At 42.3% G+C, this 72089-nt stretch overlaps 1 protein-coding gene across 8 annotated transcripts; it reads right to left on the minus strand.

The window, feature by feature from the left end:
- On the minus strand, positions 23347 to 42113 carry LOC109711517 (IAA-amino acid hydrolase ILR1-like 3). 8 transcript variants are annotated; one of them, XM_020234657.1, is made up of 6 exons: positions 41598 to 42048; positions 28862 to 28987; positions 28331 to 28367; positions 28053 to 28237; positions 25844 to 25972; positions 23347 to 23991 (listed from the first exon to the last, which is right to left on the minus strand). In XM_020234657.1, exons 1-6 carry the CDS (start codon positions 41961 to 41963, stop codon positions 23611 to 23613), a joined length of 1224 nt encoding a protein of 407 aa, XP_020090246.1. In that variant the 5' UTR covers positions 41964 to 42048; the 3' UTR covers positions 23347 to 23610. The 8 variants fall into 8 exon arrangements, with proteins under 8 accessions (XP_020090246.1, XP_020090261.1, XP_020090237.1 ...); XM_020234632.1 differs by lacking the exons at positions 23347 to 23991; positions 25844 to 25972; positions 28053 to 28237; positions 28331 to 28367; positions 28862 to 28987 and adding exons at positions 29216 to 34839; positions 34937 to 35949; positions 36492 to 38150; positions 38229 to 38592; positions 38657 to 39143 and having other exon boundaries at positions 41598 to 41718; XM_020234672.1 differs by lacking the exon at positions 28862 to 28987.

Below are 72089 nucleotides of genomic sequence, written 5' to 3' on the forward strand. Positions count from 1 at the left end.
GTTTAAATTAAAGTTAGAAAATTGTTCGTTTCGAGGACGAAACTCCTTTTAAGGAGGGGAGGATGTAAGGAAGTGAATTCTCGAAATCCGAGGATTGTACTTCGTCCAGGATCGACTGACTGTCGAGAGAATACCCTTTGTGGGAGTTGGGAATGTCCAAAGCACAAAAAGTGCCTTGGAGTTGAGTCCGCGAGAGCAAATGAGGCAAATTGCATCATTGGGCTGATGTTGCTCTCGGGGACCGGTCTCTGCAGGTGAGAGACCGGTTCCCCTGGCTGGGTGTAGCGGGGTTGCGTGATGCAACCGGTCCCTGGCAGGGAGGGACCGGTTCCCGAACGTGGTCCCAGCGAGAGATGCCAAAAATTGGCTAAGTCCTGAAAATCGAGCTCTCGGGGACCGGTCTCCCAGGTGAGGACCGGTCTCCCGAGGACCGGTCTCCCGGGGAGAGACCGGTTTTCGAACGCGTGCGCCCGAGGGAAGCTCTCGGGGACCGGTCGCAAGTCGGGGAGACCGGTCCCTCCGCGCGAAAACTGCCCAGTGAGGGCAGTGCGCAGGAGTGAAAGTTGAGGGGCTTTTATGCAAAATGGCTTTTATTTTAGTGGGCTGAGCCCTCTCTCTCCCTCACACTCTCTCATTTCACTCTCTTGCTCTCTTGCTCTCTCTCTCTCTAGAGATAACAAAGAAGGAGAAGAAGAAAGAGAAGAAGAAGAAGGAGGAGAAGAAGAAGAAGGAGGCTAGGAGCATCTTTCTCTCCCTCTCCTTTTCCCATTGGTGTAGCTCAAGAGGTAAGCTACAACCCTAGCTTCTAGAACTTAGGGTTTTTGGGTTTTTTGCCTTGGAATGGGTCAAATGGACCCTAAGCAAGCTTGGCGAGCGGCGAGTGACAGTATTTGTGTATCAAGCAATAGAGCAAGTAATGTAGAGTTTTAGGTATTACCGTGAGGAGACCCCTAGGTTTGGCAAGCCCTTAGCGTTATGTGTGGTGAGCGGAACGTGAACACTGTAGAGCGATGGCGGAGGTAAGTTAATTCGATTGGGTCGAGTTTGGTATAGGTCTCTTAGTTGCGATATAGGACGGATTCGGTTGTATGAGTTCTTTGCTTGAGGTCGGTTGTGTGTCGGCGAGCCGACGACTGATCCAAGAGTCGTAGACGATATGCTTGTGTGCTTCCGCCGCTTTTCGTTGTGGAGTCGTCATTGTCTGTATTCCGCGAGGAAGTTTGGTTAAAGCGGTAACAGGGTTGGTTGCATTTCAGGAAGCTATCGCACCGAAGAGGCGCCAAGTACGAGTGTACTCCGGCCACCACTGACGGTGCCCGAACAGAGCGGAGCCGAGCATGATGGATCGGCTGCAGGCGAAGGACCGCGGTTGACCAATGCTGGTGCAGCGCCCAAGAGACCCGATCGATGAGGCTCCAGGAGCTAGGCTTATGGAGCGGCAGCTCGCGGCGGCGCCCGCAACCAGTAAACTGAGGCACGGCTGGCACCCGCGGCCCGTCGACCCATGTACCGAGGGTGGCGGAACGAAGGGTATTGCGGCGTTCGGGGTGACGAGCACGCCACCACAGTTGTCGCCACCACAAGCGGCATCCGGGATCGGTGACACCCAATGTGTCCGGCCGAGAACTGTGGAGGGGGAGCGCGCATTGGCGGGGCTTTATTTAAGTTCAACAAGTTCATCCCTAACTTTCGAGAAGGCCCAAGCGAAAGGGTGAAAACCGGAGATGTCGAGTTTGGTCGATGCCGATGGAAACCGTCTTCTTCGACGACTTGCGTACCTTTTTGAGAGGGACAAAGTGCTACTCGCCACCATTGCTTGGAGACTGCGGCCGAGGTTGGGTAAGCGCTTCATGTATTTCGTTAAATGGGATCGGCTTCCGCCTTTGCAGATGTTGTGGGAAGAATATCAAGCCAGGAGATGTTCAACTATTTCCCGATACACTGACAGCGAAGCTCAAAGAAATTTCATCGCGCAAGTGGAGCAAGGGAACCCGCCCGAGTGGCGGGAGGTATTGAACAAAGGAATTCTCCCACATCATAGATATGGTCCGGATGTTGTCAAGGATGACCGGCGACCGGGCGATGTCTTGCGAGACTTCGGCGGGATCTATGAAAGGACTGTGCAAATACTTTAAGCTCTACGGACCTTTGCCTGAGGTCTTTGATCGAGCCCTATAGGGCGATAGCACGGAGACGCCCAGTTCGGAGAAATGCGTGTGAGCTTTTGGCCGGAGTCAAGAGGGACAAGGGTAAGAAACGCCAAGGCGGCAGGTAGCTTCGGGTGGTCAGACACGCTACAAGAAACCCACCGAAGGTCACCGCGCACTCAACCATAAAGGCGGTGGGAGCGCGGCGATGCATTGTATGGGGAGACCACCCGAGTCTTCGCCGAGCATCAGCCATCGAACAAAACCCGAAGAAAAACCGTGATTCACACCCTGTTGAACATGGCGAGCAAGTGTACAAAAGTGGGGGGGCAGCGAGGCCACTTTATTCGAAGATATGCCCGGAGAGGAGCACTCATGCCCTTCGACTGTCGCGCCGCGATTCCGCGATCACTATGGAGAGCTCCACGACGGCCGCGGTCACTGACGCGCGGTGATGCCGCAGTCAACCTGACGCGGCGCGATCGGCCCGACGACAGTCAGTTCGCGCTAGTGAAGCTGAAGGAACCTGCGGGGCGAGGCATCGCCTCTGTGGGCAGTTGGTTTTAATTAACGGAGGTTCGCTCCAAGGGCTTTATTTGATACAGGACAAGCCATGCATCATTCATAAGTAGATTCATTGTCGCCACGAATGCTGGCGCATAATATAGAGCAGCGAAGCGACAAGGGCGAGATAGAGGGCCCTGGGTCGACATTTAATACCTACCGGAGTGGCCTCGTGTTCCGGTGCAAATAGGCGCTTGGATTATGCATGACCGGACGCTGGAAACTCATTGAAACTAAGTAGGCGGGTACGATTCATTTTGAGGTATTAGCGGCTTATCGAAGCTTCATGCAACGATCGAGCCGCAACGAGCAGGGTTGATCGTTTTCAGTGCACCAGGACCAAAAAAAAAAGAAGAGTGCACCTATACAAAGCTTGCCAGAGCTCGTGACTTCGTCGCGACAAATTGGCGGCGGACAGGGCTAGAAAGTTTGAGTGAGCAACGGTTGTGCTGGCGTTTGGCAACGTTGCTAGAAGTGGATCGAGTAGCCTCCCACGTTGGAAGAATATCGGATGGCTGCAGCGTTAGTCGGACGCTGTTCCTACGCGAATTAGCGGATACCACCGGATCGGGACATCGAGTTCGTCATTTAGACTAGGTTTCCAGGTACCGCTCCGATCTCGAAGGCCCGTACGATATGCTGCGGCGGAATGAAGGAGTTGCAGGATCAACTGCAAACGTCCTGGACAAGCGGGATTATCCGGCAAGGTGTTCACTGGGAGCCCGGTGTTGTTTGTACGGTAGAAGATCGTATCATTCCGACTCTGCGCTGGGCTATATCGAGATTGAACAGAGTCCGATCGAAGAACAATACCACTACCCCGAATTGATGATTGTTCGATCAAGTTGCGAAGGGTCGTGTGAGTGTACTCGAAGATAGATTGCAATCCGGCTATCACCAAATGAAAATTAAGCCGGAGGATGTGACGAAAAACTGCGGTTTCGTACGCCGGTATGGACACTTACGATTCACGCGTCATGCCATTGGGACTCACGAATGCTCGCAGCGGCTTTATGGACTTGATGAACCGTGATCTTCAAAAAAGGTTTTTGGATCGGAGGTTTGTTCAGTGGTTTTCATCGACGACATTATTGGGTCTAATTCGCGTAGCCGGCGCAAGAACTGATTAATCCGCATTGAGATAGGTGCTTCAAGTCCTGTCGGTGAGGGAAAGCTGTATATATGCACTAAGCTGAAGAAGTGTGATTCTTGGGGCTTCGCGGGCGGGGTCGCTTCTTTAGGGCATGTGTATTTCCTAGCGGGTGAAGTTTCTTATCAGACCCGGACGGAAATGAGACAATCAACGGATTGGCCAGCGCCGACGAACGTCACGAGTGTACCGACGTCTGTTGGCGGGTTAACTATAGGCAGGTTCTGGAAGGTTTTTCAAGATAGCTAATCCATTACTCGTCTTGACAGAAAGGCACCAAGTTCTGTCTGGAGCCGAGAGATGCGACCGGAGTGCAAGAGTTTTGAAGCATGATTATATCGGACTCCGGCTCGCTCGTCTCTACACGGCGTGCAGGGGCGAAGACTTTGCCGTGGTCTATAGGTATAATGCCTCCGTATCTCTGGGTTGGGGTGTTGTTGATGCCAAACCGGGAAGCTGTATGCTACGCACCGGATCGGCTAAAGAGCTGTTGAAAACGACAAACTACCTCATTCCTTTTGAGCTGAGCGGCGGTGATTTTCGCCTTAAAGCTGTGAAGCCTATTTGTATGGTGCCAACTAGTGAGATACTATTACCGACCACAAGGCTTAAAGTACCTTTGTTTACTCAGAAGGACCATCATATGCTATCAGCGGCGGTGGTTGGCAGCTGTAAAGAGGATTATGATGTCGATTCCTCTTCACCCGGAGGCTTGTGCCCACTTGGACCTAGTGGGGAGATCGGCAGAGTCGGCGGCCGAGCCCACTGGGAACTATGGAAAATAGTTCTCACCCCACTCTATTTCCAATGGTAGGTTCAGGGCTGCAGAGAGAGGACCGCTGCAAGGGCGTCGCTCCCGACCAGTGAGGCCGTGGTAGTATAGTAGCTTTCCTTTTGCATTAGCACACCTATGTACTGAGAGGGATTCATGTAGGTGAGGTTGGAGAGCTATGTATTTTGAGGATCAAGTGTATTCCTTTTGGAAAAAGATGTAAATGTAAAGAATGCAACTATTGTAATAGTTAGTAAAGTACTCTCTTTATTTCACTCGTATATCTTGTGGATTACTTGCTCTTCTTGTTGTCTGCACTGTTTGTGCCCTCGTCGAATGTGTATGTTTAGAATTTAAAGTCCTGGGTAAATTCTTGTACACATTCCGGTTGTTGAGCCTTGGGCGGACAGGGGAGGTGCTGTCCGTTCGGCGGTCCGCCGCCGCGGCCGAACCGTGCCAAATTGGTAGTGGTTTCGGGGCGGGGCGTGACAGACATAGCCTTTCGGGCTCCGTTTCCGAGCCTACGCGCACCAAAACGCCCGAATGCTCACGAACTTCACCGAACTTCACCGGAACCATTCCAATGGCTTTCTAAACCAATATACGCTGTAACTTCATAAGTTTAGAAGTCCGGTACCTTACATCCTCCCCTCCTTAATAAGAGTTTCGTCCTCGAAACTCAAACAACTCCAACTCCAATTCACATTCCAACTCGATTTATAAAGCAATCGGGGATTCCAATGCACTTTTCCATCTCGGAGTGGCCTTTCACTAATTGGAATCATCCAAAGGCCCACTACGGAGGATGTGAGACCAAACTCACTCACACTTGCTAAGTGTAACTCCAAAAGTGCATTACCGCCATGCAAAGAACCACTTTTTGCATTACACACCCAATCGGGAAATACACTCCGATTCGATCACCGCATTGCTTAGAAGCAATTCATAGGTGCATCGCCTAATCGAGAGTGCTACTATCTTCAACCTGATCCTTGCTCTACCACGAGATGGCACACTCCGGCACATCTCCAATCTCAATCCATAAAAGTGCATTTCATCCTTTGCCATCATAAGCCACGACCAACTCGACTCCGTTGTCGCAACAAGCTCACACGAACACTCCGTTCGTGAATCTAAGCCAAACTCATTGCTAAGGCTATCCGCTCCATCATTTCCTCAAATCCATGGGTGAACCACAAGTCACCAATCCTACGCAGGCCTATCACCTAAATCGGTCTCAACTACGCGTAGCGTCTCGCGCTCACTAGCATAGACCCAATCAGCACTAGGCGAAATTCTCACTTGGGAATTCGCACACACTCCAATCAGGAGCAACCAAGATCCTAAACCACTACAAATCATCGGGTTGGATCGCAACCGCACTCTCGGTGTATCCTCGGTCGCACGATCTATTCGATACCTATCCTCGAGCGCTCTATATGCCGTATACTAAATCCAGCATTAGGCAACCTTGCCTATGCGCACCGGCCACAAGCATGACTTGCCCACCTCAATTCGAGGTACTACTAGGCCCACGTGCCCGAACTCGGTCACTAACCAATCGCTCTACTACGAGTCTTGTTCTGGGTTCATCACAAGCAACCAGCCGGCGCCGACCAATCACCTATCCAGCTTAGTAGGCGACGTACTATCTCAACTCATGCATGCAATGCTTTAGCTCTACATCATGCAGAAACATATAAACGCCTCAACAAAATCATACCTGCTATGGCATTGCCAGTAGCAACAGGTTCCTCAATCTGGGTCGCGTATGCCTGGCCACTTGGCGCTCACCGCGAGCCCTCCGGTTGCCTGACCACCATACCTCGCTCTCCAGACCGTGCTAAAGGCTGCACATCTACAATCTGTCCCGGGGAGGAGAACGTCATCACCATCGGCAGAGGCTGGCCATCACGCAAGGGACGATTATACTTCGTGTGGTCCGATTGTCCGCAATAGAAACACCTTCCATCACACAGCGCACACCGACGCGCCCTGTGGGATCCACCATAGATCACACATCCCGAAGAAGATTAGCTAGCAGATAGCTCCGGGGTTCGAGACTGTGACTGCGACTGACTCGGGGGTTGCCTGAAACTAGATTGACCACCCGAACGGTCTCTAGGTCGCATTGCTCTTGTCTCTTGCTCATCAGACTCGCGCTCCTCTCGCACAGAGTCATCGCCTTGCTCTACCCACAAGGCTCGATCCAAGACCTCGGCAAAAGTTTGCAACTTGAACGGATTCACATATCAAAAAACTTCTGGCCGAAGTCCCCGCACAAAGCAATCAGCCTTGTCCCTGTTATCCTGCACCACATGTGGAACACAATTCACAATACGGGTGAATTCCCGTTCATATTCCCTCACGGTACGGTCTCCTTGGCGAAGCTTCCTGAATTTCTCTTGAAGCCTTCTTTTCTCACTGTCGGGGAAATACACGGAGAATACCAATCCCCGAAACTCATCCCAAGTCATAGAAGGGAGATTAGGCGATCGATCTCGTTTGACGCCTTTCCACCATACCTTCGCCGACTTTTTCAAGCAATGTGCGGCTAGGTACACCTTGTCCCGCTCCAAGATATACAGATCCTCAAACAAAGTTTCCATGGAGTCTATCCACATCTCCATGATCCACAGATCTGTATTCTCTCCATCAAAGGTAGGCGGCTTAAATTTGTTGAAAGCCATGAGGGCCGCCAAAGCTCGCTCCCTTTCCGCCTCCATTTCCACAGAACCAGGGGCCACGGTCCCCGAATCCACCGCTATACTTGCCGGCACACGGCGCGTTGCTACCGGCGCAGCCGCCGCAGCCTGTCTTGCCAACAACTCGTGGAGCTCCTTGATCTGCTCCTCCTGTCGCTGCACTACGCCCATGAGCGTACTCAACTGTTCACGGAGCACTGGGTCTCCGCTCGCCTCGGACTGCTCAAGGACAGCTCTTTATGGCCTAATGTATTCTCATAATCCCAATGGCATATTACATCGTCATTTTCACTATATGAAATATGATTCCAAGTCCCAAATGCGAATGCTAATCTCATGCATAAGTCTCACATGCAAGCTCTCTACTACATAGAGATCCAAAAATGCATTGTATACAACATAAGCATTTTAAGCATTCTAAAATTCATAAATAATGCATCTAACATAAAAATGTATGATTTTCCATTTTATGATACTCAAAACAACAAAAATGATATTTTCTCATTCTTGGTGAGGTCAAACCCACCGAAGCTTCGCTAAAACTCTTTCGTTTTGCATAACGGAGTTGCCCACAATTCTCCTAGCACCCTAAAGATTACAAGAGAAGAGATACACATACGTTACGAAAAGCCCTAAGCTCAAACATTAACAAATTCTAGTAAAGGGGCAAAAACTCACCTAAAATGGTGATAATCTCTCTCGGACTCCAAACGGAAGCTAGAACCCTTCCAATTCAACCTAGAGGAAGGTTCTAACCCAAGAGATCAAGCTCCAAAAGCCCTAAATCAAATTGTCCAAAAACAACCCTAAGTTTCCATTCTAGGATTTCATCTCCAATCAACCACCAAAACTTGAAATCTAGAGAAAAGAACAAGTTGCTTACCTCTTAGAAGTTTCAATCAAGGCTCAAAGTCCACTAGATGTGATGATCTTCCCTCTATCAAGCTCCAAGTCCAAGCTCCAAGCCTTCAACATGGAGGAAGTAGCACCAAGGAGCAAAAGAGGAGATCAAACCTTAAATCCCAAGCAAAAGAAGAAGAATAAACCAAAGAGGCAAAGGGGAAAGGAGCCCTACCCTGCTCTCCACCTTTCTCAGCTCAGGGTAGGCCCTAAGGGGCGTGGGGGCTGATATAGAGAAGCCACAATGCGAAAACACCCCTGAAAAACTGCTATTTTGCAGTCTGCCAAAGTGTACCGGTACACAAAAAAGTGTACCGGTACAAATCCCACGAATGCACAAACCCGAGCCTCGGGTTGGCCAGAAAACGCATCTGTACCGGTACAACCATCAAGGTTGTACCGGTACACAGCCCTGCTGAGGCAACCCGAGCAGACCAATTAATCCAATCTTCTGAATTTTAGTGCCAAGTTTAAAACCCCAATTCTCGGGATGCGAGCCATGGGTCGTAACACTATCTATGACCCTCCAGAAACGGTGGAAAGGCTCAAAACACAGATCAAACACTGGAACCTCGCAATTTGCAAAGGTCCAGTGTGTTACATTCACCCATCCTAAAAAGGAGTTTCGTCTACGAAACTCAAAAAGTAAAGTACCTCAAGCCTTCATCTGAAAAATGATGGGGATAGCGCTCCTGCAGTGCGCTCTCCAACTCCCAAGTGGCCTCGCGTTCATCGTGGTTGCTTCAAAGCACCTTCACAAACGGAATGTCGCGGTTCCGTAGCTTTTTCACCTCGCGAGCCAAAATCCTCGTAGGTTACTCCTCGAAGCTCAAACCATCCCTCAACTCCAACGGTGTAGCATTCAATACATGAACCGGATCATGGATGTACTTCCGAAGGACCGATACATGAAATACATTGTGTACACCCGATAGGTTCGGTGGTAGAGCAAGTCGATACGCTACCGGACCTACACGCTCCAAAACCTCATATGGTCCAATGTATCGGGGGCTCAACTTGCCTCGGATACCAAATCTTCTAATTTCCTTGGTCGGCGAGACTTCAAAAGGACATGATCTCCAATCTGAAACTCCAAGTCTCGTCGACGCTTGTCAGCATAACTCTTTTGCCTACTCTGGGCTGTCAACAGTCGCTCCCGAGCAATACGAACCTTGTCCTTTGCTTCCTGGAGTACATCAGGGCCTAAAGCCAATTTCTTGCCAACTTCACTCCAATAAAGTGGCGATCTACACTTTCATCCATAAAATGTCTCGAATGGTGCCATCTTGATGCTTGCTTGATAACTATTGTTATAAGCAAACTCCGCCATCGGTAGATGCTGTGACCATCCTCCCTGGAAATCAATCACACAGGCTCGAAGCATGTCCTCAAGAGTTTGTATAGTGCGCTCTGACTGCCCGTCACTCTGAGGGTAGAAAGCTGTACTAAAATCCAAGCGCGTGCCCAAGGCATTCTGTAAGCTCCTCTAAAAATAAGATACAAAACGGGGATCTCGATCCAAAACTATAGAAATAGGTACCCGGTGCAATCGCACAATCTCATCAAGATATACCGGTGCGAGTCTCTCACCAGTCCAAGTTGTAAGGGAAGTGAATTCTCGAAATCCGGGGATTAGACTTCGTTGGGAATCGACTGATTGTCGAGTGTGTAAGCTTCGAAAAGTCCAAAGGTGGTTATAATGCATAAAGAGCATTGAGGAAATGTCCGCGAGAGCACCAGTGCAAAAACAGCACTGGAGCAGAAATGCTCTCGGGGACCGGTCCCTGGCAGGGAGGGACCGGTTCCATCGGGCTAGACTGCGGGAGTCTCTGATGAGACCGGTCCCTGGCAGGCAGGGAACGGTTCCCGAACGTTAACCCTGCGAGACAAGCCGAAATTTGGCTAAGTCCCGAGAATCCAGCTCTCGGGACCGGTCTCTCGGATAAGGACCGGTCTCCCGAGGACCGGTCTCTCGAGCAGGGACTGGTTCCCGAACGCGAAAGCCCCTTTGCCTGATTGTGCAGCTCTCAGGGACCGGTCTCCCCGAGCTGGGACCGGTCCCTCACTGCGAAAATAGCCCAGGGAGGGCTGTTTCAGGAGGTGAAAAGTTGAGGGGCTTATTTGCAAATTGGCTATAAGAGAGGCTTGGGGACCCCTCTCTCCCTCTCAGTTGATTTCTCTCCCTCTCTCACACCATTTGCTCTCTCTCTCTAGAAAGGAAAAGAATGAGAAGGAGAAGGAAAGGAGAAAAAAAGAAGAAGAAAGAAGAGGAGAGGAAGGAGAAGAAGTAGGAGAAGAAGAAGACGAAGGTGAAGATCACCTTCCTCATCTACTCCTTCTTCCTGGACTAAGCTTTTGAAGGTAAGCTTCTAGCCCTACAATGGTGGATTTCTTATGGTAGGGTTTTGTGGCTTGGAAATGGTTCAATTGGAACCTATTGAAGCTTGGGAGAAGGTTCGAGCTCGAAATTGAAGCTCGCACCGCGGATTTCTCCATTGTTGAGACCTAGGGCTCAGAATTGGGATTTTGGCAAATGCAGGGTTTTGATCTAATTTGTTGGGTCGCAAACCTAATTGCTAGGTCCCTGAACGCGTCGGCGAAGACGGTTCGTCGATCCGTCGAGTAGGTGCGGAGTTATCGCCAAAGAAGACCCTCGGAGCATCGTTCTCGCTTAGAAGGCCAACGAGGCGTCGAAACGTTGGCGAATCGCATTCGAAGAGTCATGGCATCGCCACAAGGTGGGGGAGTGCCATCCCGAAGCAGTCGAACTGCTTTCTATGTCTGAGTACTAATGTCGATCAGTTATATATTGTGATATAGCATTATAGGGTGTTAAATGTAATTGTACATATCTTTGCATGCTAGTGATAGTTTGGGTTGTGGATACAATGAATGAGAACCTAGTGTGCATGAGTGGATACTATGAGATAGTTCGCCCTATATGTGATGAATATGTCTATGTGAATGAGAACCTAGTGTAGTGGAAACTAGTGTGTCAAGAACTTGTCAAGAGAATGAGTGGCATCTAGTAAACAGTGAACCCAGAACGAGTGGCACCCAGTTAGTATGGACACCTAATGTTATAGTGACACCAATTCCAGTTGGTTAGGGTGTTCCCAGTTATGAGATTGGATCGAGCTCACTTAGCCTGTCTGCACCTGTGGAGGTAGCTCCTCACAGGTAGTGCACTCCGGAGTTTGGCACGCGAGGGGGCCAGTGTAGTGCCCTTGGACCAGTGTAGTGTCCGCAGGCGGTCTCGGGGTAGGTGAATAGCTAGCCACCTCCCCTATGAGACTTAGAGACGTGAGACTGTGAGCGAACCTTGCGTTCGCCGAGAGATTGGGTAATTGGTTGAATGATTTCATTATTGAGCATGGTAGTATGATAGCCAGCCTTCTCACTATGAGTCCCATGCATGCATCATACTGGATTGAGGCATCGATAGAGCATAGTTCGTAGATGCTCATTACTGTTAATGCTTTCAGTTTTACATATCTATCTATCTGCATATCTATCTGTGCCTGCTTAGACCTAGTGGGGAGATCGGCGGAGTCGGCGGCCGAACCCACTGGGAACTATTCGTAGTTCTCACTCCACCATGTTGCAGGTCCGAGTTCGAGCGCCCCCGGGGAGGATCGTGGCAAGGGCGTAGCGCCCTAGCGGTATATGTATATAGCTAGCTTACCTCCTTTTGCATTAGCCCTACCCTGTACTTATGTTTGAGAGTAGATTGATGTATAGGGTGAGGTTTTGAGAGGATTGTATGTATTGTACCTACATTTTGGGAAGAATGTAAAGGATAAGATAATTGTATAGATGAATTAATAGTTAAGTACATCTCTCTTTTATCACTTGTATACTTTACATGTGTTGCTTGCTCTTAGTTGATAAGCACTGTTTGTGCTCTCGTGGTTGTGGTATGATTGTGTATGTATTCAAGTTGTTTCCTGGGAACTTGTTGTACACAATCTAGTTGTTCCAGCCTTGGGCGGACAGTGGAAGTGCTGTCCGTTCGCCGCGCCCGAACCGTGCCAAATTGGTAACGACCTCGGGGCGGGGGCGTGACACAAGTAGTGTGAATAGGTATGAAATTAGCTGATTTCGTCAATCTATCCACGATCACCCAAATAGCATCATGCCCGGCCTGAGACCGAGGCAATCCCATCACGAAGTCCATGGTGATCTTCTCCCACTTCCACATTGGAATTGGTAAACTTTGCAATTTTTCCGCGGGGACTCGATACTCAGCTTTTACCTGTTGGCAAGTTAGACATCTAGCAACAAACTCACCAACGTTCTTTTTCATCCCGGGCCACCAATAAAGCAACTTCAGGTCCTTGTACATCTTGGTGCCTCTCGGATATATCGCATAGGGTGCACGGTGTGCTTCTTGAAGAATGTCCTCTTTAATACCCAAATCCGCCGGTACACACAACCGCCCGTGGAAACACATCAATCCAACACCGTCCACAGTGAAGTCACCGATGCAACAATCAACCATCTTAGCTCGAAGCCTTTGTAACTCCACATCGTGAGCTTGCTTTTCTTTAATTCTATCCAAAAGGGTAGGTTGCACCACCAAAGCCATTAACCTCAAAGGTATATCAGGAGCCACCACCTCCAACTCCAACCACTTCATCTCTCGATCAAGGGCGGTTGAGTAACCACAAGCATCACTAAATTTTTCGTCGATTTCCGACTTAGCGCATCCGCCACCACGTTAGCCTTGCCCGGATGGTAAAGAATCGTCAAGTCATAATCCTTAAGTAGCTCCAACCATCTGCGCTGCCTCAAGTTCAACTCCTTCTGAGTGAATAAATACTTTAAGCTCTTGTGATCCGTATACACTTCACACCGCTCGCCATAATGATAATAGCGCCAAAGCTTCAATGCAAAGACCACGACCGCCAACTCCAAGTCGTGAGTAGGGTAATTCCTTTCATACTCCTTTAATTAGTGAGAAGCATACGCGATCACTTTCCCGTCCTGCATCAAAATACAGCCCAATCCATTAAAGGAAGCATCACTATAAATCACATACCTTGCTCGAGCAATTGGCAGGGTTAGGGTCGGGGCAGTCGTCAATCTCTGCTTCAACTCTTGAAAGCTCTTTTTACACGCATCGTTCTAGATGAACTTAACGCCTTTATGCGTGAGCCTCGTGAGGGGAGTAGATAACTTTGCAAACCCCTCAACAAACCGTCGGTAGTAGCCGGCCAAACCAATAAAACTCCGTATCTCGGTAACACTCGTCGGCCTCGGCCAATCCTTGATAGCTTCAATTTTCCTTGGATCCACAGCTATACCTGATCCTGAAACCAAATGGCCCAAAAATGCCACATCTCTAAGCCAAAACTCACACTTTTTCAATTTGGCATAGAGCTTCCTTTTCCGAAGCACTTGAAGTACTAGCCTCATATGTTCCTCGTGATCCGCATCACTTCGGGAATAGACCAATATATCGTCGATGAACACCACGACGAACCTATCTAGATAAGTCTTGAAAACACAGTTCATTAGATCCATAAAAGCTGCCGGGGTATTAGTAAGCCCAACAGTATAACTGTAAACTTGTAATGTCCATACCGTGTCCTAAAAGCCGTCTTTGATACATCCTCGGGTGCAATCTTCAGCTGGTGATATCCCGACTGCAAGTCGATCTTAGAATACGCACTAGATTCCTAAAGCTGATCAAATAGATCATCAATCCTCAGTAACGGATACTTGTTCTTAATCGTGACTTTATTCAGTTCACGATAGTCCACGCATAAGCGAAGTGATCCGTCCTTCTTCTTGACAAATAGGACCGGTGCTTCCCAAGTTGACACACTCGGTCGCACAAAACCTTTATCTAGAAGGTCTTGCAACTGTGCCTTCAGCTCTTTCAGTTCCGCTGGTGCCATCCTATAGGGTGCCTTTGAGATTGGAGTAGTTCCGGGGACGAGATCTACCATAAACTCAATCTCCCTATCAGGTGGCATGCCTGGTAGCTCTGCTGGAAACACGTCTCCAAACTCCCGTACTACGGGGATATCCTCAATCCTAGGGGCGTCAGCATCACCCTGCAACACGATAGTAGCCAAATAGGCTACGCAGCCTCTGCTAATCAACTGTCTAGCTTGAGAGGAGCTAATCGTCACCGCAAACAGTGAACTCTGGCATCCTCGATACACAACTTCCTCATGCCCCGGCTCTCTAAAAGTCACTGTTTGATTCTTGCAATCGATAGTGACAAAGTACTTGGTCAACCAATCCATGCCCAAAATATATCAAACCTAGAGGAAGGTTCTAACCCAAGAGATCAAGCACCAAAAGCCCTAAATCAAATTGCCCAAAAACAACCCTAAGTTTTCATTCTAGGGTTTCATCTCAAATCAACCACCAAAACTTGAAATCTAGAGGAAAGAACAAGTTGCGTACCTCTAAGAAGCTTCAATCAAGGCTCAAAGTCCACTAGGTGTGATGATCTTCCCTCTATCAAGCTCCAAGTCCAAGCTCCAAGCCTTCAACATGGAGGAAGTAGCACCAAGGAGCAAAAGAGGAGATCAAACCTTAAATCCCAAGCAAAAGGGGAAGAATAAACCAAAGAGGAGAAGGGGAAAGGAGCCCTACCTTGCTCTCCACCTTTCTCAGCTTAGGGGAGGCCCTAAGGGGCGTAGGGGCTGATATAGAAAAGCCACAATGCGAAAACACCCCTAAAAAACTGCTATTTTGCAGTCTGCCAAAGTGTACCGGTACACGGGAAAGTGTACCGGTACAAATCCCACGAATGCACAAACCCGAGCCTCGGGTTGGCCAGAAAATGCATCTGTACCGGTACAACCATCAAGGCTGTACCGGTACAAAATGTGTTCCTGTACAACCATCAAGGCTATACCGGTACAAAATGTGTTCGGTACAAGCATCAAGGTTGTATCGGTACACAGCCCTGCTGAGGCAACCCGAGAGCAGACCAATTAATCCAATCTTCTGGATTTTGGTGCCAAGTTTAAAACCCCAATTCTCGGGATGCTAGCCATGGGTCGGAACACTATCTACGACCCTCCAGAAACTGTGGAAAGGCTCAGAACACAGATCAAACACTCGAACCTCGCAATTTGCAAAGGTCCAGTGTGTTGCAGCTTACCTCTAAAGAAAGCTCTCTTTCAAGCTAATGATGAAGAAGAAGGAAGCTTCAGCTCTAAGCAAGCTTCTTTTCCCAAACTCCACCTTCTTGGAGCAAACCCTAGAGAGAGAGGGAGAGGAAGAGGTTTAGAGAGAGAGAGAGAGAAAGGTTTCTTATGTTGTGTATGAAGGGGAAATGAGAGAAATGGGATAAAACCCATCTATACACACTCCAATTGCACAAATGCACATAGCCCCTCACACAAATGACACTTTGCACCAATTTCATGTTTTTTGGTGTACAGTGTCCGGACCCTACATGCAGGGTCCGGATCCCGAGAGCATTCCAAATACAAAAATTTTTGAAAATCTCAAATCTTGCTCTCCAAAGTCCCATTTGGTCCCTTATACCCTTATAAGTCATTCCGATCACTCGGAACACTCAACGAACCTCTTTAAAGCATCCAATACCATACTTTAGTCAATTTTGATTAAAGTTTGATTTAGCGCATCGAGGACTCGGTACACTACACCGTGGGTGGTATGCGGTGTAGTTTGGGCACAGGCTGGACTAGCCAGTTGGCGGTCCATTGTGATTGGGTCAGTGTGATTGATTTGTAGCTAGTGATGCATTTCTATGTGTCACGCCCCGGATTACCACGTTTCCCCGGGCACGCCCACAAACCCACCATATACATAAGAATTTTCAATATATACGAAGCGATAGTTGTACCTATAATCAAATCATAGCTACAATCAGAAGTATAGAGCTGCTAAACTAAAACATTTATATATAAACATAAAGGGGTTCTGGTACATACAAAAGTCTGCAATCCAACTCGCTCCAGCGAGTACAACGACAATATGAAAATATGTACATAGAAAGCCCCAAAACTACCTCTGGATGGTACTCCTCTAGTACGGCGACAAGACTGGTAGGGATCTAGCTCGCGATTCCCTTCCCACGGTCCAAGTCAGCAACAGCAGCAGCCGCAGACAAAGGCTCTGCAAAAAAGGTGTCACAACTGGGTGTGAGAACTACTGCAAAATAGAGTAGTCCACAGTGGGTACCGCCACTGACAGCAACGGCTCACTCACTAAGTCTACAGAAATATGTGCAAGGGATAGTAAGGAAAGCTGAAAAAACTCTACAGCCACATGCCACTCGATTATCGCTAACCACGCAGGTTATCTGTAGATATGTATAAAAAAAATCTCACTGGCCCAATCTCACTAGGGACTATGATACACCCGTCCCGCCTGTCTAAGCTACACCGTACACCGCCCGAGGACGGCCGGTGGAGAGTAAAGTCAAAACCGGACTACTGCGACATCAACGCGAAGCAAAGTAGCCAGACTCTGGAGCGGCACTCGTGGGCGCGACCCAACCGAGTATACAAGCGTGTCTCTGCCGAGCTCAATCAAGCTCTCACAAGCTGTAGTCAATGCAAATGAGTCTAACTGGTCTAACAACCAAAACTGACGTGTAAGGTAATGGATCCTCGACATGTGAAACCGAACTTCGGTCAAAGTTGACCGAAATGCGGAGTTGATTGCTTCGGAATGCTTTGGAAAAGTCCGTTGTGCATTCCGAAGGCTTGGAAATGCTTGGGTGTTAAGGAACCTTGGTGAGCACTTGTATTCAAATGCTGAAAATTTCGTATTTGGGGTGCTTACAGGGTCCGGACCCTGTAGGGTCCGGACCCGTAGCCGAAAACTGCCCAGTCTGGGCAATGTGTAAAAGGTGTAGTTGAGGGTGTTTTGTGCAATTGTGTGCAAGTGGGGGTATTTGAGTAAGGTTTCTACTCACTTCTCTCACTCTCCCTCACATTTCTAAAACCTAAGAGGAAGCTTTTCACTTTCTTTCTCTAAGGAGTCACTCTCTCTCTCTTCGAGGGATGGACCAAGAAGAGAAGGTGGAGGAGAATAGAGCTTGGAGGTGAAGCTTCTTCCTCTTCTTCTTCCTTGGCTTGAGAAGGAACTTGTTGAGGTAAGCTTCTTGACCTCTAATGATAGATTGCTAGGGCTTGGTTTAAATACCCTAGGAATGGAATTAAATGGAACCCTAGGTGTTACTACATTCATTTATTGCATGAATCATGAGCTAGATGGAGTATTCTTGCAATTTTGGATGTTAGGGTTTCAAATGGGGTTTTTACCATAGGTTGGGTTAAATGTAAATTAATCTTATGGAAACCTAATTGAAGGTAAAACCGACACTGTGGGCAACTCGAATTGAAGTTCTTACAGACGTGCGGCGAGATATCGAGGAAAAGTACGATTTTCGGTTCATTTGTGTGGGGTCGAGCCGAAACGTCTATAAATTGCGAGACTAGGATTCTAGCATCGCGACATCACCAGAAGGTAGGGGGTGCTATCCGAAGCAATCGAACTTCTTTCTATGTCAAAGTTGTTATTGTTGAGCATATTTATCATATGTCATTGTTATGCATTGTAGGATATTTGATAGATGTATTTCAATTCCTTGCATGCTTCCATGGTAGATATAGCATTGTGAGTTGGACACATGATCTAGTGGATGCATGAGGATTGGGTCTTGACATGGAATCCTATAGTGCTATGAACAAGTGATGAACTTGAACGAAAACAAGCGGTGAACTCGAATAATGTTATGACATAGAAGAGTGGCATGTGAAACTAGTGCAGTAGAGACACTTATGACATGATGAACATAGGGATAGATGATTTCCCAAGTATGGATATGTGGCATGTGAACTAGTGTAGTAGTGACACTTAAATATGAACATAGGGATAGATGATTTCCCAAGTATGGATATGTGGCATATGAACTAGTATAGTAGTGAGACTTAAATATGAACATTGGGATAGATGGTTTTCCGAGTTGTTGTTATCCCTAGTTGGTAGGGTATCCTCAAGTTGAGAGGATTGGATCATACTCACATAGTCTGTTCTAGCTTGACGGTGGTCGCTCCACCCAAGCAGTGAGCTCCAAAGTTGTCACACGATGGGTTAACGTACCTACCCAGCAGACAGTCTCGAGTGTGCGCAGCGGATAGGTCTCCTCACCTATGGGATTGAGTTGTGAGTCGAGGCGTAACCTTCGGGTTAGCCAAGAAGATTGGGTGACAAGTATATGAATGACATACCTCATGAGCATAGTAGAATGATAGTTGATTTCATTACTATGTAGACACTTCATTCATTTCTTTCATGTTGATTAAGGCATAGTAGTATGATAGTAGATTTCATTACTATGTTAGCAGATTTCATTATCATATTATATCTCTACTTATGCCTATTTAGATTTAGTGGGAAGATCGGCGAAGTCGGCGGCTGAACCCACTGGAAGCTATTATTAGTTCACTATAGTTGAGGGAGTCTCATAAGGGCGTTTTTGGTTCGTTTATTTTAAGCTATGAAATCAAAATCAAATTCATTAGTTTCGATAGCTATTATTTGTATTACAAAAATCAAATTCTAATTTCATTCCACTCTTAAATGTAAATAATTTAATTTATTTTTGGCCTAATCTGATTTTGGATCCTGAATTAGACTCCAAAGCTTTCTTTTAAAATCTTAGGCTGGCATGTTTGGTTCATGATTGGAATAAAAATAAGAAATGAAATTAAATTGCATTGGAATCGAAACTAGAATGGTGAATCATCAAAAAAAATGTTTGGTTTATGATTGAAATGGAAATTGAAACAGCCATATAAAATTTTGAAAAAAAATTTGGTGAAGAGAGAGGAGAACGATGAAGGGAGAGGAGAGGAGGTGTTCGTGAGAGATGGTTTTATGTGATTTACTTTGAAATTGATCAATCCTGAATTCAAAGCTAAATTTATTACTACTATTCTACTCTGGAATGGAAATCATAATCCAATTCCTGTAAAACAAATAACAACTAATCGGAATCAATGAATTTCATTCCAATTACGTAGTTTAAAATAGGTAAACCAAACTAAATGTCTATTTCGATATTCATTTAAATAATGAACCAAACATTTTTGGATATGCATGATTCTATTTTTCATTTTAATACAATCTAATTTCATATCCCATTTCTATTCCAATCGCCAACTAAACATGCCCTAAGAGCATAGGAGAGAAGTTTTTTTTTCCCCTCTTTCTTAATTTTTTTTCTTTTTGTATATAGGAAAAAATTATAATTTTTTAAAATTTCAATCTACTTTGTTAATTTTATTATAAAATTTAAAATATATAAATAATGATTAAATAGTTTAGGCTGTTAGTAACTTGGTATTAAATATAAATGTTAATTTTATAATATGAATTCATATATAAATTATACAATTAAAAATAAAAAAAATTAATTTTATATTTTACGAAAATTAGTTGAGGAAATCACATAAAATATACTAATTAAAATATTAATACGCAATGCAAGCAAAGATTTCTCTTTTCATTTCACTAATTAATGGGGGACTACCATGCCTACTAAAAATTTTGAATGTGCTCATTGCACCATTTATCCCTTAAACACGTGGCCATATTTGGAATAATCAGTATGGATAATATCATTCGCACCCATCAAAAGATTAGAAATATCATAAATAACTTTACAAAATTAGTAATATCAAAGCAAACAAAAGAGAACAAGATGAGAAAATATTTAATAAAGTTGAATAACTATTTCAAAATAGCTTACTGTTGAGAGAGCTCCTTACATTTTCTATATTAGGGAAAATAGCTGCATTTATTTAAAATTGTTCCGTAATTTGTCTGTAACATTCTATAATTATTCTAAAATTAATTTTTGTAACTAATTTTAAAAATTAAAATTTAAAATAACTACCCGCAACATTGAGCGGGTCCTTAACTAGTTTTATATGAAAAGCTACAATCCATACAAATATATAATTTGATGATTTCTTCGATACACGTGGCAGAATTTCCTGCCTCCACGTCTATAACCCATTTTTTCATTTTGTACTGTATTTGACTCTATTTGTTTGTATTTATTTGTCTCTTCTCTCTAGATCCTTCTTCCCCCTCTCCCTATATGTCTCTTTCGTCCCTACCCTACTTTCTCCCTATCCTTCCTGTACGCCTTTTCCGATGAGTCTCTCAATGCCCTTCCTCTCTCCTCTTGCCCGCTACTCTGCCTTTCTCTATCTCTCTCTCCCTGATGAGCGCCCTATCCCCCTACCTATTGAGGTAAGCTCTCCGAGGTTTCTCTGGATCTCCGCCGGTCGATTCCATGGCAGACGAGATGAACCCATACATTGGATGGTGGCCATCGTGTTGGACCTATGCCCGTTGGGTTGGATGTTATGATGACTACAATAACAAAGAATTGAAGGAAACAAGTTTCTTTGGCTTTTGCTTTCTTTTGGTAATAAATGAAAAGATTTTAGCATCAATACTGGGAAGACAAATATGAAAGACTATGCCTATATAACACCTCATACATAGGCGTCAATCTCATGAAACTATTTTGATTAATAAGTGTCTGGCTACTCTACTCTTATGAAGATGAAAGTTTTCATAGTTGTAAGGCCATGTTAGATGTGGCCTACGTAATCTTATTCAAGGCGATATATAAAGATACAGTCGATATATTCAAGCTGATATATAAAAGATACGGTCGATTCACGGTTAGGATATATCTAGATACATTCTTAATTAAAGAACATAATTAAACATCCTTACATTAGATTTTATATATATATAGAGAGAGAGAGAGAGAGAGAGAGAGAGAGAGTTGAGCTAGAATACTTCCAAAAGCACCAAAGAGGTAGTGCTTTTGAATTTTTAGCCTTTGGATAAAGAAATGTAGTGTTGGGATGATGGTGGTAGGTGAAATAGTGTTTCATTCAAAGGCTATTAATAATCAAAGAGTAGATCCAAGTGCTAAAAACTTAGAAGCACCACCTCCGGGTGCTTCTAAAAGTATTCTAGCTCAATTCTATATATATATATATATATATATATATATATATATATATACATATATATATGTATATATTGAATCATAATTATTATATATGTAAAAAGTATATATATATATATATATATATATATATATATATAGAGTACATCTCCTGTACTTTCGAAAGTACGGAGACCTCCCTCCTTGTAAGTTGTTTTTCGATGATAGGACATCTGATTCGATGATAGGACATCTGATTCGACGATCAGCTCGTTAAATATAATCTACCCTATTGGAACTATTAGAAACCAAATTTTATAATTTTTTACCATCATTTACCATGCGATCAAAAGGTCTCAAAAATGCCTATTTTAATGGCCGATGTTACATGTTTTTAAGTTCAACGTTTTAGAAGTATCAAATTACATAAAAATTTGATAGAAAATTCTACTTAACATCAATAGCAGATCAATACTTTTGATTTGAAATTTGAGTCCTTTTTCCATTTTTTTATGAGATTTCAATTGTCGCGTTCATTTTGAGGCTACTCGTTCACTAGACAAACGAAGTCAAAAAATTATGAAATTTGGTTTCTAAATAGCTCAATAGTGTAGATCAAGTTTAATAGAACGATCGCCGAATCGGATGTCCCATCACGAAAACAACTTACAAGCATAGAGGTCTCCGTACTTTCGAAAGTATAGGAGACATATATATATATATATATATATATATATATAATATATATATATATATATATATATATATATATAATTGAGCTCCTATACTTTTAAAAGTACCAAGTTATTGGTACTTGTAAGTTTTCGGCCTTTGAATTAAGGGATGTGCGATTAGGATGATGTGGGCCCCTTAGGGTTGAGTGGATGATTGGTTGAATAGTATAATTTAACGGGTAAAAATGATCAAACGTGTAGATCTAACGGTAAAATTTTTACAAGCACCAAGTGCTTGGTGCTTTTACAAGCACTATAACCGAACTCTATATATATACACACACGCGCGCGCAAGTTTCGGTTCAATTCTAATCCTAATATTTTGTGACGGGCTTTATCTCCGGAGATAAAGAAACAGACTTGAAGTGCCCTGCTCTTTTATAGATCGTGAACAAGGAATCGCCATCCGCATTTGCAATCGAAATCATAGCAAAAGTACGATTTTAATTTTTAAAGTTTATAAAGCCCATCATTGCGTATTGTTTATTGTCTTAATACTGTTTGTTGTCTTAATATAGCATCCTCCATATCTAATTGAGTTGACTAAAATATAATTTCTACATTATTATTGAGAAGTAGGGAAACATTAATAATTTCGCCACAACTCCTTTCTCCTTAAAGAGTGCCAGGTGACCGCTTAATGCACTCACAATTACGCCATGTTTGGTTCACCTATTTTAGACTATGAAATCGAAATGAAATTTATTGATTCCGATAATTGACATTTGTTTTATAGGAATCGAATTCCGATTCCGAACCAAATCCATTTATGATCCAATCCGGCTTTGAATTCCGGATTAGCTCATTCCAAAGTAAACTATTCAAAATCCTCTTTCACCAACATCTACCTCCTCTCCCTTCATTACTTTCCTCTCTCTTAATCAAAACTCTCTCTCAAAAATTTTAAATTTTCATTCTAATAATGAACCAAACATTTTTAAATGATTCGTCATTCCAGTTACCATTCCAAAGCAATCCAATTTCATTTATCATTCCTATTACAATCATGAGCCAAACATGCCCTTAATTTTAAAAACTATGAAACACTTTACACATTCTAGATCATGATTTTTAGTATAAATCATCAATGGCTAAACCCTATATCAGTACAAACAGCTTAAAAAGTACGCAATCGCTTCCTTACAGGAAGATGGTGGCCTAATCATGATCAACTAAGCAGAAAATAAAGTGGAAACAATATCAGAATTTGATGCTCTCCCACAGTGAGGCATATTTCTACGCTGAGCGCTAATCAATGAAAAATTTAAGGCGGGTAACCTGAGAAAGACCCTGGATCACGAAGCTAAAAGTTAAATCCGACCATAGGCTCTTCTGATTAAGCTATTTACAAGCATTGCATTATTGCATGGGAAAGATACAGATTTTTAGCACAAGAGCTTCACAGGTTTTCACAAAATCAAAATGAGCTACCCGCATTCCAAAAGCAGAAATTCTAATTAAAAACTTTCCTAGTTAGAGCTCTAGCGAGCTAGTGAAAAGATTTTCAGGCTTACATTACAGTAAAAGCTAGTAGAGGAAATCCTCAAAGAGTCTCACTCAAACGCCCACTTCTGCGAAAGTCTAGTAGCATAAGCACTTCGATTTTTTCTTTTCCAGAAAAAAGAGAAAATTGCCTAATAATTAATTAACATCATTAATTTACCGTTTGTGTGGACGTTTATTATGTCCGTCTAAATACTTGATTGCGACGGCAGCATGAAGAGCAGCTCCAACAGGAAGCGCTTTCTCATCAAGAACAAAATATGGAGAGTGCAAATTGTGGGTTGGCGACATAGTCTCGTTTCCGACACCAATAAAGAACATTGTGCTCGCCATCTTCTGCGAGTAGAAGCTGAAGTCCTCCGCACCCATGGTTGGTGGGCGCAGCTGAACATTAGCTTCTCCGAGAAGGCCCTCGCCCACGGCCTTCACATGGGCATACAACTCTTCATCATTCACAGTCGCAGGGTATGGGATGAGCTTCTCCATGAAGTCTACTGTGGCATTGCAACGGTGAACTGCGGCTTGCATCTCTATAATCTTTAAGGTGAGGAAAGGACAAATTAGAGACTCCACCGGGACACAAAATCAATATGATTGCAGATAGCCATCTGAAGTATAATAAGTACAAAAGCAATATGAGAAATCTGCTTGTTCGTCGCGATTAACGACCCAACCACCCTGATTCCCGTTAGTTTCTTTAAGGGGGTGTTTGGATCTTGTTATCTAAGATTCCTAAGTAGTGAAAAATTAAAGAAATTTCATTCGTCATAATGAGACTACTTGAGAATTATATATTTCTGTATTTGTTTTGCATACTCATCTCATTGAAGATTACTAGGATTGTAAATTATTGTGTTTAGTTTAAAAGTAAAATTCCAGTACCGTAGGAGTAATATATATGATTTTCGACAATTACCCTTATACTTAAAAAAACTATTTACTTACATTATTTACTAGTTGAATATCAAATTTAAATTCCAAATCTAAATTTCATATTGAAATTTGAATTCAGAAGAATGAATTAAAATTTTGAATTCAAAATTAAATTTAAATTTTGAATTTACCATCTAGATTTGAATTTAAAATTTTCCAAATTTGAAATCAAATTCATAATCTAAATTTGAATTTAAATTTTTATTTTAATTTGAATTCAAAATCAAATTCATAACCTGTTCAAATTCATAACATGAATTTGGATTTTAAATTCAAATTCAAAATTTGTATTTTAATTTGAAATGTGATTTCAAATCTAATTTGAATTTAAATTTTGAATTCAAATTCAGATTTTAAATTTAAAATTTGAAATTGAATTTGAAAATCAAATTCAAAATCTAAATTTGATTTTGAAATTGATATCAAAATTAAATTCAAAATCTAAATTTGAATTTTAGATTTAAAATCTAAGTCAGAATTCAAAATTTAAATTTGAGTCTGAAATCGAATAGAGTATGAATTCGAATTTAAATATCGAATCCAAAATCAAATTTTAAAGTCAAAATTTGAATCCAAAACCAAAAATTGAATTCAAAATCTAAATTTGAATTCAAAATTGAATTCAAAATGTAATTTGAATTTAACGTTTTAATTTAAAAAAATGAATTTAAATCTAAATTTACAATTCAAAAAAGATTGATGGCAGTTTGGGAATTATGAAAACTAGTGAGATTCCATATACTCATGAATAGGAAATACGCATCACCTTCCACGTTAATAGGATTCTCCCTTCTGGAGAAAAATTCAATTCATTTGGGAATACAATATTCCCGATCATATTACTATGTACCGTTAGCCAAATGCTATAATCTGTAATGGATTTTCAGTAATCTAATATATTTAGCATGAACCAAATGTCCCCTAACAGCTATCAACTTTATCAAAGCCAAATACCTTACATACCCCTGAATTAGTGCAGGCATTCAGAAGAAAATAGGGATAAAGTTGAACTTGTACAACATAATAACCAGCCCACTAGCATGAGCAACTTGTTATCCATACCATCAGCTCAAAATGTTTCAGCATAGTTATTAGTACTAAGAGTGCGTAGTCCTTATATATACAAATACTTTTTATATCTAATATGAGACTATTGAGCTGTCACATAAGGTCAAATAATAATCACGTGTTAACATCATAATCACATGTTAACGCAACCACAAAACTTGATAGAAGTGTGACTGGAGCAGTTGATTGATACCGACAGATATTACATGGCTTGTTTTTTATTTTTCCCAAGGTTCTATAGTTCAGTTGACAATATGCAATTTCTGCTAATAGTTAGGAGGTTTCAGCATATTTCTGCCTTTTTGTTTAATGATCAACGTGAATTAAAATCATGCTTTACTTTTTACAATAATTCAGAAGGTGAGTGTCGCATAAGTCAGAGAATTACCTCTTTAATCCGTTTCATGAGGTAGGAGAGGCCTTCAGTTGTCATACTTCTGAAAGTGCCGCTGAAAGTTACCGACTCCGGAATGACATTGTATGCTTCTCCTGCCCTTATGAACCCAACTGATATTACCTTCAAATAGCATAAAATGAAAAAAAAAAAAAAAAGAAAAAAAAAAGAGGCACTGCTTTGTTACTTTTGAGCAATGCAAATTCTATGAAATATCATTTGTAGATACTAGATTTCCTTTCTCTACAGAACCTAATAATAAGAAACTTTCTTACTTCCAGTTCACAATCTACTTAAGCATTAAATAATAGAAACCTAATAAAGCTTCTAATGTAAAACATCATTACACTTGCCATAGTCTTCACATGCCCCTAAGGGTGCGTTTGGTTCGAGTTATCCTGGCAGGATTACAGGCAATCCTGCCAGGATAACTGTGTTTGGTTAATCCGCTATGTAATCTAGTCGTTAATGTAACATTACAAATCGAGCAGGATTACATCGAAAATATGAATGGGAGGGGGGTCGTGTATCTTGTATTACTGAAACCCGTTAATACTACATATTATGTAAAATGACAATTTTACCCTCCAATAACCCCAAATCTAATTAACAGTATTATTTTTATCTCTCTCTCGCCTTCCTCCCTCTCTCTCGCACGCCGCTTTCTCTCGCTCTCTCTCTCTCTCTCTCTTGACGTGTCTCTCTCTCTCTCTTTCTCTCTCTCTCTCTCGCACGAACATCTATCATCTTCTATTGCGTCGTCCTCCCAAGTAATCATGACGATCTCCTTCCCTTCATTTGTTATTTCCGTAAAAAATAATATTCAAATGACCACAACAAGGGCAATTTTGGAAAAAATTATACTTTTATGTCAAGATTACTAAATTTTATAAACTGAACCAAATATATTAATGCTATCAATACTGTAATCTAGTATTACATTACTGTATTAAACCAAACGCGCTAATGCAGCATCAGTAGTAATCTCATGCCGAAATCTAACATACCTGGATATATCGAGATACTTTGTAATATTACATAACTCGAGCCAAACGGGCCCTAAGCAGTATCCGAATTTGGTACTGGTTAATGCACCTATTAAATATAAAAATATTTAAACACTGTTCTCTACCAGCTTAATCTTTTAGAGAAGATTGTTTCATATTATTTAACATGATAACAAAGCAGAAGTTCCTGAGTTCGAGTCATGGCAAACTCCTAATATTATTAATTTCCTCCTATTTAATTCAAATCCACATCATGGACCTATCGAAAAGTTTCGAACCCAGACGTGAAAGGGGAGTATTAAATATAAAAATATTTAAACACCGTTCTCTCAACTTAAGGTTTTAGGCCCCCTTTGTTTCCAAACGAGAATTTTCGTATCCGAGAACAGTAGTTCTCGGATCCCTAAAATAAACTGATATAATATGGTATAAAACTGGAACTGCTATTCCACATTTTTCCTGGAACAAGTTTGTTCCCAAGTGGGAACAAGGTTAATTAAAGCCTTAATTTATTTTAATTAATTTTTTTAATTATGTTATTATATTATTAATTAATTTAACTAATATATTTAAATCAGTATCCATTGCTTAAATAATGAAGTAATTAATTAATTTATTACTTATAATTAATTAGCTAATTAATTATTAATAATTTAATATATTTATCTATAAACTAATATTTATATTGATCAACCTATACAATATTTAGCTAATAAATTAATTAATTTATTAATTTCTTTAAGTAATATTTTGATGTTAATTAATTAGATAAATAATTTTAATTTAAAATTATAACTATTATTCCTCTTGTTCCAATCTAACCATCCAAACACTATTTACCTTATTCCTAGGAATAACCCAATTTTCATCCAAATACAAAATTGGTCTAGTTCTTGCTTATTCTTGAACATGTACCTATCCCTAGAATAAGCAGGTCTTAGTTGTACCCGAACCAAACGCAGCCTTAGAGAATAACGATTCTTTCGTATTATTTAACAGCACCAAATTTGTATGCTAGTTACAACTAAAAATTACGAGTACAGCATCAATATCTAAGTCAAATTTTAGCGAGCAAATTTATAGTTAACCCTGTCGTATATTTTATTCTAGATGATAGTATTAGAAGAAATTTCAACCATTAGTTTATTGAGATGTAGGAAAAGAACAAGAGCAATGGGGGAAGGTATCTAGCTCACTTTGCTCTCAAGAGGATCAGACTCACGGGACACGAGCTGTTGGAGGCTGAGGATTGCAAGCGATGCAGGGATAACAGGATCAATGACTCTATGAGGGGCTGCAGCATGCCCACCTTTTCCCTTGATAGTGGCTAAGAAACGTCCAGAGGCTGCAAGAAGAGGTCCAGATCTCGAGGCAATCACACCTGTTCGAAGGAAAGGGTCAACATGCAAAGCAAAAATGGCCTGCACATTCTCCAGAGCACCTTCTTGTAATACATGGTAGGCACCAGCATTACCCTCTTCTGCTGGCTGGAAAACAAGCTTCACAGTGCCCTTCAACAGGAGAAGGCAAAGAAATATTTTAAAAAAATAATAAAATCAGTAATCAATTAATACAGCAAAACTGAACTGCATGAATGAGCCTTTTTAAAAGAAAAAACTGCTTTACCATTCTCCTGTAAATGACTAATTGTTTTAGTTTTATCAGAATCAGGGTTAAAAATGGCCATTCCGATGGAAGAAAGTTGGACAGCAAAAAGGAACCAAGGATGCGATTGCAATATACTAGAAATTCGGTGATCAAAATGTTTTAGTTGGAGGAGTAAGTTGCAATAGAGTGAAAGCACCAGGACTACCCAAACAAATATAGCAGAAATGAAGTACCAGTGGAACTTTCCGAATCCTGTCCTAAACTTTAATGACAGGATCAAAGTAGTTGATATCCCTCCTTCATATAGACTATTCAGAATATCTGATTGAGCTTCACAATTATATGATAGAACAGTAGCCTCCAATACAATATAGAAATTGCTGGTAAATAGAATTACCTTTAATTCATTCTTTCTTTGTTGAAGCAACTTAGCTGCTCCTAGGAGCATTGTCACATGAGCATCATGCCCACAAGCATGCATTTTTCCACTTTCTTCGCTCTTGAACTCCCAATCTACCAGCTCCTTCGGGAGAATAAATATGTCAAATAATTAGTCTCTAGCTGCCAAGTTGTTCAAAATGACTGGCGATAAATACTACAAAACAAACTAGGATTTTATAAGCCATTCTGCTTCTAACTATAAAGAAGGTTTGCAATGTAAATCAAAGAAACATCATCATCAATCTATAAAGTGTTGGAAAGAATTAATATCCAAAATAAAGTGCAAAAATCATATAGATTTTTACATACCTCTTTATAGCTGAATTTATGTTGCAATTATCAGGATATGATATCGTCTTGTTTTACGAACTCATTAATCCGCCAACAATTTGTCTCGCATATTATTCTTTCTCGTTGCAATCCGGCTACTAAAGTCGATAGCCGCACACCGCCCAAACCCCTAGGGTTTCTGATGGTGCCCTAGAGTGAACCCAAGAGAGAGAATTTTGTGGAGAGATTAAATTAATTTTTCTTGCATCTTGTATGTGGCCAATACCTCATGTATTTATAGGCCACAAGGAAGACGTTAATCCTAATCCTTTCTGATTGAGTCTCACATAGATAAAGATTAAACAGATTACGATCCATTTTCTAAATTTATTCCTTATCCCCTGTAGATTAGGAATATTTCAGATAATTACCAATATTTATTCCTTATCCCATATGGATTAGGAATATTTTAGATAAATTCTAATGTGGACGAATTCCAACATCTCCCACTCGTACACACTTGGTACTTATTTATATTTTCTCATCCCAAATATATTATCATCTCTTTTTGCTCTTTATACGGAAAATGGTTGGTGCGATCAATAACGAGAAGAATCAAAAGTGATGAGTGTTATATTAAGCAACCATCTAACTAACATAACACTACAACTCCAGATCTCGTCTATACCCCAAATCACTTAACTACACCAGATCATAGCATCTCTGATCCTATAGAGCAAGCTAGATTTTTCTCATCAATGCATTTGTTCTCATGATTATATTGACAACAAATTTCAACACATAATCGCCCGGGCTATGAGTCACAAATTATAAGTGTATTGTCAAATGATTTTTTCTTAGATGCCTCATAGCAATCCATTTCAACTTGACTGCTTTCTTAGACATGTTCCGCTAGACCGAATCAATCATGGCCCTGGGATATCATGCTAAAGTAGCATCACCAAGTATCCACTTCATGACATGGTTCTTAGTCCCAAAGGGTACGCAAAGCTCACACAGCGACGAAACGGGGATCAATTTCGTTACTCTCTAAAATAGTGATCGATCTTGCACATATGGTATGAACTTATGCAATGGTGGAGCTACCTCTAAGGACATGTCACGCTCAAAACACCATATGAATGTCGGTTCTGTTGCAACTCAAAACAACAAACCTCAAGACAGGACTACCCACATGGTGTCTTCTTTATATTCGGCTTCATACAAGCCAAGTAGAGTCGTGGACCATCTCTACTGTCGACTTTATATAGTCTCATCTTAGCTCTTTTAAGGCGACATTCAAGATTTAAACGCTTCCAGCTTTTTTAGCGTAGAGTGGATCACCTGCATTACTAACTGCATTTATGTGATCTTATTTGTCTCATTCTGCTCACTTTCCTAGCAATAGGGCTATCACCTGTGTGAGAGGGTTGATCGAGGGCCTGGTGAAATTCATTCTCATAAGGATATTGTGCACTAATTTAAAATTCAAAAAAAATGAATAAAGAATGATGACAAATATATTTATTAGCAAAATATTAATACAACAAATATAAGGATCAAATCCTACACAAACCCAATCCTCTTACATATCTATGAAAAACATCTCTAATAAGGGGTTTGGTAAAAAGATCTGCTATCATGTCATTAGTAAATGTAAATTTAATTACAATCTGACCCTATGCAACTATATCTCTAATGAAGTGATATCTGGTCTCAATGTGTTTAAATCTTTCATGATACTTTGGATCCTTGGCATAATAAGTTATTGCCGCTTTGTTGTCACAATAGATAATAACAGCATCATCTGCACGTGTTGTTACATTCAAATTTATCATAAATCTCCTTAACCAAACAGCCTCTTATACTGTTGTTGTACATGCAATGTACTCCAACTCCATAGTCGACAAGGAGACAGATGTTTGTTTCTTGCTACACTATGAAATAGCAGCTCCTCCAAGTACAAACGCATATCCCGAGGTAGATTTACGTTCATCTCTATCTGTGGATCCACCAGCATCGGTGTATCCTATCAATCTAAGCTCTCCTCCATGATAGCATAGAGCAAGGTTCGCAGTACCTCGCAGATATCTGAAAATCCTTTTAACTGTCTACCAATGTGCCGCACCAGAATTACTCTGATATTGACTAACCATGCCAACAACAAAACATATGTCCGGCCGAATACACATCATTGCATACATCAAGCTGCCGACTGCACTCGTATATAGGACTTTTTCCATCTGCTTTCTCTCTTCTTCTGTTTTAGGGCATTGTTCAAGGTTAAGATAATGACCCTTTTCCATTGGAGTGTCAATAGGTTTCGAATTATGCATTCAGAATCGCTTTAAAATTTTTTTGATATAAGTCTCTTGAGACAAACTTAAAATTTTCAAAATCGATCCCTATGGATCTTGACTCCCAGTACATAATCTGCTTGTCCTATGTCCTTGATCTCAAAAGTAGAGGACAAGCACTTCTGTGTGGTAATAATTAACTCCATATTATTTTCGGCTAACAAGATATCGTCCACATATAGTGAAAGGATAAGAAAAGTTTTTTCTTCCCTTTTAACATACACACAATGGTCTTCTTCGATCATCACAAAGCCTATTGAAATAATTGCTCTATGAAAACGTTGGTACCATTGCCTAGACGATTGTTTCAAGCCGTAAATAGAATGTTTTAAGCGACACACTTTGCGCTCTTGTCCTTCGGCTATGAAACCAAGAGGATGATTCATACAAATCTCCTCGTTTAGTTCTCCATTCAGAAATGCAGTCTTCACATCCATATGGAACAATTTCAAATGTAAATGTGCAACAATAGCTAGAATCAGGCGAATTAAGACAAACCTCACCACTGGGGAGAATGTCTCTTCATAGTTTACTCCCTCTTTTTGGGTGTATCCTTTCGCCACTAGTCGGGCCTTAAATTTGTCAATTGATTCATCTGTCTTCCGTTTTATTTTAAAAATCTATTTATTTCCAATAGTTTTACGTCCAGGCGGAAGATCAACTAACTCCCACGTATTGTTCTTAGCCATAGAACTCATCTCATCCTCCGTAGCAGCTAGCCATTTATCACAAATTGGTGAACTCATAGCTTCTTCATAAAAAGCTGGCTTATCAACATCTAGAAGCGCACATAAACGATTCCCCTTCAATTTCAAATCGACGACGGGAACCACCTCCACGTTTATTTCTTCATAATGATGGACTTTGTGAGCCATGGTCATTTGGCACACTCCCACTGACCATAGGATCACTCCTACTGTTTTGGACTATAGCTTTATGCGGCCTCAGTGCCGCATTCTCGCCTAACAATTGAGCAACCCTGTTAGGTTCTTGCAACTCGTATAGTACAGATCCTTTTTAATCTCACCAATGTCTAGAAAATCATGCTCAAGAAAATCCACATCGCGGGACTCTATCTCAGTGTTTTAAAAAGCCCAAGGCGCACCAAGGCGCAAAAGGCTGTTAGAGCCTAGGCGCAAGGAGCAGGCGCGCGCCTGAGAGAGGTGAGGCGCACACTTGAAATAAACAAATATACTTTTTAACAATTATTAAAGGGCAATGAATACTCTTTAAAAATCATATTACACAATAGATATTTTATGAATAACCATTTAATCACATCATCGGAAAAAAAAAATAATGTAAAAAAAGAAACTAAACAACAGATATATGATTATAATAATGCTAAAAACAAAATAACACATGCAAAAAGAACTAAAGTAGAGAACAACATACCTTTTCATCTCTAAATAAAGGCGAGTATAAAGCTAACTAGTAATGCACAAACTAATAGTACGTCAAAAACATACCAATTATAAGCATAAGATCATCAAAAAGTAGGCAAGTAGCAATGTAGCATGCATAAAAAGTTAAAAACTTAAGTTTTAAGCCAAAGAACATAAAAAAGGCATCATATAGAAACTAAGTATTCAAGGTCAATCGAGCCAAAATGGGCCACACAGCCACACTAAAAATATTAATTAGTCTTAATTCATCAATCATCATGTCCACCACTTGACGAAGAATACTCTTCTTCTTCGTCAGATTTGTCATTTCCAATGTCTTCCTCTTCTTCTTCATCTTCTGTTTCGAGAGCATCATCAAAATCAGGCTCTTCATCATCTATGAAGGTAGTAACATTCCGAGTGTGAGAAGATGAAGCTTTTGCCTTTCCTTTACCAGTGCACTTGGTGGAAGCTGTGGAACTGAGTGATCTAGTACGGTGTGAAGGTTCATCCACTCCTGCTGCTTTTGCCACAATATTCCATGTCAAAGTGTCATCTTCCCAAACATGATCATCATCTTTCCCCTCATTATCATTGTCTTCATCCATTTTTCCAATCAACCATTCATTGCTATCATCAATTTCACTCATTGAGATAGGGTCGATGGTGTCACGCAATTTATACCGCCGCTTCAATGCTCTATTATACCTTACATACACCAAATCATTTAAGCATTTTTGTGTGAGCCTATTTCTTTTCTTGCTATGAAGCTGCAAAATAAACAAACAACCTTATTGAAATAAAGAAAATATAAAGTTTTAAGTATTAAATAAGATGATTTGATCTTGCAACTTACATGTTCAAAAACACTCCAATTTCGCTCACAACCGGAAGCACTACAAGTGAGACTAAGAACTCTAATTGCAAATTTTTGCAAGTCTGGTGTTGATGATCCAAACAATTTCCACCACTCCCCTGTTCATTCAGATATTCTATTAATAAAAATGTATATAAATGACTTCATTTTTTTTCTTATCTACTTACAACTTATAAGAAATAACTACTAAAAGTTTAAAATGCATACGGTATAAATTTTGCTAGATAAGGTATACCTGGTGACTTTGTATTCCTTTGTCGAATTGCCATATTAGTCCCAAAAAGTCCACGTGCTTCACGATACACACTTAGTTGATCGCATATTTTATCTTGTTCTTGAGCACTTGGAATCAATTTTTGCAAAGCTTCATATAAACCCGCCATAATCTCTTCATCTCTAAGGATTTCTGAATTTGAATAAAAGAATTCAGGATTCAAGAAATGGCCAGCAGCATGTAAAGGGCGATGAAGTTGGCATTCCCATCTTTTATCAATAATATTGAATATATCACTATATTTCTCCTCTCTCTCTTTAAAAGACCTTGCAATTGCTTCTTTTGCTCTATCCATTGCCTCATAAATGTAACCCATTGCCGGCCTTTTCTCACCATCAACAAGCCGAAGTACACGAACGAGAGGGCCAAAAATTTTAAGAATAAAAATAACACTAGTCCAAAATGTAGGCATCATTACAATGCTAGCTGCCCCTTTGCCCGCTTGTTCCTTTGCCCATTTACTCTTGGTCCAATCATCCGATGTGAACATTTTTCTCAAGTTGCTCTTTTGCTTATGTAGCCGTTGAAGGGTAAGAAAGGCCGTTGCGAATCTTGTAATGCCAGGTCTAAGCAACTCTCTTTGGCCTGTGAAACGTCTCATCATGTTGACTACGCCGGTGCGGGTATAAATATAACTATTCAATGTCGTTGCCCTTTTCAATGTTCTATGCACCTCGGGCATTTTTCCAATGTCCTCAAGTATTAAATCAATGCAATGGGCGGCACAAGGTGACCAATACAAATGTGGTCGCTTTGCTTCCAACAATTTTCCTATTAAAAATTCACATATTTCAAGTTAAACAAATATTCCACCAAATAATATAAAATTATGTATCAAATAATGTAAAAAATTTGTAGGATTTCTTACCGGCTAAGACATTATTTGATGCACTATCGGTCACAATTTGAATGACATTGACCTCCCCGATACGCTCTACCATACTATCCAATAACTTAAACATCTCTTCGCCAGTTTTCGTGTAATTGGAGGCATCAATAGATTCAATGAACACAGTGCCCATCGGAGAATTTGCAAGAAAGTTTATAAGAGTCCTTTCTCTCCTGTCCTTCCATCCATCACACATTATAGTACATCCAGTCTTTACCCATTCCTCCATATGGCCTTTCAGTGAATTCTTCGTTTCTTGAATCTCTTTTTGAAGAAAAGGAACCCGTAATTCATACATAGAAGGTGGTTTCATGCCAGTGCCGAATCGTCCAATGGACTCGATTGCCACAGTAAAGCTATCATAAGTAGCAGCATTGAAAGGTACTCCAGCATCATAAAACCATTTTGCTAGATCTCTACAAGCTTTTTCTCTCAACTCCTTCCTACAAACTTCGTTGATAGTAGTTTGCTTCATTTTTCCATCCTTTTTATTTTGAACTACCTTCTCTGCATTAGAATTGAAATACAAATCCAATGGTCCCTTTTGTCTTAGTTTTTTTTTTGCACTTTTACTACTACCAACGCTACAGCCGCTACTTTTGCTTTGCATTCTTTTTCCTTCAGAGTTCAATTCCTCAACATCATTTTCCTCATCATTGTCATTTAAGTTATCTATATCTTCAAAGTCAGGTATGAAATCACTTTGCTCCTTCTCTGATATTTTTTTAATCATAAAGTCTTTGATTTCCTCCCTCACATGTGGTGGACATCTGGAGCACGCTTTTGCATTTCGAAAGCCTCCAACAATATGCTGTTTTGCTCGGTAAATTCCTCCTTTTGTTACTTTTTGACAAAAATTACATGCAAGATCATTTTTATTTTTTTGATCTACTAAATGTACATACTTCCATGCAGGGTCTCTTTTGGATGCTTCCGAATCCATTCAAGAAATTCAACAGCAAGTTGGCACTCCACAAATATGGAAAAGAAATCTAAAAAATAAGCAATGTTTCAGCAAGATTTCTAATTCAGCAAAAATACAATTTTTACTAGTTGTTTTCAATGACAAATTGACAATATTCACTTATTGTCATTGAAGTTACTGTTAAAAAAAAAAATTAAGCATAGAGAGATGTGTGTACTGTTCACCCAAAAAAAAGAGAAAAAATAGAGAAAATAGAGTGTTTTCTGTTTTAAAAAAAGAAAAAATAGAAAAAATAGAGTCTTTACNAAAAAAAAAAAAAAAAAAAAAAAAAAAAAAAAAAAAAACAGAACATAGTTTACAAAAAAAAAAGAATAGAGAAGTAGTGTCTCTCAAGAAAAAAATAAAGAAAGCTTTACTGTTTATACAAAAAAGAAAAAAATAGAAAACAAAGAGAGAGAGAGAGAGAGAGAGAGAGTATTTGCTGTTTAAAAAGAAACAGAGAAAGGCTCTGTTTAGTGTTTACAAGAAAAAAAAAAAAAACGTGAGAGATAGAGACCGTAGTGTGAGAGAGAGAGAAAAAAAAAAATGTGAGAGGGGAAGAGATCGCACCTCGCCTAGGTGCGCGATAGGTTGAAGTGTTGAACCGAGCGAGAAAGAGAGAGAGGTGACGCTTGGTTGCTTGCTCGAGCCGTCAAGCAGAGCATCGAAGCCGTGGAGACTCTCCGAGAAAGAAGGAGATGGCGGATGGTTGCTCGAGCGGAGCACCGCACCGAAGCCGCGGAGGCTGTGGAGCCGTGGAGACCCAGCGAGAAGGAGAGAGAGTGAAAATACTTAACGGGTTATTGGATGTTGGATCCAAAGTCCAACACATCAGTTTTTTTTTTTTAGCATCGGGCGCGCCTTGCGCCTTAGCAAAGGCAAGCGCCTGGGCGCAAGAGGCGCGCGCCTGGGCAAGGTCGCCCACCTAGGAGCTGCCTAGGCGCGAGCGATCTCGCCTAGAGCCTAGGCGCGCGCCCGAGGCGCGCCTTTTAAATCACTGCTCTATCTCAGTCATTCCTCCATCAGGATGCTTGCCATACATCACATAGCCTTTCGAGCAATCAAAATATCGAATAAAATTTTGTTTATTTGCTCTAGGACCTAACTTTCCATATTTATGAAAAGTATTGTGCACATATCCTGCCAATCCCCCATAGGCGTAAGCCTTCCAAATTTGGCTTTACACTATGCCATAACTCATAAAGAGTTGAAGGAACTGACTTAAAGGGCACTCGGTTAAGTATATAGGCAGCAATCAACAGTGCATCACCCTAAAAACTAATTAGGAGATTGGCTTGCACCATCATTGACCTAACCATATCCAAAAGTGTCCTATTCCTCTGCTCTACAACACCATTTTGTTACGGAGTGCCGGGAATAGTTAATTGTCTGCGTATCCCTTTTTTCTCACATAGTTTCTTGAACTGGTCTGATAAATACTCTCGTCTTCTATTAGTACGTAGAACTTTTAGTCTTTATGTTTGGTTCTCAGCCACCACTAAGAAGCATTTAAAATAATCCAAACCTTCTGAACAGTGAGACAACAAATATACCGAACTATAACGGGAGTAGTCATCGATGAAAGTGAGAAAATAGGACGCGCCATGACCTCTGAATGAACTAGCTCCAATTGATGAGTTGCCCTACGTGCCTTACCAAAAGGCTTTCTATAGGCTTTTCCTACCAAACATGGTTCACAAGGAAGTAGGCTAAGCTTATCGAGTGACCCCAACAAGTCTTCTCTAGCTAGTCTAGCCATTCTTTCTTATCCAATATGACCCAATCTCGCATGTCATTTGATAGAATTAAACACAATATTAGAAGAAACTAATAAAGCAGAATTATTATTGTTATTAATAAATTCCAAGTCCAAATCTAAGACAAAAAATCATTCTTTAAACAACCATTACCATAAAAGTCCTTACCCAAATAAATAGCTAATTAGTATTCGTAAATTGAAAAGAAAAACCTAATCTAAGTAACGCTAAAACTGATCCCGATTGGGGTTCTTTTCACCTTTCCCTAGATTACATCGGATATTCGGTGCATGCAGCACATCATGTAATATTAAATAAGAACCATTACGCAATCTAAGTTGGTATGCACCAATACTAAGGACTTCTTCCTCAGTGTCATTTCCCATCATGACATAATGGTTGCCAGCAGACACCCGACGATAATCCACATATCCTGCTCGATTTCTCGTTACATGCTTTGTTGTTCCCGTGTCTACAATTCAATCAGAGAGAGAGCGTGAGCAACAAAAACATGCGAACACACATAAATAGAGTCATAATTGGGATTTACCTTGTTCGGCTCAGTACAATCACGAGCGAAGTGTCCCATGTTTCCACAGTTATAGCATTTCACTTTATTTAAGTTTTTCTTTCCGTGCCTACCTTTGCGGCGCTTATCTATTCTGCCCTCATTCTGCGCGATTCCCAGTCTTCCATATTTACTTTCTCTATTTCGGTGTTTACGCTTAGGCCACTTGCATCTGCGCTGTCCACCGTGGGCAACGAGTGCATTAGTAGGATTCGCCTCTCTGCGCTCCGCTTCCAACTCAAGATGTCGAGCTATATCGTCAAAGGTCTTAATACTCTCATTGAGTTAGCACAACCTTGACTTGATTCCAATATGACTCTAGTAATAACCTTATAACTGACTGAACCTGTTGTTCATCATTGAGCTTGATTCCAATATGACTCTGGTAATAACCTTATAACTGACTGAACCTGTTGTTCATCATTGAGCTCGCAACCGGCTGCTTTAAGTTCTCTTATCACAGCAGACATCACCCTTAAGTGCTCTGCTGTAGAATGCTTCGGGTCCAACATATATTGATTGATTGAATTTGAGATTCAAGGCACGAAGCCTCGTTGTTGATGTGCTACCATATTTTACTTTGAGTTGCTCCTACATGCTCTTAGCAGTCTCATAATTCTCAAATTCCTTAATCAAGTCATCGTGCATACAGCTCAACATCGTATAGCATGCACTTCGATCTTTCCCAAACCACTCATTATAGGCTTGCAAATCACAACGGTGCTGAGCCGTCGTGCCTTCTTCAGGCCGAAACATGCTGTTGGTTAAATGACCAAGTACCTCTTTCGCATTAAGGAGATATTAAATTTTTCTATACCACATATCATAATTCATTCCATCAAGCCTATCTTGATTTAGTAAATCGGTGATGAAAAAAATTTTGGAAGCCATATATCACTACAATAAAGCACATAATTTTAAATTAGGCACAAATATCCACAATAATATTCTCAATTCAATCTGATAATAAAATTTCTCACTGCATCTTCAAATCGAAAATTTCGTCTTTGGAAAAAACTAATAATCATCTCATCCAATGCAGATTAAAATAACAAATCAAATTGATCAAGAATAAATCCATGTCATACAGTAATTAATAAATAAAACACAATTTATGAAACAATCATAACATGCATCAAATAATAATATTTAATGAATAAATTTGCATTGATTTGTATCAAAAAAAGTTGGTCGAAGTGGTTAGAGGAAGTAAGAGAGGCTCAATATTAAAGGTTGTGGGTTCAAATCCCGCTTTTTTAAATTTTAAATTGAACCTGTAAGTCCACGGGTTGGGCTTAGGCCTTTGCTGGCCTTGCTAGCGCGCTTGGGCCTATTTCAGGCGGGCCCCGCAAGCCCAGCAAAGGCGGGCTCTCTGCAGACCCATCGCGAGCAAGCCTTTCAAGCCCGCAGGCCCAGTGTGGGCGGCCCTCTGTAGGCCCTCACGGGCGGGCCCTACAAGCCCGCAAGCCCAGCACGGGCGGGCCCTCTGCAGGCCTATTATGGGCGGGCCCCGAGAGCCCGCAAGCCCAGCGCGGGTGGGCCCAGCAAGCCCGCCGGCCCAACACGGACGGGCCCTCTGCAGGCCACCAAAGCGAAGGCGAGTCTCATCTGGCACGGTTCGCAAGGGACCATGCGCACATGAGAATCCATAAGATCCAAAACGCGGCCTAATTATGCGCGGATTGGGAATACATAGACCAAACTAGGTCTATCTGCCAATTTACGACTCAAAACTTCGCCGGTTATTGTTATTATTATTATTATTATTATTATTATTATTATTTAATTTATACAAATCGTTGCAAATTTATTATTCAAAAAACAACAACTAAAAAATTCATTCGATGTCAAAAACGGATCATGGAGCGAAAATAAGCACTGTATGGCTCTGATACCACTGTTTTGAAGAATTAATATCCAAAATAAAGTGCAAAAGTCATATAGATTTTTACATACCTCTTTATAGCAGAATTTATGTTGCAATTATCAGGATCTGATCTCGTCTTGTTTTACGAACTCTTTGATCCGCCAACAGTTTGTCTCACACGTTATTCTTTCTCGTTGCAATGCAACTACTAGAGTCGATAGCCGCACACCGCCCAAATCCCTAGGGTTTCTGATGGTGCCCTAGAGCGAACCCGAGAGAGAGAATTTCGTGGAGAGATTAAATTAATTTTTCTCGCATCTTGTATGTGGTCAATACCTCATGTATTTACAGGCCATAAGGGAGACGTTAATGCTAATCCTATTCTGACTGAGTCTTCCATAGATAAAGATTTAAACAGATTAGGATCCATCTTTTAGATTTATTTCTTATCCCATGTAGACTAGGAATATCTCAGATAATTATCAATATTTATTCCTTATTCCTTATGGATTAGGAATATTTTAGATAAATCCTAAATCCTAATGTGGACGAATTCCGACATAAAGAAATGGAATTTCAAAGATAAATATCTAGCCAAGAAAAGAAATTTAAGTTGCAATTGGATGCCAAAGCAAGTTATCCGATTGGGTGTCAAAACAAGTTATCCGGTGATAACTGGTGCATTATGAGGATTTTCCTTTTGTGGTTGCAAGTCAGGAGTTTGATTTTAGCTCATCATGAGGTCTTTGCAGCCTGATTTCTTAAAATAGTACATTTCACCCACACCTATGAGGTGATTTATTTCATTACGACAAAATATCTTAGATGCTAAATATAAGAAAATGGATCATACTCCTCATCTATCAAATACTTTTTGAGTAAATAAAAGAGATATGCTAAACATGATGTTCATGCATCCAAACAGGCCCCTAATTACTAGGATTAATACTACTTTTTAATGTACTTGAGCATTTCTGAGAGAAATTTAGCAGCTGAAATAGGTTTTATTAGTTCTCCAATTGCACAAAAAACTGCATTGATTTTTGAGGTACCATCACTGTTCATCATGAGTTAAAATTTAGTTTATCTTGAACTAACCAGCTATCAACGGTGACTCAGATAAGTCCCTCTACTTCAATGAATGTGTAAGAGTATCGGCTGTTGAACATTCGCCATTCCATCATAAGCTAATCTTTAAATAGGTCTACCCATTTGTTGAATAGAGAATATGCATATAGAGTGAAAAAGTTAATACAACATACTCACGATAAAGAATACGTTCTTGATTCATTGAAAATGAATATGTTGTAATCGGAATATAAAATCCAAAGGATCATCAGTTTCTACTGTTCAATGACAAAAAACATCCATCAAAATCTCACCTTAAACCCCCCCGGCACCCCAAACCAAATTAAAGCCTCACATGATCCAAATCCGAAAGAACCCAAACAAAAAGAAGAAGAAGAACAAAAGATTAAGATTACCTGCAAAGGAAGGGCGTCCATGTCGGCTCTGAGAGAGAAAACGGGGGCGGAGCCGGAGCCGATGGAAGCGACGACACCGGTCCGCGCGACGGGCCACGAGTAGCTGATCCCGAGCCGGTCGAGCTCCGACCGGATCAACCCACTCGTCTTGACCTCCTCGAACGCGAGTTCCGGGCGCTGGTGGATCCGCCTCCGGATCCCCGTGAGCCAATCGGCGAACTCGGGCTCCCGCGCTGCGCCGAGGAGGTCGTCGCCCAAGGAGGCGACCGAGAGGGAGGGGAAAGGGAGGAGGAGAAGCAGGAGGGTGGAGATGGAGAAGAAGGAGAAGAAGAGTTGGGCTACAGAGGAGGAGGAGGAGGAGGCCATGGAAGTCGGAGAGAGAGAGATGGCGGAGGGGAGAGGACAAAGTGGTTAGACGAAGAGCGACAAAAAAAAGGGTATTGGTCCATTGTACAATTTACATGAGACAATTTTCACTTCTTTTTATTTTTTCCTTCACAATCTTGCGTGCATATGGCTTTTACTGTTTATTTTAAGGAAAAGTCTATCTAGACATATTTGGTTGGGCGTATATTCTACAACTCTCACATCCAACGGCTGTTATTAATCTTCTAGCACAGTAGATTATAAGCTTACTCTCTGTTTATTTTTTGCAAAAGCAAACCTAAACCCTACTACTCACCCTCTCTCTCCTGCCCACCCTCTCTCTTCCGGTCACCCTCTTTATTTTTCTCGCCCTCGCCTCTCTCCATTGGTAGGAGGTCGCCTCTCAATCGCTCCCCTGTCCATCCCAGTACCTGTCACGCATTTCTTCACTCGTAAGCGTCCGAAATTGGGAACGATTTCGGAGTTAAATCGACCACAACTGAAACAAAGGACTCAATTCAAACAGAGAATTATTTTAATTCCTATAATCTTTTATTTTTAATTTTTAAGTTAATATAAAATTTATAATTTGAGGGTTTAGGGTTGCAACTTCGGTTTGTCTTTGCGTGCTTCGGATTTCGTCACCAACTAGCTGATTCATTTTATTTTAGAACACTACTGGTATATTATATTTTTTGTTGTATTTTTAAAATAAAGGGCTTACGATTAGGATTAGGGTTTAGGGTTTAAAAGATGCTTCCACAGTAACACACATATATTTCATACATTTCATAAAATTTTGCTTGGTTTATGATAGAAAACTGTATTATTCATTCAAAATATACAAATTAGTATTTAGGGTAAAGTTTGATTTCGTTTAAATAGCAAAAAGATATAGAAAATATGTTTAGGGTTACTAGTATATTCTCTTATGGATTAGTAGAACGGTGCTATATAGTTTTAAGAGTTAGTTTGCTACGCTGCTTGAAACGAAATAGCATACTTGTATATTCATATTAATGATTAATTTGTTTGTATTGGTATATGTATAGTTGATTGCGAATATGTATGCGTTGCAATCTGACACTCTTAGAGCTTATAAGAACACTTATCATTTTTGTGCTTGCGAACATCTTAAACTCTTATGCGATAATAGAACACTCTTAGTAAAACACTCTTATAGTTTTTGTGTTTGCGAACATGTATGCTTGACAATTTGACAATTTTATGCCATAAAAGAACACTCTTAAAGCTTAATATAACACTTTTATCACTTTGTACTTGCGAATATATATGCATTGTGTGACGCCCCGACTTCCCAGGGGGTCACCCATCCTAGGATTACTCCCGTCCTAGCACGCTTAACTCTCTTAACCTCTTGGGTCTAGCCACCACCCAAAATGCTTAAGCCGGGTTAAGAGTTTAGCCCTATTATATCTCATATATAGGACTATCTGGGGTCTCACAATCTCCCCTCCTTTAAGCCCTGACGTCCTCGTCAGGCTCAGACTCACAAGTACCAGGCGATGTGAGACTCGTCTCGCTAGCCCGTCATCCAGACCCTGGCTCAGCCGAGACTCATCTCACACTTCCGGCTGGTAATTGGCTCTGATACCAACTGTGACGCCCCAACTTCCCAAGGGGTCACCCATCCTAGGACTACTCATCTCACACTTCCGGCTGGTAATTGCCTGGGTCCATGCTGTATGTAATTATCTTGTAAGTTCGATCTCCAGAGCCTCCCCACGTGTGAAGCGTCGAAATAGCGGCCAAGAAAGAGTTGGCGGCTATATCGACGGCTGTACAATAGCATTTCTGGTAAGTAATATCATAAATTAGTATGTCAATATAATTTTTTTTGCACATTTTTTTATGATAATAATATTGTTAAATCATAATAAACTTGTAGAATTAGGCTTACGAGCATATAAAGGGGTTGGGTAATTCCGGCGGACACACCGTCGCGCTCCACGACCCTTGTACTGAGTCCGCGGATACTTCGGGGGCTTCTTGGAGCTTGCCTGTCCCCCCGAACCACCACCCTGTCGCTTTTTCCCCTTGACCTTCGACTCGGCCAACAGCTTACGCTCCTCACGCACATGGGCATCACCATGCTCCGCCCACAGTGCTCGATCGAAAACCTCCACAAAGGTAGTGAGCTTGAGTATCTGCATGGCCTTATAGATCCCCGGCCGAAGTCCTCGCAAGAACCAGTTGGCCCGGTCCCAATCATCTCTCACCACATCCGGGACACAGTCTATGATGTGGGAAAACTCCTGCTCATAATCCGCCACTGAGCGGTCCCCTTGCCTTAACTTGCAAAACTTCTCCCGGAGCTTTTGCTTCTCTGTGTCGGAAAAATAGTTGGCGAACATGGCCCTCTTGAACTCCTCCCATAGCATCGGTGGAAGGTCGGAAGGCCGATCTCGCTTCACTCGCTTCCACCATACCTTCGCTGCTTTCTCCAGGCAATGTGTAGCGAGATATACCTTGTCTCTTTTCGAGGTATATAAGTCCTTAAAGAGTGTTTCCACTGAGTCGACCCACGACTCTACCATCGACGGCTCCACCTTCTCCCCTTCAAAGATGGGCGGATTGAACTTCCTGAACTTGATAAAAGCCGCCAACACACGCTCCCGTTCCACTTCCTCGGCCGCCGCATCGGGTGTCGCCGAACCCGAAGCCGCCGGAGGGACGATGGCCAGCGGGGGACGTGCCGCCACCAGGACCGCCGCTATACCCTCACCCTCCGCCGCTTCAGGCACACGCGCCGAGGGTGCGGGTAGATCACGACCATCCATCGCCATTGTAGCTGCCGCCGTCACTTGCCGCTCAATCAACTCCTGGAGCCGCTCAAATCGGCTTTCTTGGCGCTGCACTACACCAACTAGTGCTGTCACCTGCACCCGTAACTCTTGTACTTCACTAGACCCGGCTTGTTCGGGCACCACAAGAGGCTCGGGCACTCGGGGAGGTCCAGCTTGCTCTGGCACCTTGGGAGGTGGTGCCGGAACCGATCTGCGCGTGTAGCGTCTCTTCGGTGCCATTAGCTCCTGAAACGCAAATACCTGGTTAATCACCTTAACCGATTACCTCGTCGCGACTACGACACATCACGAATCAATAATAAAATCGGGCGGAAGCACACAAGCATACTCGTTCGAGACCCTTGGCGTCATGTTGTCGGCTGCCAACACAACCACCTAAAGTCAAGAACTAATACCACTTGAATCCATCTCTAGCGATTACTAGAGACATAACCTCAATCTCGACCCAATCGAATCACTTCCGCTACTGTTATAGGTCCACGTTCCACTCACGCACCTATAGCCTTAAGGTTTCCATCCTAGGGTCTCCTAGGTCGATCCTAGACTCTCTCTTTACTTGCTCTTAACGGCTCTGATACCATTATTACTGTCACACCCCGAGACCGCTACCAATTTGGCCCGATTCGGGCACGTCGAACAGTCGCCGAACAGACAACACCTCCCCTGTCTGCCCAAGGCTAAACAACTTAATCATGTACAAGAATTTGCCCAGAAACAGAAATTCTATACATACACAATCAACGAGGGGCCCTACAAGTGCCAACAGATAAGAGCAAGAGTCACGAGTACATACAAGTGAACAAAGAGAGGTACAACTAGCTATTACATCACATTGCATTCATTTACATTAATTTACATTTATATCTTTCCCAAAATGAATACATTGATCATTTCCAATATACATAAGTAGCTCTCCCAATGCATATAACATTTGGATACAAAAGGGTTCACTAATGCAAAAAGGTAAAGCTACTAAGCTACTACTGTTCGGGCGCAATGCCCTTGCCGCGGTCCTCACCCGGCGTACTCGTACTACGCCCTGCAATAAAGTGGGGTGAGAACTATTGTCCATAGTTCCCAGTGTGTTCGGCCGCCGACTCCGCCGATCTCCCTACTAGGTTCGAGTGGGCAAAAGCAGATAGATAAATAGATAGATAGATAATGAAGGCAGTAAACGACATAGTAGGAAAACTATACTACTTTGCCCAATCAATAGTCATGTATGCATGCATCATATAGTGAGTAATCAATTAACATGCAACTATGTCCACTAACAATGTCCAATAAGCATATGTTCAATAGACAGTGCTATTATCTTGTTCAACCAATCATTGGCGATCCCTCGGGTTCGCCCACGACTCACCTCGCCATCCTGTATGGTAAGGAGACTCACCTCGCTCTCAAACCCGGGACCGCCTGCAGGACATCAACTCTGCCCCTCTCGCGCCAAACTTCGGAGTGCACGACGACTTGTGTGGCGCGACCACCACAAGTATAAACAGACTGTGAGTATGATCCATCCTCTCAACTCGAGGATACCCTATCCGCTAGGCCTATTAGTCACTCGGGAATCCACCTATCCCAATGTTCATATGCAAGTGTTTAGCTACACTATGTTCTTGCTCAACGAGTCATCGCTAGGGAGTCTACCTATCCCTAAGTTCATAATTTACTAGTGTCACTTTACACTAAGTTAAATGCCACTCGTCATGTCATTAGGTAACCATCGAGCCCATCTCTTTTCCTCGACACTTTAGGATTCAATGTCAAGACCCAATCCTTATCTAACCACTATATCAAGCATTCAACTCATACATTGATATCAACTAGCAAGCATAAGGAATGGAATAACAATGCAATCCTACAATGCACATGTATAAGAGATGCAAGGTTACAATATACTAAGACATAAAGAGGAGCCCGGTTGCTTCGGGATGACACCACCCACCTTTCGATGATGTCAAGACCTCTAGGAACGTGATTCGGCACTTGCTACAACGTCGTCTCAGCCTCCTAGGCAGAAACGAAGCTCAAATGGTCTCTTTTCGCCGATATCTCTCTACCGACTCGACGAATCGTCAATCCGTCTTCGCCCATGCGTTTAGACACCTAGCAATTAGGTTTAGATACCATCAATTGAGATCAAGCCCAACTATTAAGAAAAACCCCAAATTGGAGCCCTAGGTTTGCATCTTTGCAAATTATTCCAACAAAACTCTAGATTCTTGCACTAAACCTCTATTAGGCATGCTAGAGTTCCATTCAACCCACTTCTAGAGCTAGAAATCTAAACCCTAGGTTTCTACCATTATTGGGCTTAGAAGCTTACCTCTTGAGCTAACTCCAATGGTGTGGAGAGGAAGAAGGAGATGATGAAAACCCTCCTCCAAGCTTGCTTCTCCTCCCTTCCCTTCTTCTCTTTCTTCACTTCAAGAGAGAAAGAGAGCTTAGTGAGAGAGAGAGGTGAGGGAAAATGGCCTCTATGCCCTCCTACTTAACCCCCTCAATGCATAATTGCAATAACACCCCTCCACTTCTCATCTCTTGCCCTGCCCAGCCTAGGCAGTTTTTGGGTGCGGGGACCAGTCTCCCTATGGAGGGACTGGTCCCCGAGAGCAGCTTCTGCGGGCAGAGATCTCCTGCCCATTTCCTACGCGTACGGGGACCGGTCTCTCCCGTTAGGGACCGGTCCTCGAGAGCAAAACTTGTGCGCAGGAAATTTTCTGCCGCACACCATGCTACGGGGACCGGTCTCTCACGCCAGGGACCGGTCCCCGAGAGCAAACATTGTGCGCAGAGCCTTTCTGCCGCCCTCTCTGCTTACGGGGATTGGTCCCTCCCTCCAAGGACCGGTCCCCAAGAGCAAAATCTGCAATTTGTGAAGATTCGCACAGCTTGCCCTCGAGACCAACCACAATGCACTTTTTGCATTGTTATCGCATTTGGACTTTTCGGAGCACACCCAATTGACAATAAGTCGATTCAAATCGAAGTTAAACTCTCGTATTTCGAGAATCCACTTCCTTACAATAAGTGCATGATTTAGATATGAATGCAAGATTGAGATGCCAATAACGAATGCATAAGTTATGTGCCAAGTGAATGTATGAGATATATGTTAGACTCATATGAAAGACGAACTCTAAGTAAAGTAAAGAACTCGTCAAGTGTCATATGTAAGGAATCCTAAGTGAGGATAATTAGGATGATAAGTATGATGAGTGGCATTGGAACCTAGTGTTATTTAACATAGGTGAATGATGAGTGGCATTGAACCTAGTGACATTGAACATAGGTTGAGAATGAAACCTAGAGTTAAACAAACCTAGGTGATTGGCATTGAACCTAGGGTCAAGTAAACCTAGGTTATGAACTTAGGGATATTGAACCTAGAGTCAAATGGACCTAGGTGGTAAAGAACATTGAACCTAGTATTATAAAATCTAGGCTATAAGCTTAGTAGCATTGAACCTAATGTTATAAACTTAGGTTGAGTAAAGGCTTGGACCTAGATAGGTCGATACTATAGGGTGAGACCAACCCTCGAGTTATGAAAGTGGATTTCGAAATCCCGGCTGCTAGTGCAGCATATGAGCTGGATAGTTCTTGGCCGCGGGTGTATGTGGCATGTTCCTCTCCCACAGGAAGAACTTCGAGGATTGTGATTGAGCAAGATTCTTGGCCGCGGGTGCATGTGGCATGTTCCTCTCCCACCGGAAGAATCTTGAGCGCTAGGGTGTATGTGGCATGTTCTTCTCCCTATCGGGGGTCTCGGCTGCGGGTGTATGTGGCATGTTCCTCTCCCATCGGGAGATTCTTGACTACGGGTGTACGCAGCTCTGGGCGACCCGTTGGGCGATGTGGTTGTGGATTGAAGACTGAGATGTATGTGAGAGTTCCTTCACCTCGAGCTGGACAGAGTGCGGATTATCCGCAGTTGATTGACTCAAGACCGAGTCGAGTGGCATAGTTAGCTAAGGTAAAGGAACCTTAGGAAAGAATGGCAAATGTGTATAGTATGGCTAAGATGTGAGTACCCCTAGTAAAGAATAAAGAATAAAGAATAAAGAATGGTTAATGCTAAAGTATAGCAATAATAAAGAATGGCTAAGAATTAAGAACGGCTAGTAATAAGAAATGGCTAGCGTTAGAGAACGGCTAGCGATAAAGAGCGGCTAATAATAAAGAATGTCAAAGAATAAAGAATTGCAAGTAGAAAAGATTGACAAATGATAAAGAATTGCTAATAATATAATGAATGGCAAATGATAGAGAGTAGAACCAATTAATCTACTTGCATGAGTTGCATGATTTGCATATTGCATATTGTGAGGCATGAACATGATAATTGTTAGTTGCATAAATTATATATCTGTGGATATTTGTTGGACTAATATGTTGCAGTGCCTCCTTTGGACCTGGTGGGTCGAGCTTTTTCCTTGGGTGGCCGTACTCACTAGTAACTATGGACAATAGTTCTCACCCCTGTGTTGTTTTTGGAGGTACAAGTTCACACGTGAGCGGCGCGGCGGCGTAAGGAAAGGGCGTAGCTCCGTAGTTAGCGCCCTACCACCGAGACCAGAGATAGCAGTATCCTGAGTCAGCTACTTAGGGATGTAAAAGAAATGAAAAGAACAATGTTGTAATAATCATGTTTAATCGGATTGTATTCGGAAGCTAGAAAGAGTAAATGAGAATTGAAAATGTAATTTGTAAAATGTATGTGAGTTGAATGCTTGTAATAGCGTAGTAATTATGTTTTCAATACCTTCCTTATGCAATCTATATTTGTATGCTGTTCCTGGTTGGAACCTCGCGCATTGTTTTGATTGTGACGCCTTGGACCTACAGGGGAGACTTTGTCTGCGGTACAGGAAAACCCTGTCGGTTCGGCGGTCTGTTGGCGTGCCCGAAACCGACCAAAGAGGCGGGCTCGGGGCGTGACAATTGGACATATAGATGTGGCAGTTATATGGGTGTGTCCTTTAACACTATAGATGTACTGAGGAGCAGTATAACTGTTCCATTTTAAGCTATACTTGCAAAATCAAAGCCTTCCATATATAAGTAGGACATATAGATGTGGCAGGTATATGGGTGTGCCATGTAACACTACAGATGTACCGGAGAGCAATATAACAGTTCCGTTTTAAGCTATAGCTGCAAAGGCAAAGCCTACCATATAGAATTGAATATATAGATGTGGCAGGTATATGGGTGTGCCATTTAACACTACAGATATACCGGGGAGCAGTATAACAATTCCATTTTAAGCTATAACTGCAAAAGCAAAGCCTACCATATAGAATTGGACATATAGATGTGGTAGGTATTGGGTGTGCTCTTTAACACTACAGATGTACCAGAAAGTAGTATAACTATTCCATTTTCAGCTATAGTTGCAAAAATAAAGCCTACCATATAGAAGTGGACATATAAATGTGGCAGGTATATGGGTGTGCCCTTTAACACTACCTGTGACTTCTATAACTATTCTATTTTAAGTTATAATACCAAAAGTAAAGCCTACCATACAAAAAATAGACATATAGATATGGCAGGTATATGGGTGTGCTCTTTAACACTACAGATGAACCTGCGACCTCTATAACTATTCCAAGCTAAAACTGCAAAAGCAAAGCCTAATCTATAAAAGTGGGCACTACACATGTATCTTGGCATACTTATAAATATTTCATTTTATAGTACAATATGCAAAAGCAAACCTTACTCTATGAAAGTGGCAGGTATATGTGTGTGCCCTTTAACACTACAGATGTACCTACGACCTATATAACTGTTCCATTTTAAGTTATAACTGCAAAAGCAAAGCCTATCCTATAAAAGTGGGCACTACATATGTACCTTGGCATACTTATAAATATTTCATTTTATACTACAATCTGCAAAAGCAAACCCTACCATATGAAAGTGGCAAGTATATGTGTGTGCCCTTTAACACTACAGATGTACCTACGGCCTCTATAACTGTTCCATTTTAAGCTATAACTGTAAAAGCAAAGCCTACCCTATAAAAGTGGGCATTACACATGTACCTTGGCGTACTTATAAATATTTCATATTATATTACAATGTGCAAAAGCAAACCCTACCCTATGAAAGTGGCAGGTATATGTGTGTGCCCTTTAACACTTCAGATGTACTTACGACCTCTATAATTGTTCCATTTTAAGTTATAACTGCAAAAGCAAAGTCTGCTCTATAAAAGTAGGCACTGCAGATGTACCTTGGCACTATTATAAATATTCTATTTTATACTTGTCACGCCCCGGGACCCGGCATAGGCCCGCCCGGCGCGTGTCCAGACCTGCCATATGCCTGCGTATATAAGGCGTCTACAACAAAAGAGATGCGAAAGCAAGAAGAAACAAGTATCTAGAGATATCGAGCTATTAACAACTAAAAAAAAAAACTAGCAATAAGTAGAGAGGAGTAAAGTAGTCCACTAAGCATAAGCACAAAAAGGTACAATAAGAATCTCAAAGAAATCCACAGTGGGGTGGTCTCTATACAAAGGTAACTCTCCAAAACCTCTCCAAAAATAAAAACAACGAGAGGTGGACCACCCATTGAAATGTCCCTCGGCAACTAACTAGCTCGAGGCCATACCCTTTCCACGGTCCCTAGCCTCGCCCGGAGTGGAAGGCTTTGTAAAACAACACGAAAAAAAGGGCGTGAGAACTATAATTTATAGTTCCCAGTGGGTAATTACTGACCTCAGCTCAATGCATTACTAGGCCCCAAAAGAAAAGGGTAAGTGCGGTAAACAACAATAGTAGTAATAGACAATAATAAACTGCAGAATTGAAAGCATGAGTGAAATGCTATGCCACAAGTAAACGTGATGTATATTAATGCTATCATGTTTGAATATACCAATGTCGGGGGAATGCGCTCATCATAGCTGCCAAGTATACTAAGATGCGCTAAGTAATTCTATCAAGTATACTACATGTCCCAATATCTCAAAGCCACACTATGAGTATGTCGAATAGTCTAACTACTATGATCTATCTAGCAGTGATTCAAATTTAAGAATTTATGTCCAAGTTCAATCTTGTTTTTGAACCTACACGAGTGTAGTCTGGCTTGCGCCGCCTAAGTGTTGGTGGTAGCTCCAGCATTTTCACTCTGGAAATGACTCTATCCCTCCCGACCTCGTAGACTTCTCGATACCGCACGAGCGATCATAAGATGCGTAGGCCAACTCCGGAGTGCCGGCTTGCAGGGAGCGACCCTCACAAGCATATGTGCGGATGAGCACAAATGGCAAGCAAGCAAAGTCATCGTCTCAAGTATCTAACCCTCATGTCTTTAACATGGTAATAGTCTCTAGCATCTCAATGATCTAGCACTAGGTCACAATGTGAAGTTCCAACATTCACTAAGTCTAGTGCTCCTTTATGACACTTAGACAATTCTATATTCAAGTACGCTCCAATTTCCAAATCTCTCAATGGCCTTATCTACTAGGTTCACACATAATCCGAGCTCAATACCGCTTTATGACATTAGCTCACAATTTCACAAGTCAATCTTGTCTAATGCCTCTTTATGGCATTGTAGTAGTTTTTATGTCCAATGAGAATTTAAGTTCAAGGGCACGTACACATGTTATTTTTACTATAAGAAATATGGTCCCAAATCCCACACGGAATGCTAAATGCAACCATAAGCCCCACATGCAACTCTCTACTACATAGAGGTCCAAAAATGCATTATATGTAATATAGGCATTTTAAGCATTCTAAAATTCATAATAAATATATTTAACATGAATATGCATGATTTTCCAATTTACGATACTCAAATCACCAAATATGAGAATTTCTCATATTATAGGCTAGGTTAAACCCACCGAAACTTGCGCAACCCTTTGTTTGCTCCAACGAGGGTGTCCACTAGCTTCCTAGCACCCTAAAGATGTAGGAACAAAGGTTAAATGAACCTTACGATCAACTACAAGTTCAACATCAACCATCTATGCTCAAGAGGCTAAAATCTCACCTATAGTATAGAAATCCCTCTTCAAAGCTCAAGTGGAAGCTAAATCCCTTTCAAAGTAACCTAAACCAAGGTTCAAATCTCATTAGATTAGCTCAAAGAGCCTCTAATCAAAAAGCCCCAAATAAATCCTAGATTTCCCACTCTAGGGTTTCATCTCCCAAAAACCATCAAAACTAGGTCTAGAGGGGAGAAAAGAGCAACTAACCTCTTAAGAAGCTCCAATCTAAGCTCCAAGGGTGAAGATCTTCTCTCTAGCAAGCTCCAAGTCCAAGCCTTCAAGCACTAAAGGGAAGAAGAGAGGGAGAGGAAGATGCTCCAAGTCCTCTAATTACTCTCCTTTGTTAAGGATTTTCTAGGTTGGCGGATTTCGTGAAGTTGAATGGAGTCTTGAAGAGTTGATCGTGGAAGTTTGAAGAGAAGATTCACTTTGAAGAATCAAAGACCTGTTCGGAGAGCTAGACACCTCAGGTATGAATGTTAGATCATTTGTGGTGTGTTTAAACTACCTAAATATAAGTTTAGAAGACTTGGATTACTATAGAAAACACAAACTGAAGTTTTCAATGTGCTGGGACCGGTCCCCTGAGATGAGAGACCGGTTCCCGAGAGTCCTCTCTGCGTGAAAGTTCAAGGCAACCGGTCTCCTGATCTGAGGGACCGGTCTCCAGGGCGAGGCAACTGGTCTCTGACATGAGAGACCGGTTCCCGAACATGGGATTTTTCGTCACGCAGTGAAGGACCAGTCTCTGGCATGAGAGACCGGTTCCCAAGCGTTGTGTTTTCTGTCACGCAGCGAGGGACCGGTCTCCCACTCGAGGGACCGGTCTCTCAAAGACCGGTCTCCTTGAGAAGACCGGTCCCTGAGGACGACACCAGTTTTTAAAATAGACTTTTTGTAATCCTAGTCCACTTCTAAGTCTTCTAAACCTATAAATAAGCCATGGGGGTTATCATATGAGTAGAGGCTCAGAATTTCTACTGTTCTAAAACCCTAGAAACTTGTTTTCACATTCTTATGATTTTATTCATATAACAAGTTTCATATAATCAACGATCGACTTGATTCTTAAGTTTTAACTCGAGATTTTCTTCGAGAATCAAGTAGATGATTGATTAGAAGGTGAACCCTCATTGTTTATGGGATTTAAGTCTTAATCACCACAAATAATCAATTCTACAAGCTCCGGAAGGAGGTTTGGCGCATGGATCTCGCGTGAAGCCGAGGATTCGGTGGACGCTTCGAGGAGTTGAGGCGTTGACGCAGCAAGGAGTTGCAGCGGGGTCGATTGGAGGATTCCTATCGATTAAGGACCGGCGAAGACAATTGACAATGAGAATTCGGTAAATTGAGTCATGTATTTTGGTTAAATCACTTGTACTCAAGTTTTCTTAGTGGATTTTCTTCGTGTGATCGGTCCCGTGGGTTTTTCACTTCGTATTGGAGTTTTCCCACGTTAAATCTCGGTGTGTTGTTTTTATTTTTCGTTATCTCTTTTTATTTGCATCGAGAGATTTGGTTTTTGTCGTTTACACCTATTCACCTCCCCTCTAGGTGTTATTTACCTTTTAGATCCTTGGGATCCATATCTTATATCCTTCTTCTCCTTCCTTCCTTCTCCTTCTCCTTCTTCTCTATCAAAGGTGTAGGGAGAGTGTGAGGAGAGAAATGAGGAAGAGAGAAAGTGAAATGGCCATATAGGCCCTCTGAAGCAATAAAATCCAGAGAAGCCCTTTAATTTCCCAATATTGCATCAGCCCGGACTGGACAGTTTTCGCCCAGAGGGACCGGTCTCTCCCCGCTGGGACCGGTCCCTAGGGACCATCCCGAAAAACCAACGTTCGGGAACCGGTCTCTCCCCGCATGGGACCGGTTTCTCCCCGCGTAGACGCGCTCGGGGACCGGTCTCATCCGCCAGGGACCGGTTGCCTCAAGGCTGCCGCAATACTGTTCCGGAGGGACCTGTCTCTCCCAGCCAGGGACCGGTAAAAACTCTCAGGACACGTCCAGAACTCAGATTTTTGAACTTCTTTAGGTCGGAAAACATTCTACAACCCTCCACCAAGTGTGGAAAAGCTCGGAACACATCCAATCACTCGAACCTCGCAATTTGCACAGGTCCAGTGTGTTACATTCACCCCTCCTAAAAAGGAGTTTCGTCCGCGAAACTCAAAGAAACTACATACCTCAAGACTCCATTTGAAAAAGATGGGGATAGCGTTCCTGCAGCGCTCTCTCTAGCTCCCACGTGGCCTTCCGCTCCCCGTGGTTGTTCTAAAGAACCTTCACATACGGAATGTCCCGATTCCGTAGTTTCTTCACCTCGCGAGCCAAGATCTTCACAGGTTGCTCCTTGAAACTCAAATCCTCTCTCAGCTCCAATGGTGTAGTGTCAAGCACATGAGCTGGATCATGGATGTACTTCCGAAGGACCGATACATGAAATACAGTGTGTACACCCGATAGGTTCTGTGGTAGAGCAAGTCGATACACTACCGGACCTATACGTTCCAAAATCTCATTCGGTCCAATAAAACGGGGGCTCAACTTTTCCCGAATTCTAAATCTTCTAATCCCTCTGGTAGACGAGACTTTCAAGAAGACGTGATCTCCAATCTGAAACTCCAAGTGTCGTCGACGCCTATCAGCATAACTCTTTTGCCTACTCTGGGCTATCAGTAGTTGCTCCCGAGCAATGCGAACCTTATCCTCTGCTTCCTGGAGCACATCAGGGCCTAAAGCCAATCTCTCGCAAACTTCACTCCAATGAAATGGTGATCTACATTTTCGTCCATAGAGTGCCTCAAAAGGTGTCATCTTGATGCTTGCTTGATAACTGTTGTTATAAGCAAACTCTACCATCGGTAGATGCTGCGACCATCCTCCCTGGAAGTCTATCACACATGCCCGGAGCATATCCTCTAAAGTCTGTATACTGCGCTCTGACTGCCCATCATTCTGAGGGTGGAAAGCCGTACTGAAATCCAATCGAGTGCCTAGGGCGTCGTGTAGACTTCTCCAAAAGTGAGACACGAACCAGGTGTCTCGATCAGATACTATCGAAGTAGGCACTCCGTGAAGTCGCACAATCTTATCAAGGTACACTTGTGCGAGCTTCTCCCCGGTCTAAGTAGTATGAATAGGTATGAAGTGTGCCGACTTCGTCAACCTCTCCACGATCACCCAAATAGTATCATGCCCGGCCTGTGAGCGGGGCAATCCTGTCACGAAGTCCACGGTGATCTTCTCCCATTTCCACACTAGAATCGGTAGGCTCTGCAATTTTCCCGCAAGAACACGGTGCTCCGCCTTTATTTGTTGGCAAGTCAAACATCTAGCAACAAACTCGCCAACATCCTTTTTCATCCCGGGCCACCAATAGAGCAACTTTAGATCCTTATACATCTTGGTGCCTCCCGGATGTATAGCATACGGCGCTTCTAGTAGAATTTCTTCTCTAAGTGCCGATTCCACCGGTATACAAATCCGTCCGCGGAAACGCATCAATCCATCATCGCCCTTAGTGAAATCACTGGTGCAACCTCCAATCATTTTATCTCTAATCTTCTGCAACTCCGCATCGTGAGTTTGCTTTTCTTTAATCCTCTCCAAAAGTGTAGGTTGCACCACTAAAGTCATCAGTCTCAAAGGTGTATCAGGAGCCACCACCTCCAACTCCAACCACTTCATCTACTCGATCAACGGCGGTTGAGTAACCACAAGCATCGCTAAATTTTCCGTCGATTTCCTACTTAGCGCATCCGCCACCACGTTAGCCTTGCCCGGGTGGTAAAGAATAGTCAAGTCATAATCCTTGAGTAGCTCCAACCATCTGCGCTGCCTCAAGTTCAACTCCTTCTGAGTGAATAAATACTTCAAACTCTTGTGAACTGTATATACTTCGCATCGCTCGCCGTATAAGTAATGGCACCATAGCTTCAATGTAAAGACCACGGCCGCCAACTCCAAATCATGAGTAGGTTAGTTTCTTTCATAATCCTTCAACTGGCGAGATGCATACGCGATCACTTTTCCATCCTACATCAAGACACAGTCCAATCCATTAAAGGAAGCATCACTATAAATCACATACCCTGCTCCAGCAGTTGGCAAGGTTAGGATCGGGGCGGTCGTCAATCTCTGCTTCAACTCTTGGAAGCTCCTTTCGCATGCATCATTCCAAACAAACTTGGTGCCTTTATACGTGAGCCTCATGAGGGGAGTGGATAACTTTGCAAATCCCTCAACAAACCGTCGGTAGTAGCCGGCCAAGCCAAGAAAACTCTGAATCTCGGTGACACTTGTCGGCCTCGGCCAGTCCTTGATAGCTTCAATCTTCTTAGGATCCACAGCTATACCTGATTCTGAAATCAAATGACCCAAAAACGCCACCTCTCTAAGCCAAAACTCACACTTTTTCAATTTGGCATAGAGCTCCTTTTTCCGAAGTACTTGAAGTACAAGTCTCAAGTGTTCCTCGTGATCCGCTTCACTTTGGGAATATACCAAAATGTCGTCGATGAATACCACGACGAATCTGTCTAGATAAGGCTTGAAAACATGGTTCATTAGATCCATAAAAGCGGCCGGGGCGTTAGTAAGCCCAAACAGCATAACTGCAAACTCATAATGTCTATACTGTGTTCTAAAAGCCGTTTTCGACACATCCTCAGGCTTGATCTTCAACTGGTGGTATCCCGACTGCAAGTCGATCTTGGAATACACACTAGATCCCTGGAGCTGATCAAACAGATCATCAATCCTCGGTAATGGATACTTATTCTTGATCGTGACTTTATTGAGTTCACGATAATCCACGCACAAGCGAAGCGATCCATCCTTCTTCTTGACAAATAGGACCGGTGCTCCCCAAGGTGACACACTCGGTCGCACAAAACCCTTGTCCAGAAGATCTTGCAACTGTGCCTTTAGCTCCTTCAGTTCCGCTGGTGCCATCCTATAGGGCACCTTCGAGATTGGAGTAGTCCCGGAAATGAGATCTACCACAAACTCGATCTCTCTATCAGGTGGCATGCCTGGAAGCTCTGCTGGAAACACATCCCCAAACTCCCGTACTACAGGAATATCCTCAATCCTAGGGGTGTTTGCATCGCCCCGCAGTACAACAGTAGCCAAATAGGCTATGCAGCCCCTGCTGATCAACTGCCTAGCTCGAGAGGAGCTAATCGTCATCGCAAACAGCGAATTCTGGCATCCTCGGTACACAACCTCCGCCTGCCCCGGCTCTCTAAATGTCACTGTTCGATTTTTGTAATCGATAGTGGCGTAGTATTTGGTCAACCAATCCATGCCCAAAACAACATCAAACTCTCCGAGTTTATACAAAGCTAGCAAGTCCACGGGCATGACCCAATCTCCAAGCTAAACAGGGCAACTGGGGCAAAACTCTCGAATATCCAAAGAGTGATCGGGTACTACAACTCGTCCAGAATGCAACAAAGATGTCAGTGTGATGCCATGCAACTCGGCAAACAGCCGATCTATAAATGAATGCGATGCACCGGTATCAAATAATGCTCATACTCGAATACCATAAAGTAAAATGATACTTGCGACCACATTCTCGGCTGCTGCCGCCTCCTCAGTCTGGGCCGCATACATGCGCCCGCTCGGGGGCTGCCGTGACCCCTCCAACTACCGCTGCACAGGTGGCCGCCCGGCCTACTGGTGTACAGAAGGTGTCCCCTAGCTGGGACCCGGTGAAGCTGGTGCAGATGCCGAAGATGGCGGGTGCTGGTGTTGGACCCCTCGGACAGTCCGACTGGAAGTGGCCCTCCTGGCCGCACAGGTAGCACCTACCCCGACTGCGGGAACATTGCTGTGGGTACTGAGGATCGCCATAGATCACGCAGCGCGGAGCCTGGCGACGATCGGGTCCTCCTCGCTGAGTAGACGAGCCACGTCCTCGCGACTGGCTCCGGCTCCTGGGATGCCTCGGCGGCCTCCGTGAGTGCGTCTGGCTCGCACCCTCAGCCGCAAGCCTCTTGCCTTTCCCCTTCTCCAAGCCCTCGCGACGCTCCTGAAGGTCTGCCGCTCCAGCCTTCACGATGAGTGCACGGTTCACAACCTCCCGGTAGGTTTGGAGGTTGGAGGACTGCACCAACCGAAAGATCGAAGGTCGCAATCCACGCTAAAAAATGTGGGCCTTGTCCTCATCATCCCGTACCACAAAAAGTACACAGTGGAGTAGCCGGGAAAACTCTCTCTCGTACTTGGCCACGGTCCGCTCCTCCTGGCGCAAACTGCGCAAATCCCGCTCCATCTTTCTCTTAACGCTAGTAGGAAAGTAGTGCGCTAGTAGGAGCTCCTTGAACCTCTTCCAGATGATCGCTGTCAAGTCGGTGTTGGGGTTCTCCTGAATATCCAACCACCAACGGTATGCCTCGCCGTCTAAAAAGTGTGTGGCTAGCCAAACTCTGTCCCTCTCTTCCACGAAGGTGTCGCGGAAAAGTTTCTCCATATGCAGCAACCACTTCTCTGCTATCTAGTGGTCGACTTTCTCTCCATCGAAGATCCTGGGGTTACACCTCCTGAACTCGTTGAGGCGATCCATGAGCTGATCCCGCTCGGCTCCCTCGGCCATCACAGGGAAAGCTGCCTTCGCCGCAGGTATCAGGACCGGTGGTACTGCAACTACCTCCTCCTGTGGTGCGGTCGCCGGTGCCGCACGCGAAGAACTGGGCGCGGGGGATTGCGCCTTTGGCGCGACGTCCACTACGGGTGCTGGCGGTGTGGGAACCTGAGTCTCCCTAGAAGCTGCTGCCTGCTGTAGCAAGAGATCCTCCAGGTGCTTCATCCGCGCCTCTTGCCGCTGTGCCACTTCGGCCTGTCGCTGAGCGGCCGCCGCCTGCTGCGCTACAAGATCAGTGAGGACCGCAAGCTGGGACCTCAAGTCGCGAACCTTGCTAGATCCGGAAGTCGCAGAGGTTTCGACCTCCTTGAGGTGTGCCGTATCGTCCGCTCTGGCAGATTGGGAGCGTGTAACCGGCATCTTCACTATAAAACAAAAGCGCAAGTTAATAACCCGCACTACCGGATCCCCGCTCAAAATAACTAAACCCCAAATCTTGCGAAAGTAGGGAAGTGTCCTTCACTACTAACTCCCGATGTTACGTTGTCGGTCGTCAACGTAACCCTCCGCGAAGTTAGAAGCCATACACTCCGATTAAACTCTAACTTTTTTTAAGAGTTGTCATAAGACCCAATCATAATACTTTTGCTCACAAGTCGAATAGACCTCGTCTCTCACGAGCCTATTTCCTATAGTCCAACCGGCCTAAGGTTTGCTAGGTCCTCTAAGACTCAATCCTAGGCTCTGATACCAAATTAATCTGTCACGCCCCGGGACCCGGCATAGGCCCGCCCGGTGCATGTCCAGACCCGCCATATGCCTGCGCATATAAGGTGTCTACAACAAAAGAGATGCGAAAGCAAGAAGAAACAAGTATCTAGAGATATCAGAGTTGCTAACAACTAAAAAAAAACTAGCAATAGGTAGAGAAGGAGTAAAGTAGTCACTAAGCATAAGCACAAAAAAGGTACAATAAGAATTTCAAAGAAATCCACCGTGGGGTGGTCTCTATACACAGGTAACTCTCTAAAACCACTCAAAAAAAAAAACAACGAGAGATGGACCACCTATCGAAACGTCCCTCGGCAATTAGCTAGCTCGAGGCGATACCCTTTCCACGGTCCCTAGCCTCGCCCGGAGTGGAAGGCTCTGTAAAAAAACACGAAAAAGAGGGCGTGAGAACTATAATTTATAGTTCCCAGTGGGCAATTACTGACCTCAGCTCAATGCACCACTAGGCCCCAAAAGAAAAGGGTAAGTGCGGTAAACAACAATAGTAGTAATAGACAATAATAAACTGCAGAATTGAAAGCATGAGTGAAATGCTATGCCACAAGTAAACGTGATATATATCAATGCTATCATGTTTGAAATAGCAATGTTGAGGGAATGCGCTCATCATAGCTGCCAAGTATACTAAGATGCGCTAAGTAATTCTATCAAGTATACTACATGTCCCAATATCTCAAAGCCACACTATGAGTATGTCGAATAGTCCAACTACTATGATCTATCTAGCAGTGATTCAAATTTAAGAATTTATGTCCAAGTTCAATCTTGTTTTAGGACCTACACGAGTGTAGTCTGGCTTGCGTCGCCTAAGTGTCGGTGGTAGTTCCAGCATTTTCACTCTGGAAATGACTCTATCCCTCCCGACCCCGTAGGCTTCTCGATACCGCACGAGCGATCATAAGACGCGTAGGCCAACTCCGGAGTGCCGGCTTGTAGAGAGCGACGCTCACAAGCATGTGCGAATGAGCACAAATGGCAAGCAAGCAAAGTCATCGTCTCAAGTATCTAACCCTCATGTCTCTAACATGGTAATAGTCACTAGCATCTCAATGATCTAGCACTAGGTCACAATGTGAAGTTCCAACATTCACTAAGTCTAGTGCCCCTTTATGACACTCAGACAATTCTATATTCAAGCACGCTCCAATTTCCAAATCTCTCAATGGCCCTATCTACTAGGTTCACACATAATCCGAGCTCAATGCCGCTTTATGACATTAGCTCACAATTTCACAAGTCCGTCTAATGCCTCTTTATGGCATTGTAGTAGTTTCTATGTCCAATGAGAATTTAAGTTCAAGGGCACGTACACTTGTTATTTCTACTATAAGAAACATGGTCCCAAACGGAATGCTAAATGCAACCATAAGCCCCACATGCAACTCTCTACATAGAGGTCCAAAAATGCATTATATGTAACATAGGCATTTTAAACATTCTAAAATTCATAATAAATACATTTAACATGAATATGCATGATTTTTCAATTTACGATACTCAAATCACCAAATATGAGAATTTCTCATATTGTAGGCTAGGTCAAACCCACCGAAACTTGCGCAACCATTCGTTTGCTCCAACGAGGGTGTCCACTAGCCTCCTAGCACCCTAAAGATGTAGGAACAAAGGTTAAATGAACCTTACGATCAACTATAAGTTCAACATCAACCATCTATGCTCAAGAGGCTAAAATCTCACCTATAGTGTAGAAATCCCTCTACAAAGCTCAAGTGGAAGCTAAATCCCTTTCAAAGTAACCTAAACCAAGGTTCAAATCTCATTAGATTAGCTCAAAAAGCCTCTAATCAAAAAGCCCTAAATAAACTCTTGATTTCCCACTCTAGGGTTTCATCTCCTAAAAACCATCAAAACTAGGTCTAGAGGGGAGAAAAGAGCAACTAACCTCTTAAGAAGCTCCAATCTAAGCTCCAAGGGTGAAGATCTTCTCTCTAGCAAGCTCTAAGTCCAAGCCTTCAAGCACCAAAGGGAAGAAGAGAGGGAGAGGAAGATGCTCCAAGTCCTCTAATTGCTCTCCTTCTTCTCCTTCCTTTCTTCTCCTTCTCCTCCTTCTCTATCAAAGGCGTGGGGAGAGTGTGAGGAGAGAAATGAGGAAGAGGGAAAGTGAAATGGCCATATAGGCCCTCTCAAGCAACAAAATCCAAAGAAGCCCCTCAATTTCCCAATATTGCATCAACCCGGACTGGGCAGTTTTTGCCCAGAGGGACCGGTCTCTCCCGGCTGGGACCGGTCCCTCGGGACCATCCCGAAAAACCAACGTTCGGGAACCGGTCTCTCCCCGCATTGGACCGGTCTCTCCCCGCGTGGACACGCTCAGGGATCGGTCTCATCCGCCAGGGACCGGTTGCCTCAAGGCTGCCGCAATACTGTTCCGGGGGGACCGGTCTCTCCCAGCCAGGGACCGGTCCCCGAGAGTAAAAACTCTCAGGACTCGTCCAGAACTCAGATTTTCGAACTTTTTTAGGTCGAAAAACATTCTACGACCCTCCACCAAGTGTGGAAAAGCTCGGAACACATCCAATCACTCGAACCTCACAATTTGCACAGGTCCAGTATGTTACAATACTATAATGTGCAAAAACAAACCCTACCCTATGAAAGTGGCAGGTATATAGGTGTGTCCCTCAACAATACAGATGCACCTTACCGCCCCTATAGCTGTCACTTCATCTGACAATATAGATATAGTGTTGAATTAGGTACATTCTTTAAGAAAATATACAATGGTAAAACACTTACTCCCCAATTAAATTTAATACTTTTAAGTGTTTAAAAATGACTGTACATTCGTATTGAACATTGGAAGTAACTCACATTACATATATAGGATTGACATTACAACAAAATTTGCCTTTACGCCATAAGTTGTAACACGATATTACAATAAAACGTAGAATTTAAAGCAACATAACCACATGGCACCAAGGCCAATGATATTTTGTAAACTCTACAACAAAATAGTACAATAGTAATTTTTTTGTACAACACTATGGCAAATATATATATATTTATATATATAATATATATAATATATAATATTATAGGTTCCGCTACTTACCCTATTAATAGGGATTGGACCTTGTCCCCCATCAAGCTCGATTTTGAATGATCAGAACTCAAACCTTGATATCGCACCGGTTGAAGTTGATCTACAGCAATTAGAAAGTTTAGAAACAAAATTTTTGTAATATTTAAATCATTATCAAGTTCATGCTAAAAGTTGAAAAATGAACGGTCATAAATGAATACACTTTCGTCTTAAAATATAGGTAGTGACTTTCTCATTCGTAATCAGAGTATCAAACATTATCTAATAGAATAAAGAATTTTCTATCAAAAATTCAAGTATTGATACTCTCAACGTTAAACAAGCAAGGCGTCATATAGGCCGTCAAAAATTGATGATTTTATAACACTTATCACCTATGTAAAGCAATTTCATGAATATTATGAAATTTTAGTTTCTAGATATTTTCAAATACTCTAGAAAACTTCAATGGCCCATCATTGATTCGGATCTTCGATCATACAAAAACAACTTGATAGGACAATGCTTCCTATCCTATTAAGATAGTCAGCAAATTAGATATATATATATATATATATATATATATATATATATATGTATGTATAAATATATATGTATACATACGTATGTATATATAAAGATTACTACAGACTGCATGATACATAGTGGTCATGTATGATTGCCACACAAGTTATAGCAAGATGACCACAAAATCCCATTTACAACCCTATAAATGACAATAAAGGCCCACCCCCATCTTTTTCTCTTTGCAGCATGTAACACACTGGACCTTTGCAAATTGTGAGATTCGAGTGTTTTATCAGTATTCTGAGTTTTTTCAGATTTTTTGGTGGGTCGTTGACAGTGTTCCGACCTATGGCTCGTATCCCGAGAACTGAGGTATTTAAAGTAGCGCTAAGGTCACCAAAGAGGAGGACTTAGGCTGCTCTCGGGTTGCCTTCTGCAGGATTGTGTACCGGTACACCTTGATAGTTGTACCGGTACAGAAAGTATATTGGTGACAACTCAATGGTTGTACCGGTACATATGTGGTTATTGGCCAACCCGAGACTCGGGTTTGCGCATTCGGGGGAGTTGTACCGGTACACTTTCCCATGTACCGGTACACTTTGGCAGACTGCAAAATAGCAGTTTTTCAGGAGTGTTTTCGCATTGTGGCTCTTCTATATTAGCCTCCGCGCCCCCCTCTGAGCTGAGAATAGTGGAGAGCAAGGTAGCGCTTCTTTTCTCTTCTCCTCTTTGGTTTATTCTTCCCTTTTTGCTTGGGATTTAAGGTTTGATCTCCTTTTTTGCTCCTTGGTGCTATTTCCTCGATTATGAAGGCTTCGAGCTTGGACTTGGAGCTTGAAAGAAGGAAGATCATCACACCTAGTGGACTTTGATCCTTGTTTGAAGCTCCTAAGAGGTTAGCCATTTGTTCTTTCCTCTAGATTTCAAGATTTGGTGGTTTATTTGAGATGAAACCCTAGAATGAAAACTTAGGGTTGATTTTGGGCATTTTGAAATTAGGGCTTTTAGAGCTTGATCTCTTGGATTAGAACTTTTCTCTAGGTAGGATTGGAAGGGTTCTAGCTTCCGTTTGGAGCCCGAGAGAGATTATCACCATCTTAGGTGAGTTTTTGCCCCTTTGCTTGAAATGGTTAATGATTGAGTTTAGGGTTGTTCGTAACGTTCGTTTATCTCTTCTCTGGTTACCTTTAGGCGCTAGGAGAATAGTGGGCAACTCCGTTCGGTGAAACGAAGGAGTTTTAGCAGAGCTTCGATGGGTTTGACCTCACCAAAAAAAAAAAGGAAATCTCATTTTTGTTGATTTAAGTATCGTAAAATGGAAAATCATGCATTTTCATGTTAGATGCATTATTTATAAATTTTAGAATGCTTAAAATGCTTATGTTGTATACAATACATTTTTGGACCTCTATGTAGTAGAGAGCTTGTATGTGAGATTTATGCTTGAGTTTAGCATTCGCATTCGGGACTTAGAATCATGTTTCATATAGTGAAAATGACAATGTAATATGCCCTTGGACATATGAGAATACATTAGGCCATAAAGTGGCTTGAGACTTGAATATCATGTGAATTAGTGAGCTAATGTCATAAAGCGACATTGAGCTTGGGTTATATATGAACCTAGTAAATAATGTCATAAAGAGACATTAGACTAGAGTGATATGTGAATTAGTGAGCCAATGTCATAAAGCGACCTTGAGCTTGGGTTATATATGAGCTTAGTAAGGTTATGCCATAAAGAGAAATGGAATGTGAAATATGCGTGGATATAGCAATGTTATAGTGTCACAAAGAGGTACTAGACTAGTGAATATTGGAACCTCACATTGAGATATAGAACTAGACCGATGGGTTGCTAGTGACTATTACCATATTAGAGACATGATGATTGGGTACTTGAGACGATGACTACGCTTGCTTGCCATTTGTGCTCATTCGCACATGCTTGTGAGGGTCGCTCCCTACAAGCCGGCACTCCGGAGTTGGCCTACGCGACTTATGCTCGCTCGTGCGGTATCGAGAAACCTACGGGGTCGGAAGGGATAGACTCATTGCTAGAGTGGGAATGTTGGAGCTACCACCAGCACTTAGGCGGCATAAGCTGGACTACACTGGTGTAGGTCCTAAAACAAGATTGAACAATGACATCAATCCATAAATGATAATCACTACTAGATAGGGTGTAGTAGTTGGATTACCTTGTCATGCTCATAGCATAGCTGTGGGCATTTGAGACATGCAGTATACTTGGTAACATCGCTCATTGCATTATAGTATACTTGCTTACCATGTGGGATCATACTAGTTATGTATTGGACATGCTTGATCATGATAGAATGAATGTACAATATATTGTCATCATATTACTTATGGCATAGTAGTTTAGCATTCAATACATGCTTTCATATCTGCAGTTTATTTCCATTGCTTTTCGTATCTACCTTACTCTTTTGGGCCTAGTGGTGCATTGTGCTGAGGTCAGTAATTGCCCACCGGGAACTATAAATTATAGTTCTCACGCCCCCTGTTTCTTGTTTTCTTTCAGAGCCTTCCACGCCGGGTGAGGCTAGGGATCATGGAAAGGGTAACGCCTCGAGCTAGCTTGCTGGCGAGGGACTTATCGATAGGTGGTCTACCTCTCATTGATTTTATTTTGGAGAGGTTGAGAGTTGTACCTGTGTATAGATACCACCCCTTTTGTATCTTGAGAACAGTTGATGTATTTACTTTATATTTTTTATTAGTCGATAGTTTCCTTTCCCTCTACTTGTTGTTAGAATTTTAGCTGCTGTTTGCTCTGATATCTCTAGTGGTCTTACTTCTACTTGCTTTCATATCTCTTTTGTTGTAGACGCCTTATATGTGCAGGCATATGGCAGGTCTAGGCAAGCACCGGGCGGACCTATGCCGGGTCCCGGGGCATGACACAGCAGCTGCGGCTTCATTCTGCAACTTATTATTGCTTTCTAGTAAACCATTAACCACTAAGATACTCCGGCTAGTAAATTGTGGGTCGTACCAACCAAAAAAATTACATGCGTTATCCGCCTGCAACTAAAAGATAATAATTACATATCAAATAATGTCCATATATGAATTAAAAAGTTATACTTAATCTATACTAAAGTATATGAAAACTAAATTTCATAATTTTTCGGCATCATTCACCTATCAAATGAGTAGTCTAAAAATGAATGGCTGAAAAAAATAATCTCTACTACAACTGTGTATATTAGACAATAAGCGCTGCTATTGATGTTATGTACATATAACTCTGGCATATAAAATTTTACCTATCAATTGTTGCTGTCTGCCATATTGATGAATAATATTTGTACTTACTATCTGTCGTAATATTGTGTCGGTTTGTACGCATTTCTTATTGTTCTAATATTGTAAGTTAGATGGATTTAAGCTTTACAACTTCGAACAGTCAAAGCAACCGAACCACACATCTCTGCCACTGTGGATTGCCCTATACGATTAAGACCTCTTGGACACAAAACAATCCGGGACGGAGATTTTATGACTGTCCAAGATATAGGGTAAAGTTGGATACTAAATAACGAGCTGATCGTCGATTTGAAAGCCGCATTATTGAAAACAACTTGGTAGCACAGAGGACTCATTTTTAGCAGAACACTACCAGTTGGAGGACTATTGTACATCACGACATACATTGACGAAAATATAGACTACCAAATAAAGACGGGTACACCATATAATTATAAATATTACTAATCAATAGATATAATAAAAGGGGAATGTTACTGTGGCCACGCGTCGGCCTCTCAGCGCCCCCTTCATTCTAAGCCTCCTGCTTCGCCTCTCTTTTCCTCCTTCCGATCCCACCCCCCCTGTCGGGTGTTTGTCGGACCCTACCCTGACCTCCCCTCTCTCCCTGTCCCCTCCCATGCCTCTCTCTCTATCTCTCTCTCTCTCTCGATTCCTTCTCTCTCTTACTCCCGCGCTCCTCTCCCCGCCTCCTTCTTCTGTCGCCCCACGGGGCTCGCAGGCCCCCGTGCCCTCTCCCTATCGCTCGCGTCCTATTCGCGGGCGGGTGCGGGCAGGCGAGCGGGGGCGGGGGTGGGGGCGGGCGGCGCGCAAGAGCGAGTCGGGGTGCGAGCGGGTGCCCGGCGCGGGTTGGTCGCAGGGGGCAGTACCTGCGAGTGCGGGCGCTTGCTGCGCGCGAGGGCGCGGGTTCTCTTCGCGCCGCAGATGGGCTTAGAAGCGAGCGCGGCACTGGCGCGGGTCTGCTCGCAAGGGGCAGCACTGTGCGGGCGCGCATGGGCGGCAGCTCTCCCTCTCCCTCTTCCCCATCCCTTCTCTCCCCCTTCTCTCCCCCTCTCCCCGCCTCTCTCTCTTCTCCCCCTTCTTCTTCTTTTTTTTTTTTAACTAGAGAAACATCACACGCAAGCGGCGCGCCCTGGCACAGGCCGCTTCCGCCCCTCTCTCTGCACACACATGGCAGCGGAGGCAGACTCGCGGGCGAGCGAGGGGCGGGGCGGTGTTGCCAGCGCGCGGGCGCGAAGCGGGCTTCGCTCTGGCGGGACAGCGAGCAGCGGGCTGGGCGCGGGGCGAAGTCGGCGTCGACTGCTGGCGAGGGCGCGAGCCGAGGGGCAGGATCGCGGGGTGGGCGTCGCCGGCGTGGGCGAGCGGCGCCGGACGCTGGCTCGGGCGAATTGGGTGGCTATTTTTGCTGGACCAGGCCAGTCAGAAGCACACAAACTGGCCCCGGAGTCTTAGGTGACGTTGGTAGACCAAGCTCACGCAAAAATACTTCTCCTTACTATAAATACTTCTTCTTCTTCTCACTCGCAAATTCGGTTCATGGCTCCGTGTTAGGTTCAGCAACGCCGCACCCTGCGAAAATTGGTTTCCGTTTTTTTCTTTCTTTCTTTCTTTGTGTGGTTCGTGGTTCCTCTGCCGCTTACAGAGGGAATGCTTTTGTAGCTTTTTCTCTCTAAAATCAACACTATATTAAACAGAGGAAATATTATGAGTGAGGATATCATTTCGGACGCTTTTATTTCATTTTTGGCTCCATGGGCGATTCGATGTGTTGCCTTCGACCACATTTTACAATTTTCCCTTTATTTTTTTTCTTTTTTTTTTGAAAGTTTTATTGCCTATTTTTTTCCTTTTTCTTTTTTTTTCCCTGCTTTTTTTTTATTGTTGATGATCGAAGTGCAAGTGATGTTATTGTACACTTTTCTTCACTTGAACCGATTTATTTTTCAGTTCGTGGGGACAAATTATTTATTTTACTGATGCACTTCGTCTATATTTTATATTTTTTAACACAAAATATTTTCATTTAGTTGGCAACTTTAATTGTAATATTTTTTTTGCTTGCGCCTTGAAAATTTTAATTTATTTTTTTAAAAAAGAAATCAAGTTTTGAAAATGGGGGCAATTGAGTTGCGCGGGGTAGCTCGAAAGGGAGAAGGCCACGACGTCGGGCAAGCCTGCGTGACGCGAGCCGAGGGCGCAGTCGCGGGGTGGCGGCTGAAGGAAGGGAAGCTAGAGGGCGCAGCGGGTTGGCCAGGCTTTTTTTTTTTTTTTTTTTTTGTCAACCATTGTCCACAATTAATTAGGATTAAAGAAATTATTATATAATTATATATATATATATATATATATATATATATATATATATATTTGTAAATTCAATCTAATTCTACTCTCTTTCATCATAAAAATTTAAAGTATAAAATGTTTTACATATAATTTTTAAATAGTGTAGGTTATATGTATTAAACATAAATTTTAGTTTTATAATATTGACCACTTAACACAACTCACACACAGAGAGAGAGAAAGAGAGGTGGAGTTTACAACCATCTGTGAGAAAACGAAATCTATTGACTTTGCGGCGTCTCTCTCTAACATCGACCTAGAGAGAGAAAGAGAGCTCAGATCGCTAAAAACATGGCGGAGATAGCAAGATCAACTCCAACTTCATCATCATCGCCGCTAAATCCGCATCCCACGGCCATGATCTTCACTGGTAGCTTTGCAGTCACTTTATTTTTATTATTTTCTCCAGCATCTTCTCTATGTTTCATTTTCCTTTTTTTTTTTCTCTTTTCTAACCTTTTTTTTTATTTTGTATGATTGTGGATCACATACAAATAATAAAAATTAAATTTAAAATTTAAAATTTGATTTTACCTTAAAGTTTAACTTTTTCGATCTGTGGGCAGAGGAGCGGGCCGGAGTAAAATATTGAATTTTGAAAATTAAAATTTAAAACAGGAAAATTATAGAATTTTCAAATTATAAATTTCAAATTTCAGGATTTAAACAAAGAGTTAGAAATTTAAATTTTAAATAAATTACACTAGTATATATAGTAGTACCGGCACGGGCCTACACTAGTATATATAGTAGTTCACAACAACTGACATCATGTCAAGTGCAGGTACACACCAGTTATCAAAATAACGAAACGAAGGCTGATTTCTTGGCAAATGTATCACCGCAAAATGCACAGTTAGGTGACGTTGGCAGCACATTAAGGGCTGCCGGTCCAGCGGTAAAATTTTCATGACTCTATTTCAACATTTATTTTCCATTCCCGATTTTCCAACACGAGCGTAATACATTCAGGAATGATTTGGAGGTCAACACATTTGATCAACAATCGATAGAACGTTACATCTTCACGAAGCCGGCTTCTCTCATCTCTACCTATAAATTCTCCGAAGGTTGAAACAATAGTTTGTAAATCTTGATACCCGTAGCACTAGAGCGGTAAGCTATGCAAACGGATCCATACATCATACCAAAATCTATGTCGGCGTTGACCAAGGTTGTATTCCCACTGCACGACCATAATGGTGAGTTTGTCGAACTGAACTGGCGACCGACGGATAGCTTTATCCCGGCTCTTGTGGGTAGGAAAGAATACTACATAGTCGCCGTCGTCAGGACAATGTACAATTCCATAATCGCAGGGATCTCCACCGAACCGCTCAGCTAAGAGAGCAGTTACGCCATCCTTTGAGCAATCGTCTTTATTGTCGGAGGTTATAATATTCACTTGAGCTGCACGGTCGTACAAAATATTAGCATCTAAGTATCTATTGCAAAATGGAATAAAACAGTAGTTGAATCTCAGTCATGTGAAGTTAGAGCTCGACATGATAGATGTCTAGTTATAAGAATGAGCACAAACAAATTAGAGACGAGGAATGAGCACAAACGAAATAGGGAGGAGGATGGATGTGAAGTGGGAGGCTTATTTATAAGTGGACATATAGAGGAGGGAGGTATATGGGTGTGCCCTTCAACACGGCAGATGTACCTGGCACGTCTAAAACTGGTCCATTTTAAGCTATAATTGCAAAAGCAAATCCTATCATATAAAAGTGGACATTTCAAGCTGGCAGTTATATGGGTGTTCCCTTTAACATTACAGATGTTCCGGGGACCAATATAACTATTCCATTTTAACCTATAACTGCAAAAGCAAGCCCTATCCTATAAAAGTGTACATATAGAGGAGGGAGGTATATAGGTGTGCTCTTCAACACGGCAGATGTACCTGGCACCTCTAAAACTGGTCTATTTTAAGTTATAATTGCAACAGTAAACCCTATCCTATAAAAGTGGATATATAAAGGTGGCAGGTATATAGGTGTTTCCTTTAGCATTACAGATGTTCCGGGGACCACTATAACTGATCTAGTTTAAGCTATAACTGCAAAAGCATTATAGAACCTGTCTTGGAACCCTTATAGCTGCACCTCCGTTTTATAAGAGAGACTTATTAGTGTTAGTTATATGGGTGTTCCCAAGCCCCTTTAAAGTGTACCAACCGCTCTATAAGTGTTCCAACGTAGGCTATAAAGTGAAAAATTAGGTATACCCTGTAAGAGTAAACATATCAATGGCAAATATAGGGGTGTGCCCTACAGTAGTGATGATCAGATCCGTTGAGCTATAAATGTTCCAAATTAATTAGTTATAACTGTAAAAGCAAATCCTACCCTATAAGTGTACGGAACAACCCTATAAGTGTACTGATGTTGGCTATCACTGGTAGGTACCTGGATTCGCCCTTTCACCACTATAGGTGTACTTTGGCACATATATATGTCATCTGTTTTTATAACATAGAAGTAGGTTTTGAGTAATGTAGATATTTCAACAAGACGTACAATAGTAAATCACTTATTTTCCATTTAAATGGAATGCTTATAATTGATTATAATTAACTTTGTATATAATAGAACATCAGATTAGGGAATCTTACTGAAATTACACATAAATATGGGTACATTTGTTGCACACTTATATTGAA

This window comes from Ananas comosus, linkage group 1, assembly GCF_001540865.1.
Source record: "Ananas comosus cultivar F153 linkage group 1, ASM154086v1, whole genome shotgun sequence".
Classification (NCBI taxonomy): domain Eukaryota; kingdom Viridiplantae; phylum Streptophyta; class Magnoliopsida; order Poales; family Bromeliaceae; genus Ananas; species Ananas comosus.

Excerpts from the sequence above, each read along its gene's own strand:
- LOC109711517 (XM_020234615.1), bottom strand. The coding sequence starts at position 41,963 with ATGGCCTCCTCCTCCTCCTCCTCTGTAGCCCAACTCTTCTTCTCCTTC. Across the intron at positions 35,950-41,597 it reads TGGACGCCCTTCCTTTGCAG|ATTTCTTTTCCATATTTGTG; the intron begins GTAATCTTAATC and ends CTTATTTTTTAG. Across the intron at positions 34,840-34,936 it reads ATCAAATAATGTCTTAGCCG|GAAAATTGTTGGAAGCAAAG; the intron begins GTAAGAAATCCT and ends AATTTTTAATAG.